Source organism: Haemaphysalis longicornis, unplaced genomic scaffold (assembly GCF_048455015.1).
Source record: "Haemaphysalis longicornis isolate Haplotype H1 unplaced genomic scaffold, Haemaphysalis longicornis Haplotype H1 scaffold_7, whole genome shotgun sequence".
In the NCBI taxonomy this organism is placed as follows: domain Eukaryota; kingdom Metazoa; phylum Arthropoda; class Arachnida; order Ixodida; family Ixodidae; genus Haemaphysalis; species Haemaphysalis longicornis.
The window spans coordinates 86,901,385-86,973,473 of record NW_027526422.1 but is presented as its reverse complement, the minus strand read 5'-3'; the positions used below and the strand labels follow the sequence as shown (position 1 = coordinate 86,973,473).

The following is a 72,089-nucleotide window of genomic DNA, read 5'->3' as shown; positions in this document are numbered from 1 at the left end:
GAACTTTCTACTATCTTGTTGGAACAAACAACGCCTCTGCCGCAGACTTCGCGAGAAGATCGCGCAGCTTAATCGCATCATGGAGGAACATTGTCGGCAAGAGTTCAAACACAGGACCTGCTTCAAGGACCGTACTCGTAACAACGTCCATATTGTGGAGGTTTCGCCATCCGTCTACCACATCCTGAAAACGAAAGATCGCTTATTGATCGGGTGGACGTCCTGTCCTATATAAAAAAAAGTTCTACGAGGTGGCACGCAGTCATTGTGGCACATACGGCCACGTCGCTTTACGATGTAACTCGGAGAGTGTCTGCTGCTTGTACTGTGCTAGTGATCACGTCGCAGAATACTGCACCCTTGCCGACAGACAGACAGACACATTGAACTTTATTGAGTCCGGAAGGTCTAACCTAGCGGCCCAGAGTACCGTCCAGAGTAGACGCGGGCCGCACCTCTGCGGGTGGCGGGAGGTTTAGGATCTCCGCCCTAACGCAGGCCTTCTGGAAAGCCCGGAGTTTAGTGTAGTAGTCTTGCTGTGGAGCGCCATGGTCCATTCTTCCTCTGTGATGAGTTCGGCGTCCTCTTGTAACGCCGGGCACTGCCATAGCGTATGGCCTAAGTTACAGTAAGCTGCGTCGCGAGACAGTGAGGGTTAATGTCCGGATGAAATAAGCTAAACCAAGAGAACGTTGTGTGTAGGGAGTGTCGCGTGGCAGGGCGACGTTCCCACCACACCTTCAACGAACCGTGCTGTTTTACAGTAGAATGACGCCCGCGTGCGTCGAAAAACTATTCATGACACCACTCCGACATCTAACTCGACCTCTTCCGTTGCCGCCTAGCAACATAGCTCCAACTGACCGCTCAAAATTGAACGCGCATTCTTTAAAATTTCTTCAAACACGTCTAACCACACTCGCGCGGCAGCCCAACACCTTGCTGATTTCGTCGAAGCAGAGCACATTGATGTGGCTGTTTTTGTGAGCCATAAGCTCGCGGATCAACCGTGCTTGGAGTGCCACCAAATTGGCTTCATTTTCTGCACCCAGACACTCCCCGATGCATAGTCCTCATACCCCGGCATAAATTCGATGTCTTTCCCCTCACCGTGTCTCCTTATCTCGTGGCTCTGCGACTTCAAAATCAGCAGTCCAGCATGCTTCTCATCGCTACTTAGGCGGCGCTATCAGTGCCGATGGACTTATTTTGTCTCGAATTGATGAGGTCCTCCAAAGACACTTTGCTGCGAATGTGATATTGGCGGGAGATTTCGACGCCCGGAACGCCATTTGGGGAGGCGATGCTTTGAACTCCCGCGGCGTCCAGCTCGCCCACCGAATTCACGTGACCCGACTCAAAATACTGAACTCAAAATACCCGAACTTCGGTAGCGACCTTTCAAAATGCCTACGCGGAGTATTGGATTGACCTGACCCTTGTTTCCGGCCCCATTCGGGAAGGTGATTGTGGAATGTACTTGACACGCCAACTTTATCTGATAACAAGTCTGTAGTATTCGGCCTGCAACGGTTTCCACTGCCCATGAAAAGACGGCTAAGCAAAGCATCACTTCACTCACTAGAATATTTGGTTGAGGAATTGGCAGCCGACGATTGGATTCAAAATTTCAACCCACAAGATGCCTCTACAAAGTCCGCCCTCAACACAGTTCTTTACGTTTTTTATTCCAAGTTTTCCAGTTAAAAAATTGGCCGCGTATCTGCTCCTTTCGTTGCAAATGTCGTCAAAAGACGATAGTCTTTGCAGGCATTTGCCAAGGAAATGCCCACCTTCGCTTTTACGCTCGCCTCTCATGCTGTTCCGGTTCCGTCGCGCTCATCCTAAAGTAAACACACTAAAGGTTTGCTCAAGGCGATTTGAATTTACCGCGTTCCACTGCTACAGGCGGGGTTCCTCGATGCCAGCGCTGCAGTACGGCGGAGACGCGCGTGAATGGAGGCGGCCGACTACAAGGTTTATAGAACCGCGTGGCCGTGCTCCACGTGCGTTCCTAGTAGAACGTGGAACCTAGCTAGGGGAACCTTTCGTTGCTGTTGCCGCGTGATTTTTCATATGCCGCCAGGAGGCGGCCGTTTTCTGCAGTAAATGTAGAATATCATTTGCTATCGAAAAACCAAGCACCCAGGAATTCGTTAATAAAGGAACACTGTAAATATTCCTTGTGTACTAATTTCCTGTCTTATATTTGCGTAATGCCTTGTTCTTGTTCAACAAAGTTGACAAGTATGATCATATAAACCGGGCTTAGAGTTTACATTTGGCTGTGAGTATATAAGACTATTACGCAGTAAGCATTTTACTTTGGCCGGGTGGCTGAATCGAGTTACAGACAGACCAAAATTTCTGGATTTAAGTAGCCCAAGAAAGACTATCGTCTTTAAAAAAGTTTGAAGGACCGCTGAAGCAACACAGGAGAAACGCGTGGTGGAGAGACGCGCTGGCGAGGGAAAGATCGGCGGTGCGAGTATTGCGCAGGCGGTATCAATGTTGCCGGGATCCACTCTTGAGGGCAGATCATCGTATTGTTTATTACAGGAGACTCGCCGCCTACAGACAGCACATACAGATCGCCAAGGACAAGGCCCTAAGACAGGCATGCACAGTATCTCCCGCAAGAACTTGTTCGGGCAACCAATCAAAGCGGCGTTTCAGAAGCACCGATTACCTTCTGTTTTACCCCTCTGCACTTACCGGATGATACGTCGACAACAAGCACACTAGAGTCAGCTGGTCTCCTCCTGAAAACCTACTTCTCTTCTGATTGCCATGAAGACGACACTCTCGCCCACAAAGCAATGAGGGCCGTCATTGCCACAACTAGATACCACACGGAAGCCCAAGAAGACAACTTTACTCTTGATGAGTTGCGATTGGCCTCCAGAAAATTAAATTCGTTGTCTGTTCCGGGACCTGATTGAATAACCACTCCCATGGTTCATCTCCTTGTTCCCCACATCTCCTCTTTCCTGCTGCACGTGTTCAAATCTTTTCTTGTTAAATGTTTTCCTCCTAACTGGAAGCAAGCCCGCGTTACATTTTTACTGAAACCTACGTCCGCCTACGTAGCCTTCTTAATACAGGACAACATGCATTACGTCAATGATTGGAAAGCTGCTAAAACGAGTGCTAAATTCACGTTTTTACTATTTCCTACACCGTTCGGGACTCCTCCATCCACATCAGTACGGATTTACCTTGGGACAATAAAACCGCTTTGTTTGATTTGCCTAACCGTCTGCAACACCATTGAGACCATGGTAATCTGTCTCTTCATTTCCCTTGATTTCTCTGATATCCCCGATTTGTTGATATCCCTTGATTTCGCTGTGGCATTTGACACTATTTGGCACCCCCGGCTATTGTGCTTTTTCCGCTCACACAATCGCCCTCGAATCATCTATGAGCTGCTAAAATGGTTCCTTGAGGGGCGCACCGTTCGTTAGGAGGCGTTCCCAGGAAACATCACCCGCCTCACAACAAAGGGTCTTCTTAAGGTTCTACCACTAGCCCCCATTTTGTAGAATGCCCATGTTTTTGGCATGCTCTGCATTCCCATGCCGGAAGACACGTATTTACAGGCCTACGCAGATGACACTGTTATCGTCATTCACGCGCGAACGCGCTGTCATCTAGAAGCCATTGCCCTGAAACGCTTGCCAAGATTACAGATTTGGCAGAGAAAGTGAAGCTAAAGCTAAACCCTTCCAAATGTTCTTGCCTCCTAATCGTTTCAAGAGGTGACCGAGGTGCGATACGGAATCCCACCATCAGACTTCACGGCGTAAACCTCAAGCAAGTAACTGAAATGGAACTCCTAGAAGTTGTATTTGACAACAACCTGACCTTTGTGGCCCACACCAACCATTCTAAATCAATTGTTCAGAAAATGGCTGCTTCATTCACTGCATTTGCACGCATGCACACGTCGTCAACCGTTCTCATTTGCGTCAACTGTATCATCTGGACGCCCTTGCTGCCATATGCCGCTCCCACTTGGTGGCACTGAAATCAACACCATAGTCTAAAAGCTCCAGTTTACTCATTGCTTAGGTCATCATTGTTCGCGATCACGGGGGCATACACCACGATGAGGACAGCAGCCCTTGAGCTTATCGCCAACGCGCTCCCGTTACACATTCAACTTGACATCGCCGTGTGCATCTTTTTAACAGCGTAATTTTTCGTATCTGTAGTTAAAAATACCATGGGATTGCCGAGCAAGCGCGTGATCGCGGGCCTCGCTGTGACCGCCCGGCAGTTACCTAAGCCAAGAAAATGCTGAGCGCCCGTTTGTGCGTGCCTTGCGACGACCACTCAGCGTCCCCTGCGCACGTTCGTCAAGCCAAGCATATCCACTTAGGTGACCGCTCGGAAGAGAAAAAGCCAAGAAAATGCCGAGCGTTCGTATGTGCTTGCCTCGCGGCAAACGCCAAGCGTCACTGGTGCACGCTTGTCAGGCCAGGCATACCCACTTAGGGAAATTGACTAAAATTGAGAAGAAAGAACTCCAGCTTTCGCCGTTATCGTGGCAACACTTGCTCGGACCCGGAAAGACGCATCATTGCGGACGCCCCTCTAAGGTGACGTCCAATGATTATCAGCTCCAAAAAATGAAAGCAGCTCACACTTATTGCAACAATGGAGTAAAGGCCATTGCTGCAGCGAAGAAGCAAATCAGCTGCAATCGTTGACGCAAGCTTTCGTGCTGGTCGCGAAGGCTGTGTACGGCTTCGCTACCTTCAACTCTTACGCGTTAGTGTGCTTCATTTTTTGGGGGGGGGGTTTGTTGCATCCCTTCTCAGGGGGTCTGTTTACACACGACACACTGAAAACGACAAATTTCCTGCAAAAGAAATATAGCATTGCCAATTCATGCAAAAAATGCACATTTAGGCATTCAGCGAGCCCAACTCGCGCGAGGAGATTTTTTTAGAAGCCTAATAGAAAAGTTGACAAGCTGGAAGACACGGTCACCAGCCTGAAGCAGGAATTGAGCAGTTTCAAGAGTGAAATCCCCCAGACATGGCGGCCATCATACAACAGAGCATTGCTGCGGCTGTACGGCAAACTTTCACCTGCCATACGACAGAGCATAAAGACAGCCGTCCAACAATGTGTGCCGCAGTACTTGTCCGTTGCCATACAAGAAATCAAAGAAGAGATTAGCTTTAACATTCCACGATGGACGGGATCATCACAGGAACAGTATATAAGTCTATTTTCATGCCGGCATCGTGGTGGCTGTAGGCCGCTTTTCGGTGATACCAAGATTTTGTTGATGTATGCGCGGCAGTTGACTAGAGAAGTAGCTGAAGCGTTCGAGATAACCAAGGGAGGGAATGATTGTGTTAGTCAGGCATCTGTTGCTTTTTAGGGAGGTGTAACGTTTGAATTCCTTGACAGTGTCATTCTCCGTGTTTCGTTATGTGCCACTTTCGGAACCTTGGGGGCGAGAAGAAAAGGTTGACGGGCTAGCGGAGCAGGTTTTGTTAGTCCTCATTGCCAGCTTGGGAGCAGTCGGTATGTCGGTCTTGTGGGTTTATTGTACATTTAGGAAGAGGATCACGCGGCGTCGTTATTTTCGCTACTCTCGTGCAGCACTGAACTGCGGAGAAACGGCCTTCCAAGGGTTCGTCGAGCGATCCACGGCTCTCGCCACGCGTGTACGTCGTCAGTCACTCCAAAAGGGAAGCGATAACTTCCATAATAGACATGTTTATTACGCGGACTACCACGATACAAAACACTGCACAGGAGACGCACCTAGCTCCTGGGGAAAATAGCGCCTCGTGAGCATGTGCCCAGCCACGTGAGCATGTGCTCGGCAATTAGCATCCGCCGGCGTTTGCCGGACGCAACGCTCGCTGAGGTGGGAAAAGCGGGCTTCCTGTGGCCGCTATACATTTCAAGCCTCTGGGATCGTTCGGTCGGCATCGGCGCTCGACCTTAGACCGCGCGAGCCTTCACAGAGCGGTCGCGGTAGAAAATGCCCGGAGAATAACCGGATATCCTAGATAACGATCTGACGCAATCAAGGCTTGCGAAAATGAACACGGCGGGTGCCGTGACCCACGCTTGTGGGGAACAACGGCCAGTGCAAGAACGACCATGAGTGGCCGAAGGGCATTTAGCACGGTGCGATGCGCTTCCCGAAGGCGGTCTCCCCGGTCGTCTCCGGCGGGCCACGCGAGACCTCGTAGGAAGGCGCGCGAGAATCACCCTCGCCAAATTAAAGAGGAATGCTTCGCTAGCGCCTTCTCGCCACGAGTGGTGGGAGGTTCGCTCCCACACAGTCTGGACCACTAAAATACTGTTTCTTCGCGTTTTAGCCGCGACATTTAACCTTTGTGGTGGGCTGGAGCCCGTGCTACAAGAATGTCAAAAGCATTGTGCTCTTGAACGTTGCTCAGCAATACAAACGAATACGAAACGTGGAGGCGCGTAATACCCAAGGCACCCTTTCCTGTGACACCGCCTGGGCTGCGAGGAGGCATATTTTAAGGCAGTTTTACGATGACAAACTTTTCGCTGCGACGCAACGGTCGCCACCGTCGCGGCCACTGCGACACGCCACCGTCGCGGAGACGTAGATGCCTTTCGTGTGAATGGCAACGTAATGCAGTGACCGCTGCTCTATCTCACCTCTCTGCCCTTTCTGTCGAAGCTATGTAAACAAGGCCATAGGGGTTCCAGCCGCAAGCTGCTTCTTCAAAGAGCCAAAGAAATTTGGCCGCGTGTCTAGCATCACCAAACGTGCCGCGCTGCATGGTGTAGGGACCGTTGGTTGACGGCTATGTACCGTAAACCCACAACATGTGTGCGGAAAGGTAGCCACTCAGAGCCTTTTGTCTTGACATCTATTAACACGCTGCAACATCGCCGAAATCATAAATGGCCTGCGTCAAAATAAGTTAATCTACTGAACGCCGAAGCACACACAGCGAACAGCAATGACCGAACAGCATCCACCGCAAATACCACGCCATGCGCAAACATCTCGTCCCACTTGCATTTGCTGTCTCAAAATATGTTTTCGCGAAAATTAAGCGCGATTTAGCGAAGCCGACGTGCATAGAGGTGTCCAGGATGCGTAAAGAGGGTAATCTAAATTTCCGGCATCTTTATTTTAAGCTGGACGCGTGTGCAGGGTGGCTAATTCGCCGTACTATTCTAATTCGCCTCAATGATGGTTCCTGCTGCGCTTTGCCATTCGTCGCCATTTTACTCCCGTTTCATAGCCGGACATCGTCACGCCAGTGCAAGGAACCAATCCCTTGAGTAATTGGCACAGTGTATGTAGGTGACGTTTGTAATCTACAGCCCTTGGTGCAGATTATTACGTAATCAAGGCGTCCTTCTGCGCGCTTTCGTGAGCGACATTTTCTCTGATTGCCATATTAAAGCCTAAACACCACCAAGCAGCTGATGCGACACTTATCACTTTAGGCAGCGGGGGGCTAATACGAAATTAACCACTTCATGCGATACTTGCTGTTCTGACATTCCAGGGAACACCCAATCAAGGTGGACGGATTTTTGCTGCTGACGCACACGCTGGAGCTCGAGAGAAAAGGAAATAAGCAGTTCCCGTCGCAAAGTTTTGATTGCGTTGTCACTGGAGGTGCCCCGTACGAAGTCGGTGCTTCTAAATACACGACTCATCTGGTGGGCATGGTGAGAAAGTTCTTTAAAGTTTCATCCTAGAAACGCGCATCTTCTTTCATCAAGTAGTAACACACATGCCGGGTAAAATAGTTGGTGTGGTTGTCCCCAAACGTGAAACAGATGTCTATGTGCGTAGCACCCTCGCGGAAGCACACCTAATGGTTTTGGCTTTTACATTTGTCATCGAGCACCGTTCGCCGGCGCTGAGACCCCCACAGAAGAGCGCGTATTACACGGCCTCGGCCATATCTGGACGAGTACAAACAACGACAAACTTGCACCCATACCGAATCCTGCCTTTAATGGGAAAGGTGGCTGGCCGACTACAGTGCGTGAGTGCAACGAAGGCTGGCTGAATACGCAAAGATGACCCTGTCGAATATCCTGGGAGCTGTGAACGGTTGGTTCTTTGTGTCTATGGCGAATCACTCCCTTTTCTGCTCCTCCTTATCACCATTATATCATTGTCATCACCACCACCGCTATCAGTAACATCACTATCAATAATATTTAGCCTATTTAGGTCTACTGCACAACGAAGGCTTCCTCTATTCACATCCAACCACTTCTGCGCAGTGCTGTTCGATTACAATCTCTGCCTTATTATTTTCTCATCTCCTCTCTTCCCACATCTAATGCCGCTTTTCGGGAGTCGTGATGTTACCACGGTGATCCACCAGTTGCCATTCGTCCGACTACATAAAAAATAAGTGTGTTTCTATTGCTCAATGTCAGCTTACCTTTACTTCATGGCCCGTTGAGCGACCTGTTTCCTTTCTTGTTGTTAAGTAAGGCGACAAGTTGCTGGTTCACATGGCAGCACCGGCAGTAGCATTGGCTGCAAACAATGTTAATGCGTAGCATTCCTTTTCGAGCAGCCCTACCGCCGGAATGATTATGATGATGATGGTGATGGTTGATGTGTAATAGCGCACGGCCAACTAGGGCAAAGAGCGCCAAATACAGTTATTTAGTGAGAGATGTCATCCCGGATGAGATACGTTGCCGGATCAGGGTAGATCTTCTACCGAAAAACATGCACCCTGACTACAACAAGGGCAGAAGGGCGGCAAGGGCGAAAGCCCTCGTCGACTTACACGCCCAGGATAGGCACGCTCGCTATGTAGATGCGGCGGGATATCCACACGAAGCCTTCGCTGCCGTTGTCATAAAAGCCACCACGGGAGACACTGTGACGGCGGTAAGCGTCAAGTGCACCGATGCAGAACGCGCAGAGGAGGTGGCCATCGCCCTGGCCATTACCGACGCAGGCTGCTAGTCGGTGATCAGCGACTCACGAACTGCAGTTCGGAACTACGCCAAGGGACGCATCTGCAAAGAAGCTTTGCAGGTGCTACGCAATGCATGTCTAGAAGGCCCAAGAACTGTTCGAGTGAAGTGGATCCCGGCATGCGGGGAAGGACGTGTCGAGTAAGAACGCAAACCACAACGAGACGGCACACGCGGAGGCGCGAGCACTCACCAACCGCGCCCCCGCAACTGACCGTCCAACGTGGTTCGGTGCTAAGGACCGAAGGAGAGACTATAGCGAAATAACCAAAGCCTACCGCCTGGCTCGGAGGACCTTCCCTCTTCCGGACCCGGGGTTGAGCCGGGCGGAGGCAGTGCTACTAAGACAGCTTCAAACCGGGTCCCTACCCACCCCGGCTCTGATGCACCGAATGTATCCGGAAGCATACCCTACTGCCAAGTGCCAGCTCTGCTGCAGGGAGACTGCAGACCAGAAGCACATCTTATGGAACTGTGTCACGAGCCTAATGGAAGCGAGGTCAAGAACCATCCCGCCACGGCTTGCAGAAGCCGCAAGGAGCTACACCTACGAAAATCAAGACTGGGCCGTCCAGTAGGTCCTGCGGCGCAAGGCATGAGACTCGCGAGTCGGCAACGGCGAGCTCACGTCTCGGATGAGTAGCCACCAGGACGACGCCGAGGCCCGCGTCGCGGCGCGTAAAAACGTCGTTCTGCCTGCTTAAATAAAGTCCAATCACTGTAAATTCGGCATCCTGTGGCGTAAAGGAAACATCATAGAGTGAAGATGGCTGGTGTACAGGGCCAGTAAAATAATGCATGATATGTAAGGAGCTGTAAAAATTTGACGTCGGTTGAAACCTGAAAAACCAGCTTAATGGAAAACATTCGGTCGTCGGCCAAAAAGTATGAGGGGTGTAGCGGGTGATTATGATGATGTTTGATTGTCATTGGCATCAGGTCAACAGGGTAAAGAGCGCTAAGAAAGTATTGTGATGAATAGGTGACTATAAAAATTGGTTAGAGTGAACACAAATAAAATCAGCTGCAGAAGGTGAGGACGACTGTTGTACAGGGCTAGGATGAAGGCCAAGACTGGTTAAAAAATGAATAAAGGGACTGGTGTGTAGGACCACGGGGAAAACTATGGAGGGTATGAGATGAGCTGTAAGAATTGAAACTCTGAGTGAAACATCAAGGTGCGCGTAACAGAAAACATGACATCGTATCCTGAAAAGTATGACGGATGTAATGAAATATGCTGTCTGTAGAGTTCGCTGAAGTGTTTGTGTCGCATAATGTCAAATGTCTTGCATTGAATGAGGATGTGTATGACGGATACGCCCTCTCCATTACTGCCGCGCAGGAGTCTTGGCGATCCAGTGAGCAGGTGAGTGTGTTACATATGTGGCCTATCCGTAACCTATCTAAGATAACTTCAATGGTCTCTTATATAAGCCAGTAGTGATGGTCCGAAGTGTGGATTTATTACGTGTAGTTTGTTATCTGTCTGTTCGCTCCACTTTTCTTGCCATGTGTTACGGATTGTTACCACGGTTGCTTGACGTGTGGCTTAAGGTCTCTGTAAGGTAGTGTTATGTTGACTGTGTTTCGGAGTGCAGCGCTGGCGACGATTTCATCCGCCAGCTCATTTCGGCCGATGCCAGAATGGTCTGGCACCCAGATCACGGTAACCTTTAAGGATTGAAGAATAGGCTAGCATAATTAATTTGAAAACAAGATTGAAGACGTAGGTTCTCGATGACTTTCTGGATCACAATGTACGGACGATGCTTAGCGAATCAGTACAAATGATGGACATTAGGAATATGATGTTCAACACTGGGACTTAAATGAAAAACGCCATATGCTTCTGCCGTAAAAATACTTGTCTTTACATTCATGGCTCTTCCTACTTAAAAATTACGTCCGTGTGCAGTAGAAGACACCGCAGTGAAGGTTTTTTGATGCATCACTTAAAAACTCTGCAGCCCGTATTTATTCTGCAGGTAAATGAAATGCTGCAAAATCAGTTTCTGGTGTCCTATTTTTATTGAATTGTGAGAGAGAAGTCACATGATACAGGGCGAAGGTGCCATGGTGCAATAAGATCAGTATAAGATGATCAGAATGTGTCTAAAAGGAGACCCAATAAATAGCACTTTGTCCCCCACTCTCTGCGAGAAGGGAAGATAAATTGATGGGCGGTTTAAAACAAGCTGGGTTGTGGATGTATCATTAAAAATTGCTTTAAAGAAATGGTGGTCCATTCAGGAGATTTGAGAGCCATATAGAAGGTCAACATAAGTTCGCTGGTAAGCCAAGCACCATTTGTTGCACTCTGCAAAGCGACTATAGACAGGATTAGTACGGAAGGCGCCACACGAGAGGCGAAGGGCCAAGTGCAGCTCTGGGTCGATCATTTTTAGCGCTGTTGTCGTGGCTAACCCATACACAACACCTTCGTATCCAATCGAGACCCTACCAACGCGACATAAAGGTGAATGAGGAGTTGTGTCTGCGCAACATAATTGGTTAGATAGGAATTTCGAAATATTCATTGTTGTTAGGCATTCTCGTTTGAGTTATTTGATGTCAGGGATGAATGTGAGTTTTTCGTCGAAATCACACACAAAAAAATTGGGTTTTATTTTTACAGAAATCGAGTCACCATTGGGATTTATGTCAGGATCGGGCAGGCTGCCGCGCCTCTTTGAAAATACAGCACAGGTACTTTTCAACGGATTAAGTTTCAAACCGGTTTCGTTTGGCGAGCGAGAGAGTTTTGCGGCAAGCTACACTAGGTGCCTTCCGTAATGCATTCCTAATAACCCATTAAGTACTTGCGTTATGCACACACAATGAACACACTAAATGCAAAATACCAAGAGATTGCAACTTTGGTGTACATGAAGCTGGACCTGACGTATACAGGTGGACATGTTACATGATTTAAAAAATATCTGAACGCCATCTACGTAAACCAGAAAAAATGGAGTGCGGCCGTGCCTTTCGGAGTAAGTTCATCGTAACGATAAACATGATGATGATTTTTAATGGTATTCCTTTTGTAGCGGGGTTACCAAAAAACTGTTATACCTATGTTTTTTACTTTGTTTACTACTAGCGCTGCTCTTAGGGCAGGCACAAAATACTTAATTATTACGCACAAAATGCTTATTCTTCGATTACCGGTGGTAGCTGGCAATATTACCCTCTCTGCTTTTTGTCCACCAGCATTTTAATCTTCTATTCGTCGCCTCGACAGCATTGCAGTTAACTCTCTCTGTGCTACCCTTAAATTCTAGGGCTTCTTGAAGCCGATTATTCCCCTCTTGTAGTTTTGGATGGATGCACTCGCATTCTAACACTATGTTCTTCATAGTTTCTGCTTCTTTCCGCACATAATCATAGCCACCTTTTGTGTCTCCTCCTCCTCCTCATCATCATCATCCTATCTACGCCCCCTGCAGGGCAAAGACCCTTCCCATTACTCTCCAATTTCCCCGCTCCTGCGCTAACTGCGACTGTTGTGTCTATTACCCCAAAAAACCGCAAGCTACCTGCTCCAGCCTCAAAAAGCAAAGCACTGCCCTTGGAATTATCGTATAAACGTTCCTTTCTGTTTCCCAATTTCTAGACCTTGTACATCATTTTAGCTTACATTTTTTTGTAGAGTTAGCTACACTGGCCGAGGTTGAGCAGTTTCGCGTGGCTCCTTGAGAGCCGTGCTGCGCAAGCGCGGCACGTGGCGGCCCCGGTCCACTTGATGATCATACGAGCGGAGGCCGGTGTAGAGCCGATGGCTCGTGCGTCGCATCAACACCGGCGTGCGCCTATGGAACCAGCTTCGCTCTGGGGCGATTTGTGACGCTGCGCCGGAGCCACTTGATAAATACACATGTGTCACATAATGCGCATACCATGTCTGTGTCATTGAAGAAGCAGTAAGCATGATAATCAAGCTAATCCTGGACAACATGCAAAGCTAGCAATAACCAGCTGAACCTCAACTTACGCTACGTATATCCTGACATAACTGAGCTAAGACACTGGTAATTTTTCTCTCCATTTATACGTTTCTATCTGCCTTGCCTTTTTTTTGGTTACCTTGGCCATTTTGGATTGTCCACTACTCTTTTCGCATTTCATCGTAAACATTCTAGTCTTCGTTTGCGACTGCGTGTCCCCGCTTTTCATCTATGGGTACCAAAAAATGTATTCCTGCAGGATAGGCAACAGTGTGCAAGTTGACACCTCCCCTGACCTGAGAATTTCCGAGGGAATTGCCCACCTGAAATGGCCATGTACTCCCACAACATAGTCCATGACCATGTCATTATTCATGCTACCTTTCGGCTGCATTACGCACTGACTCCAAAGCCCCGGCAGCCTCACTGCCTAAATTGGGCGCCCTTTCGGTTCATTTGCCTGAACAGGCCTTCCCTACCAATGATACTCGGGGTGAGGAGTGGCTTAAACACACTCGATTTTAAGAAAACTGCATGGACACCCAACTTCAGCATCTTTGGCGGCGTACCAGGGCCCTGTAAACGCTGGCGCCGTGAAAAGCGCAATTATAGTCATCTATTACGCATATCGTATCTGCGCAGTAGTATTAAAAACCATGCGGCCGAACTGGCCCCTGCACAATGGGGCCTATTCTGCGATAGCATGCGGGGCAAGCTTAGCATGCCTGGCACCTGGGCTATTCTTCACCAAGAAATTGACCATTCCCATTCAAAATCAACCCGTCGCAACCGTGTCACCACCATTTCACTCAAATTTGACGGTACAAACAATCACCACCTCGCCCGTCTCAGGAACGGTGACCTTGCGCAACGCCCGCCGCAGCCTCTCTTACCATGCACTGGGCAGCCGCATTACCCCTTACCAGACACTGGATTGTCGCTTCCCAACAGTTGGGGTCCGCACAGTCCTAAAAATTTGCCCAAACAGCTCTAGGGGAAGATGGAGCCACCAACAAGATCCCTCGAAATTTCGATGATAAAGCTATAGAGGTTATCACAAAATCAGGGTGTCGAACCGGAACCGAACCGAACCGAAAACCGGAACTGAACCGGTATTTTTGCCGGAACTGAAGCCGAACCCGAACCGTTATTTTTTGAGCACGCTGAACCCGAACCGGAACTGAACCGAAAAAAAAATAACGGTTACCGGTTCATGCCGAAACGGTTCGACCCTCCGTTCTTGATATTGCACAGTCAATGCAATTCAGGTCTTTTTTCTTTCACGTACCATCAACTTCGTAAACGCTCGCGCACATTCCACGCCAGACAGTTGAACACTATCACGCTCTATGAAACAATGTAGCAATGGTCTGTTGCTGCTAAAACCGCGAGCATAGTGCAAGCTGACCAAACGAAATTTCATTCTCGGCAGCTTGCAGGGGATATAAAACGACTTTGCCCTTCCCTAGCTGCAACTTTATCGGACCAATCAGGCTGCAGGAGTGCTCCACTGCGCAACAGCGAAAGCACACACCCGATGTGTGCAAACCTTTTGCATTTCATAATTTGTTTAAAAGGTCCGACACCTGCAAATTGTTAATACTTGACAAGTGTTACCGCAAGAGCTGCTCAGTGACTAAGCCGTTTGCTGCTGACCACAAGTGGCCTCGATCTCCCTTCCCCACGACCGTTTTTCTGAAGTAGATGGAAATCGAGGACGTCGGTGTTTCGAGATTTTGATCCACGTTTAATTTCACCAGCTGGTTAAAATAACCAGAGCTTGAAATGGGGCTAGTTGGTTTTTTACTCGGAACATTGCTGGCGCTAGGCGGGACAAGGACGACGAATTACACACAAATGAAGCGCACAAATGAAGTGCGCTTCATTTTTGTGTACTTCGTCGTCCTTGTCCCGCCTAGCGCCAGCAATGTTCCGGTTAAAATGAGTCTGCCAGCCGGCAACATGAGCTGCGCCTCGAAGCAGAGATATAGCAGGGGGCATCAAATGCGCCAGTTTTTTTTAATGTGTTTACACGGAAAACAACAAAAAGGAAAAGGCGAATCATGTTGTTTTAAAATATTAAGCAAAAAGTAAGTAAACCCGAATATGTAAAAAAAAACCTCCAAAACGTGGATATTGCTCTATACTTTTCTTTGCCCTGCCTTTCACAACCAAACGTGTCATCAATGCGAAGGAAGTGAGTTCCGTGGTCAGTTTTTGGGGACAGTACAGTGGACAAGTTCCGTTTTTTACAAATACAAATAACAACAGATATGTCAGGGAAAACTTTTAAGGTGCGCACTTAATCCCTTGGCAAGAAACTGCAGCCCTCGACTTTGTCTTGGAAGCAGAAACAGTAACAGAGCAGATGACACGTGCAGAAAGGCAGGCCGGTACCTCACACTGTCCCATTCGCCCAGCGATTATCTTTTCTGCTTGTTCTGCAGTTTTGTCTCTTTCAGATCTGCTTTTTTCGAAGGTGCACTTGTACTGACTGCCCAATTCGCTACATTACTTCTACTGCTACTCGTTCCGGAAGGGAGTACTGCTGTGCGCGAATTAAAGAGCGCCTAACCAAAAAAGTTCCATCTCATACTCCGCGCGTCAAATTTCCCTTTCATTTTGTAACAGCATAATCTGTTATAAGATTCCGTAATGTAGCACACGGAACGATGGCCGGGGTCAGGCGGTACGATGACATACAGATTCTAATGCGCGCATGCGGTATAGCTATCGCAAAAAGAATTGCAGTGGTCAGAGCAATAATGCAGTGACTGAGCGTTAACTAAAGCTTACTTTTAACAAAAGTGTGGCTAACACATTCGATAAGGTGACAGCTAACAAATTATTCAGGGTGACCAAGTAATCTAATTCATTAGTAGTATTTATGTGCCTGTTGTAGGATTTTTCTGTTTTGTTAGAAATATAAAAAATGTGCGTCATTGGTATTAAGCTCGCATTGGCATTCGAACGAACCAGTACGCAGGCCTAAATTTAAGGCTTCAAGGTTAGCCTGATGGGCGGTTTCATAGTGACGATTGCGATTTCAACAAAAAAGGAAAGGGCAGAAAATATATCCCACCGTCATATCTCTTGGCGGTGGCCTTATGAATAGTCGCTAGGACAACATAAAGTCTGAGCGAGAAAGTAGGGGGTGAATCGTCGCCGCTTCATCTTTTAAAGACGATCGTCTTTCTTGGGCTACTTAAACCCAGAAATTTTGGTCTGTCTGTATGTCTGTCCGTCTGTCCGTCTGTCTGTCTGTGACTCGATTTAGCCATCCGGCCAAAGTAAAACAATGCCTGCGCAATAGTCTTATATAGTCACAGCTAAATCTACCCGTCTAAGTCCGGTGTAATGTTCGTACCTGTCAACATTGTTGAAGAAGAACAAGACATTACGCAAATATAAGACAACAAATTAATACAGAAGTGATGTCTGCAGTGTTCCTTTATAAAAAGTCATACATGCTTGACTTTGGCGAAATTAAATACTTCATCAACTCCAGAAACAAAATTCACTTCGCTGTCGCCTGCTGTCGCCCGCGCCACTATAGCTTCTTGCACCATTTTCAGAAATCAACTGGCAACAGTTACGAAAGGTTCCACTAGATAGGTTCCACGTTCTGCTTGCAACGCACGTGGAGTAAGGAAACGCGGTTCTATAAACTTTGAAGTAGGGCGCCTCGATTCACGCGCGTCTTCGCCGTACGGCAGCGTTGGCATCGAGACAACCGGTTTGGAGCAGTGGAACGCGGCAAATTTAAAATGATTTAAGCAAACCTTTGGCGTCTTTACCTTGGGAGAAGCGCGACGCAAGAGGAACAACATGAGAGGTGAACGGGAAAGCGAAGGGAGTCATTTACTTGGTAAAAATTGATAAAGACTATCGTCTTTTGACGACATTTGCAACGAAAGAAGCAGATACGCGGCCAATTTTTTTTCCTAATATATCGCCATTGTTTAAAGTTTGCTTTGCAATTGCGCCACTGCCTTTGGGGAACAGCAGAATTTTGAATTTTTGTTTGTGTTTTGATTTGACTGTCGTTTTAAACTACTAAGTGATTTTTTTCTAATTTCAGTGATAATTCAACTCATCGAACTGGTTCGCGAACCGGTTCAAGCTCCCGAACCGGTTCGCGAACCGGTTCGGTACGTGATTTTGTCGAACCGGAACTGAACCGGAACGAAATTATTTCACCCGAACCGGAACCGTAACCGAACCGGTATTTTTTTCGGTTCGACACCCTGCACAAAATACTCTAACGTGTCTGGGAATCTGAGGAGCGCCCATCTGAATTGAATCATGCTAAAATCTGCATGTCAAAAACGGGTATAAAACGTTTGAGGAGTAAGCAGCATTACCCGCACACGATGTTCAGATAGCGAGCTGGCGTATCAACCCAGTACATCTCACTGCAGCTTAAGCATGGACTACTACATGCTCCCTTCACTTCTGGCTCGTTAGCATTCATAGCACTAGACCTTCAAAAGGCATTCGATAATAGTAATATTAATCATTATTTTCTCAAGGCCCGCAAGTATCCTGTGTTGCTCAAGTTTGCTAAGTACTCCCCGTTTACCCCTAATCCTGTGTTTCCCAGTCAACGTTTCTAATTACCCCGTCATAGTTTTACTCCCTTTCAGATTGGGAATTTGTCGCGTTGCTTTTGGAGAGTTAGCCTGCCCTTGCATTCCTTATATGTATTCTAGAAGTGTTATGTAGGTGTCATCTATTGTCTGGTCGTTTAAACCCATTTAACCTTTCCGGACGGCACAGTCATGCTGAGTGGGACTGCAGAAGAGCTGCGAACAATACTTGAGGAACTGCACTCAAAGCACAGCCGTTGGGCGCAAAATAAACATAAATATGAATAAATCTAAAAATGAACGATAAGCATGTACAAAGCGTCCTCTTTAGCTTACGATGCGAAACGCTAGAAGAAGTAAAATAATATAACTACGTTGGACACATGGTTACTGCTGACCCTAAACACGAAAGAGAAATCCGGCGCAGAATACGTATGGGTTGTGGAGCACTCGGCAAGCAGTCATAAATAATGAAAAGTGAGCTACATCTGTCACTCAAAAGAAAAATGTACAACCAGTGTATACTGCCGGTGGTGACATCCGGAGATGAAACTTGGCGCCTTAGTAAATAACTAGGAATCAAATTTAGGTCTGCTCAAATGGCCATGGAACGAATAATGTTAGGAGTAACACTCCGGGATAGGAAACGAGCTACCTGGGTAAGAGAACAAAGTAGAATAGAAGATATCATAGTTCAAATAAAGAAAACAAAATGGACGTGGGCTTGCCTTGTAAAGTAACCGACAGCCCCTGGACAATCAGGGTACCACAGTGCATACCAAGAGGTGGGTGTAGAAGGAGGGGAAGGCAGTTATCCAATGGAGGGATATAATAAAGAAATTTAGGGGTAAACAGTGGACATGAGCATCGCAGGGAAGGAGTGGTTGGAGGTCAATGGGAGAGGCCTTCGTCCTGCAGTGGACCTGAGTATGCTGATGGTGATGAAGACTGGATACATGTGCACGCCAGCTCAAGCCTTAGAAGGTTTGTGAGGCAGTTTCTGCACATCACGGATATTGCGGTACAAAAATTGTCGATGTCGCTAACGTCCAGGCCAGTTGAACCTAGAGAATCTTTTCCTTCCAGCGTTGCTTCTGGTTACTTCCTTTTTGTCCGGAACGCCCAGGTCGGAACCTACGTTGCTACTGACGTGATCAGATTATAATGTAAACAGTATCTGTTGTATTCTCGGGGCCCGTAGGCATTCACGTAAGCCAACGCTGCTATTTTGGTTAGCAAAGCTTGTCCTTTCTTTTCCATAGAATGTGTCTGATCCCTCGCTTCATAATCACCATTCATAGGCTTTGACTCCTTGCACATGTCGGTGACCTGTAAGGCCTGCGGTGATGTCAGCAACTGCCTCAATTCCTTAAAAAGCGGATGTTAACGCTCACGCATCCAACATCTCTTATCAACTCCGGGCAACTTCGATGCTTGCTGGATTGTCCTTGACCCTGTTTGCCCACTTCAAATCCCTCAAGTGCCCTTGCTTCCTTTCTTTCTCTGTTGTGCTGTGAGATGAATGCAGCACCTAGAGATAGGGACACAAGGCTGCTGCGTAGACTCCATGCAGGGTCCCCTTTTGATTCATCGTTGCGTGTTACTTGCGTACTCAACACGCAAGTCACTACAGCCGTTGTCTTATTCGCAGGACTCGGTTCCCAGATTGGGCCTTGAAGCGTCACCCGAGCGAGGCCTTTATAGCTGCTAAACTCTGCACTTGATAGTTGCGAATGAAGTCTCCTGTCCTTATTGTCCACAGCTGGGCGGATCCTATGAGTAGGTCGATTCCTCGGTTCACCCGTCCTTGGGGAACAGTTCGTTCATCACAAAGTGGGTAGCATAGGTTTCGTAGATGTTTCACGAACGCACCGTTCGTTTTCGTATTTCGCGCGTCCGGGCAAATCTTCGGTACAGTAACTGCAAAGACCCCCACGCTCGGCGTCGTCAAACAGGCTACGCAGTCGGAGCTCAACTATTTTGTACCGTCTTTCTTTCGAAGGGGCCGCCGAGGCGAATGCGTTTCAGCTATGCTTGTCGCCCCACTACCTCTAGTCCCAGCTTCTCTATGAGGTTGTCCTTGAATTTTTGCTGGCAGCCACCGTCCAAAAGGCCTCGTATGTAATAGGCGCTGTTTGAACATACACGACCGGAAGTTCTGGCGGTAAACACCCTCGTCCAACTGGCAGCTAGTGAGGGCAGCAGATGCTGACTTGGCGTCCTGCCTCTGCACCTGGACGCTGGAGGCTGGGTCAGTGTGCTTCTCGCCTTTATTCACTTTGCATGTATAGTCTGGGTCGCGCATGACAGTTGCATGCTTCCCTGGCATGTGTTGCACATTATATTTCTTTTCGTCGGCACTTCTTGGAGCGATGGCCTGCCCTATTACATCAATAGCACCGCATGTCTTTTGCTAGTCGCTTCTTCGTTTCTGGATGCTCAGAGAAGCCTGGCAGGACTCGGTAGTGTGCTTTGCCGATTTGCAAAAAAAAAAAAAAAACACACTCGTTACGTTGGTGCTCTGCAGATTGCGAGGAGTGTAGCACCGCTGTTGATTAGCCATTGCGTTCTAGACGGTCATTGGACTCCGAAAATGTTTCAAGTGGATCGCATCGTTCACTCGCCTCGAGATAAGCATGCGTGCATTGCAATAGTTGCTCCATATGCCGCCCTTAGATCGTTCTTTCACTTTCACGCACTTTCACTTGCACTTTCATCGTACTTTCACGTTTTCGCTCACTGAAGAAGATGATGCCGTGTACGGTGCTTTCTCCTGGAGGCGAAATTGTCGATGAAATGCTACCACGGTGTCTTCCGGCAAAAACTCGAGCAGAATGTCGTTTAGCATCGCCGAGAAGCTGCTCGTTGGCACGTTCCGGACGTTGAGGCAGCAGACATTTATAGACGCAGTCGTGAAGTCTGAGCAACTCTTTCGTATCCGATGGAGATGTCTCGTGCTGCAGCTCACGGAGCATCCGGGAATGCGACTGTAGGATCGGACGCTTGTCCCCGAACCTCTCCTTAAGAGGCTGGATGGCACTCTCGTAGCACGCCTCTGTTGTTAGTAATCCGGCAGTTAGAGCGGCAGCTTCACCTTGCACGTAGTTGCGAAGGCACTGAAACTGGACCGTTGTATTGAGAATCTGGTTCGTTTGGACTCCAGCGTTAAACTGCTCCCAGGACGACATTCATCCACAGAAGTCCCTATAAAACTGCTTGATGGCCAACGTTGGGAGAGGAGGTCCGAACAACTGGAACGGAGCCGTCGTTGGGGCAAGTGGCGTATTAATCGCCGCCGACGGGGCAGCCTGCACCATGGTGCTGACGCCGAGGTCCTCGATCCGGCAGTTAGGGTGAGTCAGAGCCCCAAGTGTTTGGTCGGCATACTGTGCTGCCGACTCGTATCCCCTTGCCAGATCGTCGACTGCAATCGTGTCCTTGAGCTGGGCGTCGATTTTGTAAAGCCCCTCGCGGCTGGCCACGAACTTGTCTGTCACGTTCCTGATCGCTGTTCGGTCAGAGCAGCCGCGCTCAAAGAGTACCCTCGTTTTAGTCACGGTGTTTGTCACACTGGGTCGCCGACCAGCGTGTTCCGCTTTGAGCCGGTTTATGTTTGCGTTAAAATTTCCGGCTTACTTGCTCAGTAGGCAGTCAGTTCCGCGCGTTGATTGCCTGGGTGCGGTTCCGAGGAGGACGAAGTAGCTCCGGCTACCGTTTCCAGAAGAAACTTCTCATCGGCGTAGCTGTTGCCCACGTCGATGGGAGCCGCTCATTTCCCTTGGGTTTCGACACCAGTTGTGACGGAACGACCACCTGGATGCGGACGAGCCACCAGGGAACGGAGGCGTGAGACCCCCAATCGAACCCTTTTAATGGCGATGACAGAACGGCGTCAATGATGATGATAGTGTGGCGGTAAGTGCGAGGCGCTCCCTCGTCTGCAATTATCAACATTCGTTTATCAAGAGAAAAATTAAGGAGAACGAACGAATTCATTCAACAGATTATACGTCAATTACGTAATTCAAAAACAGCGGCTTTCATTTGAACACGGGTGCTAAGCGAAAAGAGTTCTAAAGGAATTGAGTTCACTAAAGAAGGGAGATAAAAAGTATGAAACCGCTCGCCATATTTAGCTCGAACCTTGGGTACAACAAAACGATGACATGAGAAGAGGTCATATTGAGGCGTGTACAGTATGCAGTGAAGAAATATGTATCTCAGCACCATTGTTTGTCGGATCAGGCATGCGACAAATCAGGCATGTGTAACAACTGAAAGACGTTTACATGCGACTCATGGGATAAACCATAAGCATTACCGACCTAAGAACAGATTGCAACAGGAAGTTGATCTTGTTTTTTCAGAAGGCGGTACAAAAGTGAAAACTGCAAATATCATACCGCAAGACACTGTAACAAACCGTACAGGATACTTGTTTACGTATGTTGAACAGGCATAATACTTTAATGGAAAACATGAGACACGGTCGCTGGTTCGATTCCCGGCTGCGGCGGCCGCTTTTCTGATGGAGGAGAAAAGCAAAAACGCCCGTGTGTTCGAGATTTCGGCGCACGTTAAAGATACCCAGGTGCTCAAAATTAATCCGGAGCCCTCCACTACGGCGCGCCTCATCGCCTGCGTTGCGTCGGTGCGTTAAACCCTACAATCAATCAATCAAACATGAGACATGCAATCTTTCCATCTTCGGTACATACGTCCGCTAAATGGCTATTTCATAGCATATCGATATCAAATAAAAGCCTAAGCGTTTGACAGCAGATATTAAGGCAACAGGTGTTCAGTCACACTGGACACACACTAGTATGCAAAGAAATTGGAGCGTGGTGAAGAATCACCTTACCTGGATGATGCAAACAGACTTGTTGTCACCTATTGTTGTTTACGGCAATGAAATCAACCCTGTATTACCCGCTATAATTGAACATGATCATGCGGCAGGTATCCCATTGCTACTAAATAATTATTAATTCTGGATACAAGTACCGTGCCATTCCGATACTGGGTAACTCGGGTCTCTCATCATGCAAGTCTGCGGCACTCAAGACGCCATGCAGACAAATCACGCGTTTGTTTTGTTCGAAAAGTTTGGGGTTTTATAGCATCCCGGGGGCTTGTCTGCCCGCAAATGATTGTTTGTTCGCTGAAAAATTAAACAATTTAATCCGAAATTTTTATTGTCCTAATAAATCCTGTGTTTCGTGACGTCTGCAGTGATGTATTCAGGGTACATCCTTAAGCGAAGTTAAATATGCCGACCGGAGCTACAGAAAAGGGCGGAACGTATTGTTTACCGTCAGGTGTCCTAGATGATGCCACAATACTGCTCGGTACCGCTGTCCACCCTTGCTTGGTTTTTGACCGGATATATGCCTGGCTCATTTCTGTCACAGTAGATAGCAATCGTCTAGTAAAACATTGGGATCATCGACGAACAGTGCCCCAGAAGACAATGTCGCTAATGCCAGTTGGCAAGTGGAGCTCAACGCGCCGGATGGCTGTACAGACAGCAAACATTGAGGGCGCACTGCGCGCTCGTGCTTCTGTGTTTAGCTGCGCGTTCGTAACTTCTATTGTTTACCCTAGCGTTCTTACGGCTATAAAACGAATGTGCACTACACCTGAGCTCAAATCGCTGATTCTGAAAGCTCAGAAGTGCTGCCTAACTTGCGTTTGCTTTATTTGCCAGAGCCAATCGCACAGCGGCCCATCATATGTCATAGATTCTAGTGCAGGAAATGAGCTAGTGGGTCGCATGGCCATTCACTTTGATCCTCATTATGTAGTTTGTTCTAGTGAAGTTTGCGGTAAACGTGGGATAATGTGTTACTCTCCCGAGGCAATCATTCGAATGAACCCAACTTGCATTTCGTCGGCATGGTCCCTTTAACCACTGTACTTCCGGGATGCCGCACCTACAACTACTTACCGACTTGTCTGAAAAATCGCTCAGCTGTCATTCAGATTCTGCTCCACTGCATAGGTACCCCACTAGGAGCAGTTCTCTTCCCACTACCCTTCACTATCCCTCTGATAAACCTCAAACTCTTGTTGCTAATATCCCCTCGCTTTGTTGCAGTTTGCATACTGATGACGTCAGGCTATAAGTTTCGGGTTGCAGTGATACGCAATTTTGAAAGATTACAAAGATTTTATTTCCCCAGAAGTTCGAGGAGGCAGGCTGGGACTAAAGGCTAGAAAGCCTGACAGAGGCCCCAGCCACCTTTGGTACAGTACAACCAAGAAGCAAAATCAAACAATCTGGAAATTATAATGTGAGTTATAAAAATACAAGCAACAGGCAGAGCACAAGACATTACAGAACAATATGGGAAAGGTACAGTAAAGTACATTTGAGTACAATGGAGTAAAGTAAAACAAAGTACAAGTGGACAATCAGAGTAGAACTATGATTAACTTTTAAAGATAGACACAACTACAGAACCTGCGCATTAAACAAGTCTAAACAACTTTAAAACCACCCTCCAGCAGGAGGCAGGTTGTGTGGCTGCCCATGCTCGAGGCGTTGGTTAAAGTTGTTCCTCGAGCAGGCAGGGCTGCTTCTCTTGACCAGCAGGCCCAAACGCGCCCGCTCGGCTGCCGACTATACTACACGGTTGGATGACCACTCGGTTCTTCAAATGCCGTGTAGTAGCGTCCTAGTCCTAATATCCAACAGAACTTTGTTTTGCCATGTTCCTCGCAAACCTCGCCTCTCAAGTCAGACCATGGACCTCCTTCGCCGCATGACTACCCGCCAGAGAGGGATTTCATCATGCGGAGTAACACTTACTCCCTGCCTTACGTGGCACCCTCCACTAGGGAACTGAAAAAGGCAGACTAATTCGCAAGTTGTGCAAGACGATGCTGAGGATTCTACCGAACACTCCCACTGCTCGTGTAGAATCGCTTGGAGGCTTCAACGCTACATCCGAGCTCGTCGAAGTCCATAGTCAGTACGGCCCCTTGCCGCCGCTCCTAAAGGTCAATCACTTCTCCTCCAACTTCCACTTAACTTACCCTTCGGTACAGAATCATCTATTCTGATGTCTTGCATTTTTCATTATCTAATTAATATCCGCCCCATTCTTCCCAACATGCACCCTAAGCACACTAGAGCCCACGAGAGCAGCGTTCACGGGTTATGAAGCGATACCCTGTACGCCTGGCCACATTTTATATTTACGCGGCTGGCTACGGGCGAAACTACCTCTACCCAGTCGGAATCATCGCTTCTACCACCCTCAGCTTTTGCACTTCGCCCGCGACTCCGGAATAGGTGGTAATTTCTCTTGCTGAGAGACTTCGGCCGTCCCCTGCGATCATAATCTCCGATTCGAAGTCGGCCATTCAAGATTTTCCCCGGGTCGCATTTTCCACCGGCACTCAAAATCAAGCAAAATCACCCTTACTCCCCACCGAGCTGGTGTGGACCCAAACCCATACACATGTACGGGTGAACACGGCAGCACACGGAGCAGCTCGAGAGCTCACCTTCGCAGCGGTCCTTAGCCCTGACCCCTTCTATCGAGCCATGTCAGCTTTGAATCGGCTCCTTTCCTTTTATCTGTTTACTTCTCATTACCGAATTCCCCGCCTTCAACTGCCCCTGCACACCCGGCGCTCGCTTACGCCGAATAACTCCGATGGCATTTAGCGCAGACGTACACCCTTCCATGCATCTACCGCGGGCCCAACATGTACCCCTCTCTCCACTCGTTACCTTACTGCCCCACTTGTGCGATGGCTTAAAGCATTGATCACACTCTACGGCCTGCCCTAAAACCCATTTCGCCCACTTCAGGGCGGTGAGAACTGGTCGAGAGCGTTGGGCTGCACATATTGGGGAAGAAGGGGGGGGGGGGGCGTGCAAGAAGTCGTCTTCGCTCTGGTGTCCAATCACGAGGGACAATCCTCCCACGGGCATCAGCCCTCTTCATTGGAGCAATACGTTTCTTCTCTCTCTCTCTCTCTCTCTCTCTCTCTCTCTCTCTCTCTCTCTCTCTCTCTCTCTCTCTCTCTCTCTCCAGAGCTTTACGCGACCAGTTGTAAGCATGACCGGTTTCCCGTGGTGCACTTGAAATGTAATTTAAGGCAAGCGATTTGTCCCGCACGCAACGAAATCCGTCAAGTATTGTGCGCACTACAATTGCAGCCACAATCTCGCAAGAGGCCTCATGCAGAAAAAACAGGTAGCACAGGCACTAGGATCACATTCGACGCGCCTGTCGCTAAAGTGGTCACTAGAACATTCGGCTGGTCAAATTTCGTGAAGTCCCTATGCATGCATTCCTTGCCTTTTTTTTAAAAAAAGGAGTCGAAACGTGTGTATACTACCTAGATTAGTTGGCTACGAAGCATGGAAGCCACATATTACTGCTGTAGGTCATGCTAGCTTTGGGAAGCCGGTCAAAACCTTTTGTGCATTCTTTTTGTCTCGGCATTGTCTGATGGCTTGAGTGACGTAACTCAGGCCGGCACTGTTTAATTTGCACGAATAAACGCAATCGGCAGCGACTAGAAAATAATACTACTTAACCAAAGCAAAGTAACTAAAACTTATCTGCTCCGACGAGCCATTCACGCATAGCAGCCCAGCGATGTCTATGGCTTTTAAAGTCGTTCGAAACACGAAGGAAAGGGTAAAAGTATTTATCAGCAGTTGCAGCGTACCTTTAAACACACGAGGTATGTTGAATGTACGCGTGCATGTAAACAAGGGTTCGCTAACACTGCAAGTAAGGGATGTTTCTTGAGTTATTGCAATAGATTGTTGTGAGTGTATGTCGGCGGGTACTTGCACCGTCTGCTTACGTGTCCGTGTGGTCGTAATTTACATCATAACGTTGCAGAGTTTGTGCACGGTGTCAGCGTTTCTTGCCTTTTAAAAATGAAGCGGTAGGTGTGTTTTGGGGCCGATACGTTTGAAGCCCGACGGATGCGCTGACATGCTAACTCTAGCGGTTTGAATGAATTGAAGGAACTCTAAACTTTCTCTCTATTTCTTTATATACCCAGAAAAAACTCGTGGACGAGATGAGCGCCGGGTTTCGCGAGAAGCTAACCTATCCATCTTTGGTTATCTCGGTCTCTCTGTGCACGCGGATGTACGGCACTGATGAAAATCGGGAAATAGGGGATCTTTGCGAAAACAGTCAAACCGAGCCTGCGGACACAACAGCGAAGGTGAGTTTTCTGACAGCTTAAGTCACGAGGTCGCTTACGCCGGCTGTTATATCCCGGCCTTGCACTTCATCAGACACGCATTCTTCCTGCTTCTGCGTTATAACGTCCTCCGACGTTTCCTGTATTTTTCCTTTTGTTTCGGCAGAATGCCCTCCCAGCAATGGCTCTCCTCACTCTCAGAGCCACGGACTCTGCCCAATCTGTGGCGTTGGACCCCCGTGTGCATTTGCGAAATATTGCTGAGAAATGGAGGTTACTCTCGACGTTTCATTTTCTTTTTCCTACGTGCAGTATGGGCTATAAGATTAGCGTTGGGGGGAGGCTTTAAGTACAGAGCACTATGGGCTCGCCTTGTCGTCGTAGCTCGCTAACGGTCGATGCGGCTGCCGGAATAAGGGGGCGCAGCGTGATAACGGACCCAGGTAGAGCCTGATGTACCGTCGTCAGGGGAGCACGCTGAGGCTTCGAAAACCACTTGGTTTAAATAGTCAACCGTGCGAACCTCGTGAACCGCTCGCCCTTTTCATACATCTCCCTGTTGTTTAGTGCAACAAAAACTGCAGGTCCATTTCAGGCAAAATCTGTGTATATAACCGGCAGCCCCCACGTTTTTTAGATAGGAACACTTGTTAAGTTAATTTTTACGATAATATATGCAAGCCAAAAAAGCGGCTGTGCATGAAGTAAATGGCGCGTTCGAAATGACGCAGAAAGGCCCCCGCCGCGCAAGAAAGAAATGGCGTGTTCGAAATGCCAGTGAAAGGCCCAAGCCACGCAAGAAAAAATAGCGCGTTCGAAATGCCTCTGAGAGGCTTCAGCCGCGCTAGAAAAAAATGGAGCTTTCGAAATACCCCAGAGTGGCTCCAGCCGCGCAAAAACAAAGTGGGGCCTTCGAAGTGACGCGAAACAGCTACATCATACGAAATCAGAGAAAGCAAAAAAGCAAGAGAACTCCCGCTGGCGGAGTTTCAGGCAGGAGGCGCGCAAGCACTGGGAAGGCCGGAAATTTGAAATTGCATTAGGTGGCAGCAGTGAGCGGATAACGGCGCTGCAGCCCATTATGCCGAAATGCTTTAATTTTTTAAAGCAAACCTTTCTAACTCTACCTTCCAACGGTGTCGTCGTGGCGTGCGCCACAAGAAACTCCCAACAAGGCTAAATAAAACTACTGGCACTGCCAGGGGTCGAACCTGGGCCCAAAGAGAAATGGATGGAGAACCCGTCGTCTTAGCGACTAAGCTACGCTCACACGTGGAGACGCGGGAGATAGAGGCTGATTTTACGGTGAACACGCCTCCAACGTGTTGCACCCGGCAAGAAAAAAAAGCTAATACACAAAACACACGTCACGTGATTTATTCCGCAGCGCCGGAACATACTGTTGCTGAGAGAGGGAGGAAAAGGAGTCGTTGCAGCGCGCTCCCGATGAATCGACCGGCGCTGCCACCGACGACAGTCGTGCAAAGGGTTGTGGCCGAGTCAAATTTTTGGAATCCCATGATCGCCGGAGGTGGCCCTCCCTTGCCAGCATCGATGCTAAGGGGGAAAGCATCTAGCGCGCTGTCCTACTGCGCGCCATGGAAGCTCGCGCTGCGCGTCAGTCGATAAGTAATACGAGATGGTCACCCCGTGTCAGACCCCTTTTCTCATGGAAGCGTGTGCACTCTTTTAAAGCAAAGCTTTCCACCTTTACCAGCCAACGGTTTCGTCGTGTGCGCCACCAAAAACATCAGGATGGCTAGGTTCCGCTTTCTCACCCTTCAAAAGACGCTCCTCTGCGTTTTTGCTCCCGGCTCACGGCCGGCCTAGAGCGGCGGACGCCGCCGCTCTAGCCGGGCCGTGGCCAACGCTGCTGCTGCGTTCGGGGCACCGCCCCCGCGAATTCCAGGTAACGGCTGGCAGAATCTCTGGTTTCACTGTTTTTAAAGCCACGCGTGTGAATTCAAGTGACGTCGCATGGGCAATTGTTGTGGGTGTCGTTTAAAGCTTTGCTTTCCAACCATCTTCACAGCGGGGATTGGAGCCAATTTTTTTGGAGGCGAGACATGAAAAAAGAGTGAAGGGGAAGCAGGGAGAGAGGTGATGCAGTAGCTGCGCGTGCCGCCCCTTTCCTCACCCTTCGAAATACGCTCCTATCCGTTTTCTTTCTGCCGATGCACAGCAGGGCTAGAGCGGCGGTGTCCGCCGCTCTAGCCCTTCCGGGACCGACGATATTGCGTTCGGGATGCCGCCTCCCCGAATCGCAGGTGGAACCTGGGCCCGAAGGGAATGGGAACGAGGGTCCGTCCTCTTAGCGACTAAGCTACGCCCACACGTGGAGTCGGGGGAGACAGACGCTTGTTTTGATTCATCGGCTGGGGAGCGGGAGGGCGCTTCTTGGCGCGAATCCCCGGTAACGGCTGGCGGAAACTCTGGTTTCAATCTTTGTAGTGACGTGTGACGGCGCATGGCCAATTGTTGTAGGTGGTCCCGTTTACAGCTTTGCTTTCCAACCACCTCCACAGCGTGGCTTGGAGCCAATTTTTTTACGAAGCAGTTGCTACGCTGATGTGTCGAGAATTGTGAGCAAACCGCTTAACGCTTGACGAATGTGGCCTGCCTGAGCAATTTAAATTCTGAGAAATTCTTTCAGGGTGCAGCTGTGCTTCCAAAAAATATATTCATATGGCAGACAGATAGTATTCTCTACCCATAAACCTCACCTCATTCTCGACAATGATTTCTTTGTGATCGCACTTTTTAAAAAGATAGTGTTTTAAGGTTCCTCCAAAATTATTCCCAGAAAAGCTGCTCATATTCGATCGATATGACAGGCTTGTTATATGGCTAAATGATTTCCGGAATAACCACTGAGTTTGAGCTAAAAGACATGACAAAAGCGCAGTTAACATAGGTGTTCCACAAGACTTGGTGCTAGCTCATCGTTTTTCCGAAATTTATATCAATGACTTAGGATACTCAACTGTAGATAACACCCATGTCATAAATGAAGTAAGAGAAAAACCCACAGAGTAAAATCAGCCCATTTACTCGGAACATTGTAGACTCTGAAAACGTGTTGGATTCCGTAAGCACTGCAGGTGAGGTTGAAGCATTCAAAATCCACGAAATGGATGTGACCTACACAGCATTCATAGACGGCATATATGAAATCTAGGGACAAGATAATCTTTTAAAGAGAAGAGAAGTTCACGGTCAGAAGGGGAGCACAGTAGGAAGGCACCATCTCGCCAAAATGGTTCGCAGCATCTCTGGATGGGGATAGTTAAAAATCTTGATTGGGAAAATAGAAACTTCCGGATGAATCGGGAGTGTTTAGGCCATTTAAGGTTTTCAGACGGCATTCTCTTGCTCCGTATGTCAGCATAGCACATGCAAAAATGATTGAGGAACTTCAATAAAGGCTTGGCCGTGGGGCTACAAATAAATCTCAATAGATGTGAAGTAATGATAAATAAACAGGCTGCAAGCGCCATATTCAGCTGAGGTACCTCAACTATACAACAAATAGAAGACTATAACTACGTTGGACAAGTGGTCAGAGCGGATCCTTGCTCGACGGGGCTCGTCCCATTGTTTTCTCGTGTCTTGTTTTTTTTTGCGCATTAGCTATCCTAAATTTCATCCAAACTATGAGAAAAGATTGACTCAGAGATAATTAAAAGTAAACTACTCCTGTCACTGAAAAGGAAGTATGCAACGAAAGCGTGCTGCTGGTTACAACATATGGAGCGTAAACCTGGCGCACTACTAAATAACTGGAACGAGAGCCAACGGCGGCTCAACGGGCTATATAACAAAGAACGATGAGAGTACCGCTCACAAAGAGGAAACGAGCTTCCTCGATTATGGAACAAACTCAAGTAGAAGATATCAAGTGCAAATTAAGAAATCAAATAGACTTGGGGTAGGTCTTTAACTAAAAGAACCGACAATCGATGGCCCCTCTGGCTAAATGGATTCCATGGAAGGAATAAATAACAAATTTCCGACGGGACCGTAAGACTCGAGATCCGCAGCACAGGAGTACGTGCAGATCAATGATAGAGGCCTTCGTGTTGCAGTGGGCCTCATAGGCTGATAATAATAATAATGGTGAGGACGATTATTACGATAATGGCTATCCGGAATTCGTCATGATCGTCTGGGTTTGTTGGTCCATCCCCGATACTCTGCGACAACGATAGTATAGTGTTAAGAAGATTTAAACGCCGTAAAATGTTGGTGTAGAAGCAACACTGCAAAAGCAGTTGCGTTAGCTCGCCGCGAACCAGTTCAAATCCGTTTTTCCTCCATTTTGAGGAAATAAAAACCCGTTGCTTCGGCTTTCGCAGAAAAGCCCTCCTGCAAACCGTGATAAGCGTGAGGGAAAAACTCGTCCCAAGTGAGGTACACGTAATGGTGGGCAGGCTGGCGGGGTTTGTTTCTCCCTACAGAGTGTCCGCGCAGAGGGCAACTGCCTGAAGCACAGATCAGAATTTAACGGCATCATCGCAACGATTGAACCACCGCGTCTGTCGACAACGCATCTATCAAAATGTTCGCACCAAGATCATGGTGTATCGATGTGCCGGAATGATCTAACTGCCTGGGCTCAATAACTCTGGGGTGGCGTTCCTCGTACCCGCCACTTGACTGCTGGGGTAGAGTGTTCGCTTTACCACAAGTTTGTTTCAGCCCCCTTCTGAAGCTGCCTTGCCACATATCGGAGCAACGCAAACGGGAGCTTCCGAAGGCTACCCGAACCTGTTGTGCTTACAAAACGTATGAGACTCGCATTGCCAGAGCAATGTGCGAAGCAGTACGGAAACGAAGAATTTCCCAAACTACGCATCAAAGTTACGCCACTCAAAAGCCGCACCTAGGAGACACCCTGCTGCAGTGAGCATGTCCGCTTCAAGGAGCCCATAACTGAATAGCCATCCTGGACCACTTGGGGTGCCTGGAAAGTTGTCAACACAACCAATGAGTATTAGTATCATTCTACATTCAAACATACCCGCCGTAATTTTTAGAGCGGAGATATGTGGGTCATTCTATACCAAACGTCTCAGCCGCAAAGTCGCCACCACGGATTTCTTCAGTAAAAAATTGTGGCTCATCCTCGCACGGCCAACAATGCTTCCTCAAAGTATTTTTGTTCGACTGAGTGAGAGAGTGAGTGATTGAGTGAGTGGGTGAGTGAGTGAGTGAGTGAGTGAGTGAGTGAGTGAGTGAGTGAGTGAGTGAGTGAGTGAGTGAGTGAGTGAGTGAGTGAGTGAGTGAGTGAGTGAATGGTTGGGCAGCCAGCCGGTTGGAGGGGGGATGGCATTCTATATTCCGGGAAGCCCTGGTCCGCGCGGGTTGCCTTGGCCCTCTCCACAAAGCTACGCGGGATTGCGATGTCGGAGCTTGCCAGATGGCCCTCCCACTGCTCGTACGTTGAGTGAGAATTGGGGACAAGGCATGGGCCTTTCTGACACTCCCATGCCATGTGGTAGGGGGAGCCAAATTGGGAACAGAAATTACAGGTAGCGTAGTAGATGGTGGCGGGAGGAAAATAATTTGTTTGAAGTTGGCGAAATTTAGTCGCCTCGGGTCTGGATAAATGGGGATGTAGTGAATGAAGGGAACCGTCGTCGTTCGTGGCGGTAATGGGCGAGGATGTCTGTGTATGAAGTGAGAGTAGCCGAATTGAACGATTTTTTTTCTTTTTGAGGCCGCCCTTTTATCTCCAGGGTTTAAAGCAATGTTAGGTCTGTCAAAAAATTACTAAAATAATGACTCACTTTTCAATCGCCACCATTTTATGTGGACATCATCTTGAGGCCCTGGACTGCCCTTTGCCGTATTGTAAGAAATTCGCTTATTGTGCTCTTGTTGCGCCCTTCAGAAACTACACAATGTTGCGCATGTTGAAACATTTATAAGAACTACAAGCTCAATCTCTACCACTGAAGCATTTTTTGCTAACTTTCACCATTGTGGACAACTCGTAAAAATCGACACAGAAGAAAGCAGAAATGTCCGCGAGAACGTTTGTCAAACTTAGAAAAATATCGTTTCCGGCCCACGTACACCCCTAAACCGTTGATTGCTGTGCTCGTTGTAAAAAACCAAATATAAAGCATTCACCAATACAAATAATCGCCGTTTTTTATTTTAGTAAAATGAATCGGAAATGTTATTTTAGCAGAGAAAAAAGTTTTTGAATTTGTACGCCGACACTAGCCACGTTTGTCCGCATAGCCTCTACTCTGCACGGAAGTCCCCTTTCCTTCATGAAGGATGCGTGAGCCAGCGGCTTCGGGCTGCGCAAATAGCTTTCCCGGAAATGGTATTTCGTAGCGTCAAAAATGGATAGGTCGCGTGTTGGTGGGAGAAGAACAACGTGTAGTTGTGGTGCGCCAATTCTACCAACGGCGGGATGCCCATCACACGTTCATATAAAGCATCAGTGTATGTTAAGCGTGGCATCACTTATGTATGCCTAAAATTAGGAAGAAAACAGCCACCGAGTCATCAACCAGCCCCCGCCAGGTTCAATTAGGTTAAGATGGATTCGAGCGGCCTTGGAGGCGTGTAACGCGTAGGAATGGAACACGAAGGAAGGGAATGAGAGTTGGTTCTGTTTAGAACGTTACGAAAAAAATGGGAAAAACAAAACCACAGCGAAAAAAACACGACCACGACACAAGAGTCGAAAACCTCTAGCTCGAGGAGAAGCATGAACGTTCTCACAGTATTGTCGACGCTAAGCGCGACATGTGGCGCTGCCGTCAGTGGCAGGGGTCATGGCAGGGGTTGTGTCGGCGCTTCGGCCATTTAAAAGTCGCAGGTACGGCTCGGTCGAAGCAGCGGAGGCAGCGCTAAGCCCTGCGTGGCAGGCGGGATGGCAATTCCGGCCTCGGCCGCGACCGCGAACCTCGGCCAGGGGAAGTAGTGAGCCTAGTCGTCTGCCGACCCCACGCACGTTTGCGAGCCCTGACTCACGTGTTTGCAACCTCGGGACTACTCTACAGGAACCTCCTGCCTGACTCCATGACTCCAATCCTTGTCACCACCTACCAGCTCCACAGGTTCTATGGTTCCGCGAACAGCAGCCACCCGAACCGTGTTCGGAAGCACCTCCCTAACCGCTCACCGAGCACCCCTCCGTCTTCTCGTCCTTTTGCAGCCGCCCGTGTACCACTTTGCACTTTATTCCGCGACCTTGTTGCCAATGCTCACAAGCACCCCCAGTCAGGTTGTTTCGCTCAATCTGTTCAGGGTGTCTGGGGACCGTCCGTGCGCCATGATGCGTAGCGTTAGGGGTTTTTGGGAACCACACACACGCGCGAGCAGGATGTTCGAAGTAACGGGTACAATACAAGGAAATCACACCCGTTAATAAAAGCAAATACGAAGTAAGCTCGAAGCAACGATCATACAATCACTCTCGCATCAAATGAAAAAGTCACTGTGCGGAGGCGAAACAAAAGACATGGTCAATGCATGTGAGCAGAATGTGGACAGACGTTGAGTAGACAGCCTCGTGCATTAAGAGTCGCCGGATGACACGTGCAAAGCATGCAGCAGTTCCATTATGACACTGCAGGGGTACATTGACAATATGGTACGCTAAAAGGGTCTGTTCGAAAGATAAAAGGTTGCCCGATTCACCGTACAGGTTCGGCGGAAAGAAGGTTCATAAGGCTGTTGCCCTTCCACATCCTCTGATTTCAGTGTGATAGAAGCTTGACGACGTGCTCGTTCAGCTGGAAGTTTGGGTTCATACTTTTTAAAGCAAAGCTTTCTACCTGTACCAGCCAACGGTTCTTTCGTGTTGTGCGGGACAATAAACTCAGTGCACGGAATGTTCAGTGCACGGAACACCTACGCGGCCAATGCCTCATCATGGCTCATCACAGAAGACGACGAGAGGACGACGAAGAAGTGGCTGGCTCGCAGCGCGCGCTGTTATGGCCGGATTCCGAATTCTGTAAATAGATTGTTGCTCATCCTTCAACCATAGTTCGAGTCATTGGCTCTGCCGCCACGTTACATTTGGTGGAGAGTGCGGGTCGTCATCCCCGTCCTGGGCCCAGCTTCGCTCCTCATTGGCATCACTGGAATCATCGAGGGTGCGTGAACCGCGTCGGGCAGCCCCAGCTCAACTCGATGACGTCCCCCCGCCCCGTGTCCCCAGCCCGTGACGAGCCGATCCGACGACGACGTGTCCCCAGCCCTGTGGTCCGCCGAGGTAGCAAGCCCTCACCGGTTCGTCATTCCTTTGTGGGCGCGTCGCTGCAGTGCGCCTGAGCTCACCAAACCCATGTCTTACATCCGTGGTGGCAACAGCTTCACTGTACATTCTCATCACATCGTTCACCTTTACCGAGCTCATCATGCTACTGCTGCACCGACCGGGACGACTGCCTTCGAGGAAAGGGGTATGCTACGCCATCAAAGAAGACGAAGACAGCAGCCGCATGTTGCGTCACAAACAAGCATCTGCGACGACGATGCATCTGTGTGGGGCATGCTGCCTGGCATGCGTGTTCCCACACTGCTCATCTGCGTCCCTATCGTTACCACGTTGCAGCTTCGACCGGGGCGGTCGCCCTCGACCGCGGGGGGGGGGGGTAATGTCACGGAACGCCTAGGCGGCCAATGCCCCATTATGGCTCATCCCAGAAGACAACGAGGACGACGAAGTTGCTGGGTCGCAGCGCGCGCTACATGCTTGAGTGCTGCGATGGTGCTAGCCACCATCGCCAGGCCGTCCGTCGGGCGCTGTCGCCATTTTGGGCTGCGACCTACGTCGCCCACCAGCACTCGGAAAACTAGTTAATGCACTTTTGGGAGGGGAAACTGCATCACGTATGAACCTTACAATGCCTCCGGAGCATCCATTGAACATGTCAGTTTTGGTTGAGGGTGTTTGTGTAGATGCCCCTATTGACACTGGTGCCAGTATTTCGGGGATAAGTATGGAATTGTGTGCACGACTACGCAAGGTTTCAACACCCTACAGTATACCTTCTTTTCATGGCGCCAATTACAGCACAATAAAGCCATCCGGACAGTGCACGGTACGAATTTCAGTCGGTCAACTTCGTCATCACGTTCAGTGTGCAATGTTGTCACCTTTTGCGCATCACCTTATCTTGGCTGGGACTTCTTGTCATCCGCATCCGCCTTCATTTTGTGCCAGCAACCCCAAATTGAACGCGGAGATACGGAGGATACCAACATTCCGGAACAAAAGCCACAACTGTATTCCCCAAGGCATCATTATCGTGACCTGCTTTGTCCGTTTTGCACGTGGGTCTGCGCCGCTCGGAGACAATACTCCTTCCTGAAGGCACCACGCTCGCTTCCGTTGTGGCTGATGACAATCTGTCTCTAGTTCCCCTCTGCTCTGTGTTTTCCGTTCCCCTGTCTTCAGATTCCGGCCCCTCACGTCCCACCCTGGCTGCCACGAATAGCGAAGACTTCACGGCGTTCGAAACGAGACTCCTACTTAAGCTGCTCGAAAAACACAAAAACTCATCATCGTCGGAACAGAAAGTCATCGAAGAAAACGTCGCGGACATGCTTCAACGAAACATTATTCGACCTTCCTCGAGCCCGTGGTCTTCTCCTGTTGTTCTGGTGAGAAAAAAAGGCGGTCCTGTACGCTTTTGCATGGACTATCGGGCTTTGAATAGGATTACCCGGTAGGATGTATATCCGATGCCGCGCATAGATGACGCGCTGGACCGTCTACAAGGCGCTGAATATTTCTCTAGTCTGTACCTGCGATCTGGCTACTGGCAGATCCCCATGCGCGAGTCTGACACAAAGAAAACGGCGTTTGCGACTCCAGATGGCTTGTACGAATTTAACTTATGCCTTTTGGCTTATGCAACGCCCCAGCCACAAGAGCCCATGATAGATAGGGCCCTTCGCGGCCTTAAATGGAAAACATGCCTGTGTTACCTTGACGACATCGTCATCTTTCCTTCAAGTTTTGCGTAACTTCTACAGCGTTTGGACGAGATGTTGACTTGCCTCGCAAAGGCTGGTCTGACTCTGAACACCAAGAAATGTCGTTTTGCTAGCAAATCGATAAAGGTTCTTGGTCACGTCGTCAGTAAAGATGGCATGCGCCCCGACCCAGACAAAATTTCTGCTGTAGCCAATTTTCCTCGCTCTCAGCAACAAAAAGCGCCGCGTAGTTTTCTCGGCCTGGCGTCCTATTTTCGCCGTTTTGTCCACAATTTTGCTACTCTCGCTGCACCTCTGAACCAGCTAATAAATTCTGATAGCCCCTTCGACTGGAGTGAAGACTACGAAAACGCCTTGCAAGACCTCAAGCAAGCGCTTACTTCCGCACCAGTATTATGCCACTTTGATGACTCAAGACCGGCGATCCTCCACACCGACGCTAGTGGGCACGGCATTAGCGCCGTTTTGTTTCAGCGCGACACTCATCACCGCGAGAGGGTTGTTGCTTATGCCAGCCGCTCTCTAACACGAGCGGAGAAGAATTATACGATAACGGAACAGGAGTGTCTGGCCGTTGTGTGGTCTGTGCAAACGTTTTGGCCATATCTCCACGACCAAGTTTTCACCGTCGTCACAGGCCATCACGCCCTGTGCTGGCTGTCTTCACTGAAAAACTTGTCGGGATGCCTGGGACGCTGGATTCGGCGATTGCAAGAGTCCGACTGTGCGATTACCTACAAGTCCGGGCTCAAGCATGTAGACGCAGACGCACTCTCGCGGTGCCCGCTGATGCCGTCTTCAAACGACATGGCATCACTTTTTCATGCACCGCCATCATCAGTTGCACCTGTCGACTATGCACCGGCTGACGACCGCCGCGACTTGGTTGATCATCAACGAGCAGACAGTTACTGCCGGAAAATAATGGATCGGCTCGCTGGTTCGACACGTCCACCGTATAGCCGCCTACGTCGCCAACTGCGGCAGTTCCAGCTCATACACGATGCATTGTATCGCAGAAACCACCACCCAAATGGCGCCACATAGGTCCCAGTTGTGCCTCGTTCTCTCCGGATTCGCGTCTTGCAAGCTTTTCATGACGACGCCATCGCCGGCCACCTTGGCTTTCAAAAGACCGACGACCGCATTCGAGGTCGCTTCTTTTGGCCAGGACTCTCGACCATTGTCGCGAAATACGTCGCATCTTGTTCACCCTGTCAGCACCGCAAACGCTCTACGGCACCCCCTCTCGGTCTCCTCCAGCCTGTTCTGTGTCCAACTACGCCGTTTGAAGTGGTCGGTATTGATTTGTATGGGCCCTTACCGACGACGTCCACTGGTAACCGCTGGATCGTCACTGCCTTTGATCACTTAACCCGCTACGCGGAGACAGCGCCACTTCCCTCGGCTAGCGCTGGCGACGTCGCTGCATTCTTTTTGCGACACATCCTGCTACAACATGGAGCTCCTCGCGTACTGTTAATTGACCACGGCAAGATGTTTCTATCTGAGATCCTTGCCGAAGTGCTTCGTGCCTCTAATACCTCCCACAAAATGACATCAAGCTACCATCCACAAACGAACGGCCTCACCGAACGGTTTCACCGCACGATCTCTGACATGATATCAATGTACATGCGACCTGACCACCGAAATTTGGACAGTATATTCTTCAGTTACCGTTGCCTATAACACGGCAGTTCAAAGCCCTACAGGGTACGCACATTTCTATCTTGTCTACGGCCGTCATCCATCGCACGTGCTTGATAACTGTTTCTTTACCGCTCCTGTGTCCGCTTCTGCATCGTTCCCGGAACAATGCGTGTCTTGGATTGACCACTGTCGGTGACTGGCTCGCATGCGCACAGAAGCAAGCAAACAAGACCGCGAAAACCGCTACGACGCTATTCGCCGGTCCGTTTCTTTCCGACCTGGTGACGAAGTCTTGGTCTGGACACCGGTTCGCTCTCTAGGCCTCTGCGAAAAAGTCCTACACCGGTACCTTGGTCCTTACAAGGTTCTTGAGGCTACCTCACCGGTGAACAATCGCGTCACCTCCGTTTGTGGAAGTTCGGACCGGCGTCATCGTGGCACAGAGATTGACTACACTTCCCGCCTCAAGCCTTTCCACCGTCGCAATCCGCAGTAAAACGCGACCAGGCGGCCGCTCCCGCCCCCGGGGGAAAAATAGTGTGAGACCAGTGGTAGCCTCGTTTGCGGAAGTTCGGAGCGCTGAATGCAATGTCTCAGTGGAATGCAATCATCACTGGCGCCCGGTTGCGGCCACGGCGTCTTCATATCTCTATATACTCATCATCACCGATTCTGCTGCCTTCTCGAACTATCATCATCGGTAACCGGGGTCGGTCGCCATCTTGCTGCCTTCCAGCTCGGCCTCCGAATAAAGCGGTTTGCGCGTTCTGGCCTGCCTTCACCTACCATCGGCCTTACAAGATATATATATATATATATATATATATATATATATATATTATACAGAAAGATAGGGCTGCAGTCTCCAACGCCAAAGAGGCATAGGGGTGTGGTTAGGCTCTTTTTTTTACTACGGTTCATGAAGTTAACATTTTTTTTTAAATATACGGAAGAAAGAAAGAAAGAAAAACACGCGCCCTACTCTGGGCGCGTAATGATAACAAGCCCAGGGCTTGTTATCTGGCCTTCTTCGTCGCCAGCACCGCTGACTACCGGAGAGAAGGGTTCCTTTGCCGAAAAACCAACTCCAACCCATCTATCCCTCCCCCTTCCATTCATGTCATTAAATTCCCGTAAAGAGCCTTCGGGCATTGAAGAGTAAAACGATGTTATCCGATATCTCAAAATGTACCCCTCTAGCTGAAGTGTCACCTCAAGAGGCGGAGAAGCAGGCGTAATAAATTCTCGCGGAAACGTTGGTGAAGACCTCAGTGGTTGTGTTAAATGTTTGTAACAACAGCGGAAGCCTTTACGCCTCATCACCGCAGCCTGCAGCTCCTCTTCGCGGCACTGACTGCATAATTGCCAGTAGTTTTGAAGGCGGCATGAGCCGTTTTTTATATTTTTTGTACTTGCTGTTTCTATAAATTAATGCAGAGACGACAAACTAATTGAGAAAAGTAGACCAGGTTTCGCATTAGAGGTGACCTTCTTTCAATATCTGCCCGCACATTGGCGTCACGAGTCCGTCGCTTATGCCGAGACATATACTTCATCGGCTATTGCGTCTGTTCAGTTGTGCCCAAGTATAGTGAAGCTCGTTCCGTCCTGCACATGTTGTTTTGCCTGACCATTAGAGCACCCAAAACCTTGCATTTTTCTTGCTCTTTCAGTTCTGCAAAGATACACGGACCGTCTATGACAAAACAAAATCAAAAGTTCATCCCACACAGATTACGGCATACTCCCCAGTTCAAGGTGACCAAGAATTAGTAGTCACCTGGGACGATAGCAACACCATATGGATGAAAGTAAGTTCAACCTTCCTGTCTTCCATTCCATGATAAGACCAAGTGTGAACTGTATACTTAATAAAGCTTAAGGCTTAAGGGTAAATTGGGGTACAAGTGGCGTGGTCTAATATTTAACTCGGAACTCGGAGCAGTGCTCACAAGTTCGCCCCCATTTTCCGGAGTTTCATCAGGTTTAGCCAAGCAGCCAGGGAAAGAGCCAGAAAAAATATCTTGGCGACAATCCAACGAACCCGACCGGCTGAGCCAGCCAAAATTTCAGGGGGATGCGTTCTGGACAAGGTATCTTGGATGAACGTATTTGGGAGTCTAAGCTGTCGCTTAACGTGTGTATGTAATATAATTCCATTTTTATTATTCCCCTGCTTTAACATTGTGCTGCGTACCAGTATAGTTTGCTAGGCCTAGCCATCTTGACGTGACACCATGACGAAGGTCCACAATGTAGGAAAGTGACAGGGAGAGTCCAGGGAGAAGAGGGTGGTGGGAAGGGGTCGGAAGAGCAAAATGGTGCAGGAGGACACGCTCATGGGGCGATTAGAGGTTGGCACGGCCTCGTTCGCGGAGGGACTGGGGACAAGAGGAGCGGGGCCGCGAGAATTCGGTTTGGCGGAGCACTTCTGAAAATCCAGAAATGCGCTGTCAGCGGAGACAACGCCGCAACAACCTTAGCTGTCACGCTGACCCCTGCGCATCAAGCTGTTACCACTTGTCAAATACGCACTAGGAATGACGGCCGTGTCTTAGATCTTCATTACACCCCTCTAATTACACATGTATTGAATACCTGCACTGAAGGAAAGATAACTTCAACCGTTACATACCCGCAACGCCAATAAAATGTCAGTGGCATTTCCGCAGCTAATTATTCCGCAAATACGGTCTGCGAAGAGTTCAAGTTGCTTCACTTTGCTTTCACGGTGTTTCCACATGTTTTTGCGAAGCATTGAAGGAAGTAGCGTTGAAGCTGGAAGCTCGCGTTCTCGAATGGATGTCATGTGTCAGGGCACCCCCTGAGAAGGGGACGCATCAAAACCCCCGAAAAAACGAGGAAAAGGAACAAAGGAACGGCAATTTGAAGTGCGCGCCAGCAGCGCGCCAATCAGCAAGTGCCAGCGCCGACGCACCAAGGAATCATGGGCAAAGGTGGCAGCGCACTGGTCGGCCAATCAGGGAAGGCCACGCATGGGACAAGTGGCGAGATGACCATAGGAGGACAGGGAAGAAGCAAGAAGCCAATGGGACTGCGCCACGAGAGAGCCCAGAGGGTATAAAAGCGGGGCGCACAAAGAGAAGGGGGAGGCAGGACAACGGGAGGCAAGAAATCGAAGAAACAAGGAGGCGGCCGGAGCACGTGCGCTTCAACGAACGGGCCAGGGGGACGCGGCCAGGCCATCGATCGCGCGATCCGAGCCTGGGCGGGAGCGGGCAGACTTCGCATCGGCACCGGCATCCTAGGTGCACCACGAACCTGTCTTCGTGGCCCCAGCGGCATCGGCCGGGCACCAGCGGCCAGCGTCCACGCTCCGTCGACGTTCGTCTCGACGGCCCCGAAAGGTGACGTTAGTGCCAAGCCTACCTGAGACCTCCAGCGGCAGCGGCTACAAGGGGGTAGTCACCGAGGATGCACGCCGCCGAAGGGATGACCGCGCGCGTCGAACGCCGGCATCAAGGACCTCCAGCGAGAGAGGCTACCAGGGGGTAGCCACAGAGGAAAGAAGTGAGGACGCGCGGAGCCCACGCCGTCCAAGGGGTGACCGCGCGCATCGAACGCCGGCACCGAAGCGAGACGAGGACGGCTACCACCGGGTCGCGGCCACGCAACGGGTGCGACACGTCAGCGCCGACGACAGCGGGGTAGGCCAGTCCATTAGGGACATATTCGTAGGATACGACTAGGGAGTTCGAGTGAGAAAGAGATGAAGTAGGACTTGACGTAATGAGTGAACATGGACTGAAGGTGTAGAGCTTTATTGTAGAGACGTTTGAGGGTTGATTTGAATTGTATATTGAGGTGTTAAGTTAGGGGTTTGTATGTGAGTTGTATGTTGGGATTGTAGAGGTTTGAGTCTTTATCGTTTGTGTGTAGTTTAAATATCGAGTGCGTTGCCTGAGGGTTTTTTGTGTGTGCATTAAATGTATGTTGTTAAACACGTCAACGGCTTCCTTGTATCCATTGTTCCGAGCTGGTAAAGACCACCCCACCATCCGTTCACGTGACAATGGACACAGACCTCACTATCGAGTTCCCGCCAAAATCCCACGCCCAAAAACCGCCCACTCAAGCCGCGTTCGAGGAGCGCGAACGTAAGCACGCGGGCGCCATCACGCTGCCATCCTGCGCGTGACTCGCGCCGGTTTAGATTTTAGTCTTTCAGCCATGAAGAATACTGGCATAATCCAGCCGGGATCCTATCAAAGCAGTAGACAAGCAGAAGTTGTTTGTCTCCACCGTAGGATTGGTGTGAGATGAATTTATGAATGTTCACTGTTTTTAAGCATTTTTGTGTAACCTGTTTCAAGTGTGGGATAAATGTCAGTTTGCTATCCAATATTAAGCCTAGAAACCTCTGTTCCCCTCTGACCAGTATTAGAACACAATTATGAGTGATATCAGGGTCCGAATGGATCCTGCGCCTTCTCGTGAACACAAGAACTTTTTCCAGGGTTCACTTTAAAATAGGGGTGTGCGAATATTCGAAAAATTCGAATATTACTCGAATATTAGATTTGTCATATTTGTATTCGCTTCGAAAACTATGTATTCGAAACAATTAGAATATTCGAGAGGGTTGGAATAATCGGCTACTGTCGAATATTTGTATTGATTTGAAGGGGGGACGCGCCTTTCAACTTCGAAAAAAAAAAAATGACAAAACATCGTTTTTTTGAAAGCAAAACATTGTTTCTTTGTTTTCTGTTCCATGCGTTTGCAAAGATTTCCCGCCGAAAGTCATCGCAAAGTGGGAGTAGAAATACTTTGGCTAGCCGCTGTGAGAAAATGTCAGCGCAAAAGGGCAAAAAAACGGAAATTTTTGGAGCGCTGTATGTAACTCCGCAACGGTTCCACCAGGCGCGGCCATTTTGGTACCATTGAATCGGCCAAGCGATCCGCTTTCCGGTTCCGGCCACCAGTTTTATTTTCGTTTATTCCCAGACGCACGAACGGCAGAAAAATACACACGCACAAACCAAGGCAGAAATAGATTCTGAAGCGCGAATGGCCTTCCGGCTGGTGCACGCTGCAACGGCCCTCCTGATTGGGCGTCGCCACGGCAATGCTTGCAAGATGGCGGCCGCCTTTTAGAGTTCATTTTAGCTGCTTCGCTCGGCCAGGTTCCTGTTGTCATTTTACCTGCTCTGGTATTCAACGCAGACTTTATTGAGATGGGAATGCCTGAGATTAAAAGCCAGATTACGGGAAGTTGCGATGCTCGAAAGGCGGAGGTCATCGAACGCTTCGTGGTGCGCTTGACTTTACCCCGGTGGGTGAAACGCGGTGTGCGCGCTTGTGATAGCGGTTGTGATAGCGCCTTAGTTGTGATAGCGTTTCGCGAAGTGAACATTTCGTCTGATTTGCGATGCTTACACGCTAAAACGGCTGACGCCTCAAAAGCTGCCGTGCGCACGGCGTAGCCGCTGCGCGTTGGAGCATCTCCTTATTGCGCAACCTGGTGCGATTGAGCGCCAGTAGTTGTAATTAATTCTTGTGACGTTAAATTTAATCTTAAAAGCAACCTGAAGGGCCATTTCATGGCTAAACAAAGCATGACATGTTGCGGTATACGATGGCCGCGATGCGGGCGAGCCATATTGCTTTCTTGCGCAACGTTTCCCGTGCACTTCGAGTAATCATGCAAACAGGTCTGAGTCAGGAACAAAAACGTGTTGATGGCGTTAAAAATGTACCTTATTTTCGTAGCATTTAAAAATCGCAATTTTTTAGGGAAAATATTATTACCAATGCGTAAAAAATGTACCGTACCATCGTACCATTTAACAAATTGAATTTTTAGGGAAACTATTAATTATGACCAATACATACATCTATAGTTTAGTGCAACCCGCAGGGTGTCTCAGTGGCTAAGGCGTTGCGCTGCTGAGCGCGAGGTCGCGGGTTCAATTCCAGGCCGTGGAGGCCGCTTTTCTGATGGAGGCGAAAAGCAAAAACGCCCGTCTGTACGAGATTTAGGCGCATGTAAAGATCCCCAGGTGGTCAAATTAAATCCGGAGCCCGCCACTACGGCGCGCCTCATTGCCTGCGTCGCGTCGGCGCGTTAAACCCTACAATCAATCAATAGTTAGTGCATATTGGTTGTGCTGCGAGGAATATTGGATGCCCTGAATGTCAAGAGTACTAAAAAAATGCGAAGGCGTTGAAGTTGGGGTTACGCAGAATATTATACCAAGCTTCAAATTAGCTCATTTGTATCCTTGTTGTATATAAACTTTTGGCAATGAACACCTGCGCGTACGAGTACGAAGTTGCTGCTCCAGGCAAGGTTATAATTACAGCATAAAAGAAGTCAAAAGTCAGTTTTCAAATTTAGGTAAAAAAAGAGGGCTTCCCTTGTTTTCATGGTCATAACACTGCAGGGGGAAGTTGTCCAGTGCAATACAGGCAACCTGGTAACCTGCTTTGCTTTGAATTTGAAAGCTATCTCCGCCCGTTTGGTCCGCAAACTGGGCTATGTACTCTTCACAGAGGAGCTAAAAATGATGCTTTCTAGAAAGAAAAAGGCTGCAAAAGGCACTCCAATTTCAAGAACCCCGTGTTGAAAAGGACACGAAAGGCTACAACCCTTGCCATTTTTCATGAATAATATTTATGTTGCAACCTCGGAAGCCGTTTTCTCAAAACGTTTTTTTTTTTTTTTGCCACGTACGTCGTTTGTTGTAGTGATTTCCTTGGGACAGCTATGTGTATTTTATTCCGTTATTTGCGTTACATTCCTTGATGGACACCTGCGGTCGTGACACTCTTGGTTTTTCAGGTTTACTTCTGTGAATTATTTATTCATGCTGTCGTTCATGGTCTATATGCCTTTTGTACATTCACATCTGAAAAACTGAGAATTAAAAAAATTCTGTTTTAATAAAAACATTCTGACTGTCACGACCTTTTCCATTCATTTGGGAATGCGAAGCACTTCGAACAAGTTCTCTATCATGTTTTATAGGCCGCTCAAGCTCGGTACAAAGTGAACAGAAAAAAAATTTTATAAATAGACAGATTTCAAAATAATACTTCGACTTGTTTGGTGCTATAACGCAACCATTTCCAGTTGTGCCAATTGTCATCAAAATCCACAAAGAAATAAAAAAGTTAGTTCTGAAAGCCTATTTATGAAAGCTTATTTTCGATATTCGATTCGATATTCGAAGCTCGATATTCGTATTCGATTCGTATTCGAAAAAATTGATATTCGCACACCCCTAATAATAATCGTTTCACGGCGCACACGCTTTCCAAGTGCTTTCGCCCGTGTGAAGGAATGAGGTTCTGCGACGTGGGGTATTGACGAAGGATACCCTACGCCTTGTTCCACCAGCGCCTACTCAGGTTGCAGTGGGAAACGCAGGCCTGGGAAATCGACTTTTTGGTGGCGTCGAGGATGTGCGCCGTGATGAGTGGGGCTGCGTCCCTCCCGTGTATTTGTGTTATGGATGTAGTGTCTGGATGTAGGGTGTAGTCTGGATTTATCGGTAACGTTGCACTGTTTGGGCATTTACCTATACGTTAGCGAGGTAGGGAAGTGGTCAATACCATATCGGTCTGTGCCCCCCCCCCCTCCCCCCCACTCAAGTGATGGAAAGAGAACTGCAGATTCAATGGTCAAGACAAGACGTGAGTATGTGTTGTGCTGTAAATTATGGTATGTAGTGTATTTAATTTTATGTTGAAAAGGCACGCTGACGAGGTTGTTAGCAACGTCTCTATCAGGCGATCTCGGGAATTCACTCGTTCGTGCGGGAAGAGCCCCTAAGAGAATTGGCCGCCTTCAGGTCCCTGTAAGGATATATGGCTCGGGCAGCGGCACAACCAGCGCCTCGAAAGCAGAGCTCGAAAGTGAAATATCAAGAAGAATGTAGAGGGAGCATACCGTTAATAACCGATCAAATATTGTTCGAATTGCTACAGACTTAAGGAAAGTGGTCAGATTGACAGGGTGGAATCGTAAGGATTTCCTGGCGATTATACCCGCACCCCTCGAAGAATGTGTGCAACCATCCCTGTCCTTTCTGAATACCATATAATTAAAGAAATTTGTTTTGTTTGGAATTTGAGTGCGTTTCTTGGAGACACATTACACTTGGTTGATTAGAATGCATTATCTAGTCCTTATCGGCACTATTATTAAGAAGGCCTCTATACTTGAACAATACCCTATTTTTGCGATTCTAAGCAGCCCCCCAATTTTATGCACACTCCCTTCCTTTCGAAACCGTCGCAAGAAGGATTTCAGACGCGTTGAAGCCGGTCCGGGCTGCTGTTGCGGTGAATTACAAACCACTTCAACGGAGCAGAAGACCTGCTGGGGGATTCTGAGAGCGGAGGTGCAAGCGGCCCCACGGACATGAATGGTAGTGCGGTTGAGTGAGTATCAGACGTAAGCGGTGGGTTCAGTGTCTGTACCTGTTTTTCGTTTGAATCTTTGCCCTATAAAACATTATTCCTGCCACCCGAGATATGGCCGCGAAAAAAGTTCGTAGCGGGAGGGAGGGCTAGTATACATTTTTCGAATCTAAGCACCTTCCTTAGTTTGGGCAGAGTCCTTCAATGCAATGGTGCACCATGTGTCTTTCTGCATCCACGCTTTGAGATACTTGCAAAAACAGGAAGCGAAAAAAGAACAATAAAACTGATTTTATCACACGCAACAAAAAATTTCAATGTTACGAAGGGAGACAAAAGAGCGTGGTCCAGCGTACAAAAATTTATTTTTTCGCGCTGCGATGTGCAGCACACGGAGGAAACGGAATATTTCCACGTAGCCAAGAACGAAGCAAAGTTTTTCTGAACGCAGCGAGCTAGCGAGCTCCTGCACTACAAAAGACTAGAATGAAACACAAACGTCGAAGAAGCAGTCCGCAGTGTGACGTGCACAGATGAACGTCGATTAAGTGAGTTGCGCGGCGTTTGCTATGCATGCATTACTCTCGGACAGTTATTAATTTCAGATGCATGGAAATAGGATTGAGAACATTGTCGAAGAAACAAAAAATCAAGTTTGCGACAAGGTGGCACCCTTTCCATATCCAACAATATTCCCCGACGGGACGTACGACAAAGAGAGCAAACGGGCGCTCCGGTTGAAACGCCAGATAAGAAACCGCAATCGGCCACGCGCGGTTACAAAACAAACAAAACGAACCCTAAGGAATAATTCGCGGAAATATGAAAAGTAAAAGCACAAGGACGTCCCAAAGCTTTTTTACACGCGAGCTTCAGCGCAAGATAATACAAGTTTGCGAACACGTAATGAAGCACCGCTACAACCTGAGTAATATGACAAAAATCCGGCTTTAAGTTAGCCTTGTACAATTCTAGGTCCACGCTGCTCTCAAAATGGTACATTGCTTTTTCAATTCTCACACACAGTACATTGCCACACACTGCCGCACACTTATAATCGAAGCTGAAATCTCCCGTTGCTTGCCTTGGAATGGCACGCCTCCAATTCTCACGCAGCTTCCCGTCTCTCGGTCAACAGAACAAGGAAACATTTTCTGTGGTATCGTTGTACAAGGACCGACATCCCGGGACGCAACACATGTTCGGCATCGTCGTTGCACTAAAGTCGCATCACGAGAGCGCGATATGCACGTTACATTTTTTTTTCCCGCATTTAACAAACACAACTCGCCGCGGCTCCGCCGTTCGAGACAGCGCAACGCCGCCCGAGGAGTGACCTCAGTGAGAGGGTGGCGCCACCGCGCGGCGGCCAAACGCAGCATATGAAGCTCTCCCATTGAGTTACGGAGCAGTTTCGTGACCAGTAAAGCATTGAAGGACTCTGGTTTGGGCATCGTTATCGTGGAAAAAGGGGGGGGGGAAGCTTAGAATAGGGTAAATATGGTATTTTCTTTTCCCAGTATTGATTGTTCGGACCTACTGGAGTGTGATTGTTTACGTAAGGTCATTCGGGGCTGCGACTCTCGGCAGAGGTTTTTTTGGCTTCTATAGAAGTTTAGATAAAAAGACCTGTTCCTTGTGCTGCGACGCACACAGGAAAGGTACCCAATCCACCTCAGCATCAGATGTCCTGGGGTTGCCCGGCGGACCGGGGTCTTTGGCTGCACTGAAGGGCACCCTTTGCGGTGCCCTTCAGTGTAGCCTGCCCCACCACGGATGTTGGCAGCACCACGGGCGGGCCAGGCGGTGGGGCGAGGATGGGAGCTACCACGGGCTTCCCCGTTTCCATCTCCTCTGTGCAAGCAGCTGTACTGTGGGCTGGAGGAGGGGCAACGAAAGGAACGGCATTGCACCCAATGCCGTTTGTGGCCGCCGCAACCACTGCAGGCTCTGCAGGCGGTTCGGTTCTGGGTTGGGCTGCCGCAGACAACCCAGCGGGGGGCACTGGGCGGGACCAGATCAGTCTCGCTGACCTGAGTCGCCGCCTAACCCAAACGCCCTCCGTTCCCCGGTGAGTGGCGTCGGCGTACCTCCCCAGGGGGAAAGAGCAAAGAGGCAGACCCCTTTCGCGCCTCTAAAAGATGTTCTCCGTGACGTTAACATTGATAATTTGCTCCTCCTGTTTAAACTTTCCGCGTGTTCGAGTGTAGGCCACGTGAGGTCACTGGCAGTTGGCGCAAGTGAACTTTTGTGATTCTTAGTGTCGGGAATCATGGAGTCGCAGCGCAGCGCCTGACAGAGTACCAGCGTGCAGGTTTCCAGAAGTGAACTGCCCGTGCTCTGCTGGCGCACCGAGCACATGGCACTCGTGACATCACTTTTCTCACATTTGATGGCGGTTGCCAAGGCGCCGGTTGAGAGCACTGATAAAGGGGCGCTACAGGGTCCCCCGCCCAGACAGAAAGTCGAATCGCACACGATGGCGACACACCGGTGTGTTGGTTTAGGTTCTAGGCAGATCGCATGTTAGGACTCAGATTTCTGAACGGAGTTTGTTAAGTGGCGTCTCGAGGTAGGATGGCTTGAGGCGGTCTAACGAGGCTTCTCGTCCATTAGACAGGATGGCGGCAGACTTTGGCGTCTTGTTAAGTACACGGTAAGGTCCATCATAGGAGGGTGTAAGGGGCGCCTTCACAGCGTCTCACCTGAGGAAAACGTGGGTTGAAGACGCAAGGTCAGGATGCACAAATATGCTCCGGTCACGCGATCGAGGCTGGACTGGACGCAGACTCTCAACAGTCCTGCAGGCGTTCGAGGTACTGCAGCGGCTGGGACAGGGAGGCCAAAGGGACGAACAAGTCACCAGGAACCCGCAGGGGGGCGCCGCAGACTAGTTTAGCCATTGAACAGCCGAGATACCGACGAAGGACAGCACGTAGGCCAAGAAGCACTATAGGAAGGTTATCCATCCAGTGCTCTCGATTGAAAAAGCGCGGTGGGGACAGTCTTGAGCTAGAGATAGAACAGTTCAACCATTCCAATGGCACAGGGATGGTATGCCGTGGCGTGGCAGTGTTTAGGCCCTGGCAGGCGGTTTAGGTAAGTGAATAAAGTACATTGAGATTGCCTGCAGATTCATATTACAACGGCGGCCTGTCCGGCTCCAGAAATTCTTAGCACCCTCTGCTGCGTCACAGCAGAGAATGCTAAGAATCCCTGAAAGAAGCACCATGAAGAAGCGTGCTAAGTTGTACTCAATGCCTAATGACCCCGAGTGTACCGCAATCTTGGAAGAACGCGAACATCATCCTAATTTATAAAAGAACTGACATGAAGGACTTGAAAAATTGCCGGCCGATCAGCTTGCTCTCGGTCGCCACCAAATTACTTACCAAGATAATCTCTAACAGAATTTCTGCCACTTTGGATTTCAGTCAACCTAAAGACCAAGCAGGGTTTCGTAAAGATTATTCAACAGTAGGCCATATTCCCACGATCAATCTGGTCATAAAATTTGCTGAGTATATTGAACTCCTATATATTGGCTTCATACAATTTGAGAAAGCATTTGACTCGGTCGAAATCTCCGCAGTCATTCAGGCATTACGGAACCAGGGTGTAGATGAGCATTATGTAAGAATACTAGAGGATATTTACAATGGGTCCACAGCTACCGTCATCCTCTATAAGGAGAGCAATAAAATACCCATAAGGAAGGGCGTCAGACAAGGAGACACAATCTCTCCAGTGTTATTCACAGTATGTTTAACAAGGAGTATTTAGAACATTGGATTGGGAACAGGTGGGAGTAAAGGTTAATGGAGAATAACTCAGTAACATCAGATTTGCTGATGACGTTAACTTGCTAAGTAATTCGAGGGTCGAATTGCAAAGCATGCTTTCCGCATTAGACAAACTTAGAACCGTGGGTATGAAAATATTATACAGAAAACAAAAGTATAGATCAATAACCTCGGAACACCACAGTGGTTTGAGATAGGTGGCGAGGCTGTGGAAGTGGTAAGCGAATATATCTACTTAGGCTATGTTGTGACCCTGTATCACAACCATGAGGCAGAGATAATTAGAAGGATAAGAATGGGGTGGAGTGCATACGGCAGGCGTTCTCAGGTAATGAAAGGCAGCCTACCATTGTCCCTGAAGAAGAAAGTGTATGACAGCTGCATCTTACCGGTACTGACCTACGGGGCATAAATTTGAGGCTGACTAAGGGGGTTCAACTAAAATTGAGGACGACTCAGTGAGCAATGGAATGGAAGATAATAGGTGTAACACCAAGGGACAAGAAGAGAGCGGAGTGGGTCAGGAAACAAACGCGTATTGAGGACATATTAGTAGAAATTAAGAAGAAGAAATGGATGTGGGCAGGGCATGTAATGTGAAGGCAAGATAACCGTTGGTCATTAACGATAACAGAGTGAATCTCTAGAGAACGCAAGTGCTGCAGGGGGTGGCAGAAAGTGTGATGGGCAGGTGAGATCAAGTTAGCGGGGATAAATTAGTCGCAGTTAGCACAGGAACGGTATAATTGAAGATTAATAGGAGAGGCCTTTCCCTGCAGTGGGCGTAGATAGGCAAGTTCTGATAATGACGATGATGATGCCTCGATGCGCGGTAACAATACCGAGGCAGCAGAAGCGGCACACACAAGTTGAAACGAAGATTTTGGCAACCGTTTCTTCAGTGACGTCTGGAATGGGCATGGCTTAGGGTCAACGACTGAAGCAGTCAATGATTCTAAGAATGTATCGGCAGTCATTAGAGCCAGGAAGTGGTCCAACCAAATGAAGATGTAAGTGGTCAAAGCGAGAGGTTGTTGGCAAGAAAGACTATGTGGGAGTCTTTGTTTGGCGGATCACTTTGGTGGTCGGACAACCGACACACGCGCGGGCCTAGTGGCGGACATCAATGGTATTGCTCGCCCAAACGTACGATTGTGTAATAAAACGTTGAGTGGTTTTGATGCTGGGGCAGCAGGTGTCAAGAAGCGATTGAACACAGCACGACGAAAAGCAGCCGCAACAAATAGACGATGTGCAGGGGTCTGATACGTCGCACCACAGTGACCCAGACAACAGTGGATGAGGCACGAGTTGTAGACGGAGGGAATCGGGGTGGTCTTGCAGTGCTTGCAGTTAAGCGTCTTCCAACTGCGCCCGGACTAGACGGTTTCAGTCTATTCCAGATGCGGAAGCGCCAACGGAGGTAATGCATTAGAGCACGTGCGCTGCCTCATTGTCGGTGCCCTTGATGTGTCGAACATCGGTTGTGAATTCCGATATATAAGCAAGATGACGGTGTTCTCGTACGACGTGCTTGGAGGAGTTCGTATGGAAAACTACACCAGAGGCTTATGGTCGGTCAAAATGTGAAACGACTGACCATTCAAAATGTGCCCGAAGTTTTGGGTGGTGGAGTTTGGGTGGTGGAGTTAATGATCACGGCCGAAAACGCTGTAGCGAGTTTCGGAAGGTTGAATCTTCCGAGAAAAGGTACCCAGCAGGTGCCACTCGGAGTCAATTTTCTGCTGGAGTAAAGCGCCGATTGCAACGCTGTCCACCATAATGCGAGTGGGCATCTCAATTCTCTGGTGATTGAGAAACACCGTATCGGCGACGGCTTCCTTAGCAACATCAAACTCGGCTTGAGGTGCGGCAGGCCAGCAAATCGCGGATGAGGAGCCCTTAGTTGTACGAAGAAGTTCAATCAGGGGATGGCAGAGTTCCCCGCAGATGGGGTATAAAGTGTCACGAAAAATTTACTAGGTCAAGGAACTCTAAAAGGTGGCGGAGGATGTTGGGTGCTGGGGCATCCTTTAAGGCCTGGACGTACGATGGTTTACTAAAGGGAGAATCGCTGCGCTCAGATGTGATGGCCGAGACACTCGAGCTCAAAGACTCCCTCGAGCTCAGAGCTCAGAAGAGCCCCTCAACGGCGCGCGACAAGACAATGAGCTGACGCATCCGTGGGGAGGATGGGACGTGTGAAGCATGTTAAAATAGCGCGGTAGAGACGTTCCAACAAAGAGACTACACAAGGCTAGCGCTGGACATTTGCTGATTTTTTTACCCAACACAAAAGAAGACATACAGAGACAGGGAACGCGCGAACACGGGCGAAGCAATCAGGAAAAAATCAGGAAAAAGTAGCAGAAAGGGGAAAGTGATTCCTTTTTAAAGGAAGAAAGAAATGACATAGACTGGGGATATTATTCAGCTCTCATGGAGCTCCCCTGCATTCAACCCAGTTCTGGGGTGGGAATATTAGGGGAAGTAGGATAGGATAGAGAAAAGTAAAGGTGAGGAAAGGTGGGGAAAGGGTAGAGAAGAGTGGATCTACTGTGATGAATTCCTTCGCACAGAACACACCTCGAACACTACTGGCTGCCGTCATGCTGCTTCCGGGAGACGAGAAGCCTCGACGGGAACGGCGAATCATAGAGGCGAGCTTGCTGTGACGACGAACGAATTCCGTAGCGGTTCCGATCACTTTGGAGGTTGCTGGAATGCAGTCTGCCCGACATTTGGGTACGGGGGAGCGGGAGCTGGCACTTGACGGCCCACATTAGCAGAGCGAAAGCCGTGCGGCATCCAAATCCAGGGCGACGGTCCACACGGAAAACGGGCCGCCGAAACGAAGTCTTTTAGAAGCGGAGGAGCGCGAAAAAACACGTCCGCTTAACTCCAGTACGCCGAACTCCGCTAACGCATCGCAAAAGCTATTTGGAAGCGTACGAAGTACGCACTACTCTACGCACTACCCTTTAAAGTTCCGAAGAATTCACCTCCGCATCTATGCGTTAACATCGTAGAAATACTGGCTACCTGCCCCCAGGAAAAACTTCACGCAACGTTTTGTTACACAAAAGTTGTCCTTGCGCATTTGCGCATTCACTGCAACGGAAGCTGCAATGATAGTTCATTTGTTAACAGTTGAATCCCATTACTGCAGCCAACTTTAGTAAGCAAAAAGACAGCAGGCAACGCTGTATGCATGGCATCATGGCTGCGCTCGGATTTATTTAGCACGGTTGAATTATGGTCCCTAGAACCGTAGTTGAAATACATGGGCTGGCCGGGTAGCTTTTTCTCTAGAGTGTGTAGTATTAACTCTACGCCCAGCGTACTCCAATGCACCGCGCAGTTTTTCTATACTACCTCTTTGTGCCTCCAAGATGAACAACAAAATTTAAATTAAATGAAACTGTTGCATGAAGTCACTGTGCCAGCCGCAGCGGCGTGACGCAGGCCAACGAGCGCGAATGCGTTCTACAAAACAAATAATGCCGATTCTCACAACATCACATATATTAAAATCAGAAACAACCAAAGCAGTACTTGTGACATTTAAATACACTGAGGAGTATGCCTACATTGAACAAAACTGGAAGCCGAATGACGTCCTTAACATGGTCCTGAAAGGCGTTTTGAGCACACTAAAACTTTTACCCTTGCGGAATCGTTAGGCTCGGTTGTAAACGTCGTCTCTGCCATGTACCTATAGCATTTTTCCATGCAGCGGAAAGCTCACACTCTCGTTGCACAGTTCGTTTGCGCGATCTCACCATTTCTTGTGTGTTTTTGGGCTCCGCCATCTTTCCGCATGTACGTCATCGATTCTCCCATGTGCGTCATGAAGCAGCAATCTTACAATTGGGCGGCTTTTCTTTCTCACTTCCGGCAAAGAGAAGCGTCGTCTGCTCAGCATCGAAGGGTTGCATGACACATTTGGGTAATTAGCGCTTCCTGCTGCACGCTTAACGCTATCGTGCTCATCCATATTTATCTTTTTCAGTGTATTACTGCCCTTCTCGTTTATGCGCGTTGAGTAGGCCTACACGACGACGACACGGCGGTAACGACGACTTCCTAGTTGGCAGACCGCCTTGTACCGCCTTGTCACACGACGCCCGCGGTGACACGAACATGTCGGCCGGTCAAAATTCCGCGTGCTGTGACTTGCTCGCTGAACGAAGCCGCCGAAACACCGGTCGGCCACAAACGGTAGTCCGGAATAGATCGAGAAGCAAGAACGTGCCCCAAAAACATTCGCGCAGTAATGAATGCGGCTCTGTTCTGGGAGTTCCTATATTGTAATAAACATAGTAAGGTCCATGAAAGTAATACAGCTCAACACTAGCGCTAATGTATACGATCCGTATTTCGGCTGACGACGCTTCGGTCGTTCGATTTGGTGACCAATCGTTTTCCGGAGTTGCAAACCGCATGGTCCTCTGCGAAGAGCCATGCTTGTAGAAAATATAAGCTCAGTTAAAAGCAGAAGAGGAGTCACGGTAGAGATAATAAAGAATCAATATCGAACGAACGTTTAAGCGTAAAGCGTAAACCAAAGCACGGCGACCGCCATTTCTGCAGGGCCACATCTCAGTCGCATCCAAAACAGTCCCGTTGCCAAATATCGGTTATAGTGAGGGCTTTCTAGAACCTTATTGCGCTACTGTTATTAAAGAAATGTTGCGTTAATCAACCAGGAATCCTTCAAATCAGGTAAAAAACCATGACACCAAGGGTGGGTCTCAATGTCGTACACAGTAAATTCGCACACTCTCCAGGTTTTTCATGGAGCAGTGGATGGCATCCGTTCAGTCAAAGTCGCGCTTTTTTTTCACGGAAGTTGTTTCTTTTTCTATTTTTTCTGCATTGTAATGAGCGTGGTTCGTGGATTGTATTCGCGCATCCGAAACAATACTTTCTTATTGAACTGTCAACGACCATGTCAACGTTCAATGCATCGTTTAGGGCATGATTTGTTCAGTGTTAAACTCGTGCTTTGTACATGTAAAAAATCAATTGTACTTTCTGAGGACGAAATACTGACGTGTGTATTTTGGAAGTGCTATGTCTTTATATAGAGTAAACACTTTCCTTCAACCCACTTAAACAAGAAACAAGGTAGGCTTTGGGGGAGGGGGGTGAGGGGGAGAAGGGGGATATAGGGCCGCGGCCGACAACCAAATCCTCCACATTTCGCAACTAGCAGCATTAGGGGCATTTTTCACCTGAACTGGTCCATGCTAGTGCAGTGTCGCGCAGAATAGTCGAGAGTGCTTCTGTGGTTATCAATGAGCGAAAAATGAACATAGGCTGCCCTGCTCGCACGAGTGAGAAAGTTCAGGAAACCAATGCCTCTACTGAGTACGTATAAAATGAACGAACATCCGTTACAGAAAAAAATGGGTTCTAGTTCATCAGGAGCAAAACCGAGGGTGGAATAATTGTTTTGACTGATCATATGCACAGTAGAACAAAGCGGCAGGCGCGCACGGCCCCAAAATACACACTACTCTACCGAAACCGCCCGTAATATATGATACGGTGTGCTCGTCAAGTTGTTGATAAACACAGGGTCGCGCAGAAGTTTCCCGGAAACGAAGGAGGGAGGAGTAATTGGAATGTACGACAACCTCTAAAAAAGCCCCTGTGCTTGACCGTGACAGGGACAGGGACCGTGCATAGGGAATTCGGCTGCTTTTTGTTAGGGTTATAATTGTCTAGAACCGACCAGAATAATGGAATGGAATACAACTGACTGTGTACGCGCGTGCATGGCGTTTAAACACGACCAAGCTCGACATTTGCGTTGACGAGCTGCCGATTAAGCACTACATCAACCGACGTAGGTTCGGAACTCGTGTACGTGCTAATTTTATCGTATTTTGAGGTGATTCTTTAGTCATTCGCTCTCATATTTTTGACTCCCATATGTTCCAAGACACGTCGTCGCCACGACGACGAAGAAGAAGAAGAAGAAGAAGAAGAAGAAGAAGAAACACATTTATTTAGGAGCACAGTCAGTTGACGATGGTGGCCGCCAATTTGGCGGCGACAGCGGCCGCCCGGGCTGCCAGTGAAACTTGAGCCTCCTGGTCTGGGCAGCGCAACGCCTCCTCCCACTGCTCACATGCGGTTATTTTCGGATAGAGATCTCTCGGGCATCCCAACATAAGGTGCTGAAGGGTGCCCAGGGACTGGCAGGCAGTAAAGTCAGGGTAAAGGTACAGGGCTGGCTGAATTAGGTGTAATTTAGTGGGATTGGGAAACGTGTTTGTCGGTAACGCGTAGTGACAGAGTCGCTGTATTTTTGCAACGACGCTTTTCTACGGTGCTTTCTTATGGTCCTACGACGCTTTCGCGCGGTCCCTTGAAAGTCGTATTATCGGGGTTCCACTGTATTATTCTTACTTTTTTAGTTGTTCAAAATTTCGTGGGACGGTACTATAGCGATTACAGGAGGAACTTCCGCGATATCTGCATTTTTGTGTAAATGCAGGGCTTTACACGGTCCTGGCTGTTGGGGAAAAATGCTATGCATTAAAAGAACCCTCATGGGAAATACCGCTTCATTTGGTGGAACGAGCCAACTAACATGATCTTTCTCCTTTGCGTTAGTGAGGTTTGTGTGAAGGAGGATGGTGTGAGTGTTTGCGCTACCACATGTTGTCATGTTCTGCTCCTTACCGCGTTACGCACTTGAAAGAGAAATCTCATTCTTCTTCCCTAATTTAAGCACCACAGGCCATAACCCGCGTGCTGAATTTCCTAATACAACTTTTGGTTCTTTCTTTTGCAAGGCATGGTAAACCTAGCTGAATTGTTCTGTAAGGCTGCGAAGCGCCCGAGTACCTATACAGATATTTCGTGCGTGATCAACGTCATCAACGAGCCTTTTTATCACAGGTCTTTGGCAAACCATCACCGCCCGATCACTAACTAGTACTGCGGTAATCTTGCACTGAGTCGGCAAGCTTACAATTCCGTTGAAAAGTAGTCAGCTGGAATTTTCTGTACGTTGAAAATACCAACAAAATAATTGCTTTCAGTTCGTAAGCCTCAATGCAGGGGCGTAACATCGTCTGAAACTTTCTCACCTTGTGCCGTTGTTTGTGTAAGGCCATTATTCACTGTTCGTAATCGTTCCTTCCAGTATTGCAAGGTGTCCAAGCAGTACTACTCTGATTTCAAGCTTGGCCTGGCCATATTTGACGTCGAGTGCGAAGACTGGGGGAACGAATGCGGTAACGTGAAGGACCTTCACCTGGCGGGAACGGAGAGGATCAAGGACATCGCCAACAAGATTAGAACGGTTGCGAAAGACAAAGCAGCCGCGCTAACTTGTTAGACGTGACGAGTGTTGCAGTCTGTCACAACGATCCAACAAACAGGTACTAATTTGACAAGCGTTGCCGCCCGTAAATCAGAGCGGCTCAGCTGGACTGACAGCCTCCCTGGAAGGATGTTAGGACTATGCATTCCTACGTGTTGTGTACCTGATTTTTGACTGTGAACACCCTCGTGTACTGCCCATCGCATTGAGTTTCGCATTGTTTAAATTTTTGTTGTGCGGTAATAGCGCTTCAGTTAAAGCAGTTTCCTATATAAACAAGACCTCATGCCACATTTACCATTTGTCTGCAAATGTCGCGCTAGCATTATGTCCCGTCACCTGTTGCTACAAGAACACTGCCCGGCTCACTGTCTGCCGGGATAAGGGCTCACTTAGGTGAGATTGTCATAAATTCCGCCCCTTACAGACGAAAAGAGAAAATTGTCTGATTGCTAATCCGGGATTATCTCGCCTGCCTGTTCAGATATCGAATGGCTCTTTGCTGATATATGTACCCTTAAGAGAGTACAAAAGGTCGTTTGAGGGCTTGTCCCTAAACCGCTCTTATAGTGCGAATTCTCAATTTGGAGCAAATTGGGTGCTTTTAAAGATTCGCCAAAACGTTTCCCTGATCGATATATTGAAAAGAATTCGCTTATAAATATTACTCGTACAAATACGCCGAAAAATGTTTACGAAATCGCCTTCAGACGCGGCTAAGAGGGCGAGAAAGATTTTTTTAGATTACACATCTAACACACTGAAAAGGCATTGCAGGTGATTCAACACCCAACCAAACGTCTGGTCCCGGAGGCGTCAAAATTTCACGACACACTATTACAATGGTGTATAGTCAATATATGTGCAGATGTTTTACAGATAGCTCCGAGTTTGCGCGAAATGCTGGACCTACGCACTTCAAATTTCGGGCGAAGGAGCTAAACTAAGCTCCTTGATTTATTACCGCCTTGGTGAGTCAAAACCAATCTCCGCGCATCTACTTCCTTCCCTAAAAATACCTCTGACAGATGACGCTTCCGCCGTTCCTTCCACGTAACTGCACATCCTCTCGCACCCTCCTACCCCGTGTGCTATTTTCGTCATCTCCAGAAACTACCATTATGAATGCCACGGAGTTTTGCTCAGTCCAATTTCCACGGAGTTTTCAATGGAATCTTGTTCAGTTGAACGAGTCGTCTCTTGTGAGAGCACGTAACTCTCTGTTGCTGCTGTGTACCGCGTTGTGTTTTCTAGTTTACTAACAAAATAAATCCGATAAAGTGTGCATATTTAATAAACCAAATTCCCGCAGTGTTTGAAATTCATTTAGGAGATGAATCTGTAAAAATTACGGCAATCCAAGGCACGAACATTGTTGGACAGCGAAGACACTGAGTGCACGACACAAAACACTATCTACCGGGGTGCAGCATATAGGCAGGGTTTTTTTCGTCTACTCAATTCAATTTTCCCGCCTGTTCAATGGCTCTCCCGCAATACGTTGGTAGAGCACATGGACAACACTAGCCTCCCGTTGAAGCCCACGTTAACCATTATAAAACTGTCACCTGTAATTGTCCATCACACATACTGAAACGGCACTTTCAATGGATAAGTTGTAGTCGTAGCACAGTAGTTGGTACAACTTTTTGCTGGATACTTTCAATAAAAAAACTGGGTCAGCCCCACTGATTTAACGTCGTCGCGAACGCTGATGTTAACAGCCCAGCTGCCTGGCGTTCGCTAACTGCAAGGCAAGCGACATAGAACTCCTCCAATCCAGCAGAGTGATTCCCGTTCACGCAAATTTATTTTTCCTTTGATGCACCGCTCTCACCATCTACTGGAACCTTTCCTGAACACAGCCAGAACGGGGCCGGCGAAGACTTTTTGTTTTTTCACTGCGCATTTTTCTTCGCCGTCGCAAAAATCAAGCTTACATGTATTTTTTATTAATAGAAGAACGCAATTATCACTTCTGCATTTTGTGCCTTCCCCCAACTATGCTTAATGCTTAATTTTTGCTCAACAGTAGTGACAAGTGTTAATAACATTACCACCAGATTTTCTTGCGGTCCCGCACCTTACACCCCCACAATGCTATGTATGCCCTCTCGTTACAACAATTCGTACCCCGTTACAAAAAATTCGTCCCATAAAGCCTTAACGAAGAACAGTTTCGCTGTTAATACATGTTCCGTCCGTTTCCTATAAGGACGTGCCTTCGTTAGTAGCGATTCAGCGTCTAAAGGTTTGGAGCGAGACGAAACGTCCAATGGTGGATATACCGTGTCGTTGGATCTTTCGTCTCGTTGGACGTTCAGACTCGGTGGATCTTTCGTCTCGTTGGACATTCAGGCTAGATTGGACCTTTCGTCTCGTTGGATCCTTCGTCACGTTGGACATTCCGGCTCGATTGGACCTTCCGTCTCGGTGGATCTTTCACCTCGTTGGACATTCAGGCTCTCACTATTAAATGAATGTCCGGAGCACTCTAAAGTTACCTTGAATTACCTCTACCGAAATATGGTTCTGGGACCTTCTGCATTTTCACATGCAATAACTTTTACACGATGATTTGATGTAAAATGTACGCCTGGTACCTCTTATTTCCGTCGTAAAATTTGAGTCTTCTTGCAACGCTACTCACGAAAGCAAGCTTGGTCGCGAGTACGTTGGTGAGAGTGCCCAAATAGGACTTTAGTTTTTTTATTCAGACCTGTTTTATCATTAGTGCGAACTGTAAGCGTTTTTCTCGTTTTTTTATGTGCGATAATATCAACGATAAAATAATGTTCCCGAGTTTCATGCGTATGGCAGGCACGTGAGCGCTAAGCAAACAAGCAAACAGTCACTATCGGTTCCATCCAAAAGAGGAGGGTGCTACGACAGTCGCCTGAGACCTCGTTTGCAAAGCCGCCACCTTCACTGTCACGGCACCGTCAGGTCAAAAAACAGCGACAGAGACGTAAAAAAAGTAGCGTTCGTACTGGAGCTCTCCGTTAGAGTACAGGGTCGTCTGCCTAGTGATTAGTTTAGCCTTGAATTGAGGGTGCTTAATCTGAAAAGTAAAGACAATGGTTTAGATTTTTACGTGTTCTCCCTTCTTGCGAAATTTAGCCGTAAAAATGTTTCTGATTGGATGGTTTACCACAGGCGTGGTACCGTCGCGTTGATGGAACGGAAACTTAGCGCCCGGCTTCCCGTCACCGTCGCACCGTTTTCGGCGAAAAATCAACCGAGAAACCGTGGCCCATGACAGAAGACGGTGACGTGACGGGGTGAAAAACGGCTGTGTGAATGAGGGCTGACACTCAGCGCGTACGCGCGCGAGTGTCCGTCAACTGCTCGCATCCCGTAAGAAGCGGTCGATGCGGATGATGGTTGTATATTCTGAGTTTGGCCGCATCAAGGCGCCAATTTGATGTCTCATTTGCCATCCAGGATTTCACATATTAATCAGTTGTTGAGATAAAATATCCAACTTTAATATCTTCCTTTCTGAAAATTCGTTTAAATTTCGCGTTCACTTACACAAACGATGTTATTGTGCTTCATGCTCTCACAAGAGCAAGCCCAAATACCAGCTAAAAGCCTTGGAATGATCATAGTATTCACTTTTGAGATCTGGAAACTTTTCAGAAACCGTCTTCTTTTTATGGATTCCCTTTGCTCATCCATCCGCAACACTAGAAATTTGGCTAGTTTTCTGTCCGATGCTCTCAGCAACATAGACTCAGCACCAGGACATACAGGGTGTTACATCGGTAAATCAAACACTTTAAAAAAAAATTCTGAGCGTATCGCTGCTCCGTGCGCCCTGAAACTTTGAACGAAGGTCGCATTTTGTGATCTATTTTGTCTGGCACTGGGAACAATGATACCTTTCATCCCCTTGTATCCAATGAGCTACGTGTGCTGGAGTCTGACAAAGAGGGCTCCTTAGTAGTCATGCCGGAATTTCTTTTTTGTGAGAAGGCCTTAGCCGCGGTCGAGAAAAACTTTCCGAAAATGATGTTGACTTGCTTGCAAGGAAAAAAGGAAGCTGCTCTATGTTGACTGATATGAATTGGAACAAATTGGCTCAGGCAGTCAAGAGGGCCATTAAGCTTCACATCGATGTTTTCTTCACCGCTAAAACGCACAAGCCTAGCATTCCTTTTCTTGTCATTATTACAGAACGATACACGTAGCAATATTAGAGAGTTTTAGCTGACCGTTTCTGACGGCCCGCTCCGCTCCGATAGCTATCGGGAGAGCCATTGCGCATGCGTGGCGCGCAAAGCGCTAGCGGCGATACCGGAGCGGGGCCCCGCTCCTCTAACCGGGGCCTCTTTGCGGACAGTCGCGGCAGCTCACGTTACCGTGCGGAATATCAACATGGCTGCCCCGCGATGCGAGCGCGCTCCCGTGAACTCCGTTTCTTTAGTTGAAACGCGAGCGGCGAAATCGCGAAATCTCTTCCGTATAGGCTAAGGTGCCACACTCCTCAACGAGCTTTAGTACGGAAGCTAAAAACGCCGATCGAAGCGCGGGGCTGCTTCTGTGCAGCGCCGAGAAAAACAGCCTTGTCTTCGCTATTCCAAAGTTTATCGGCTTCTTTAAAATAATTTAGGACCATTATATCGTATAAGCAACTACATTGTAAATAAAAGGTGAAATATGGCACTAAACACGGTAGTTTACATTACTTGAGCGACCAAATTCCAATTCGCATCTTTCAGTTTGCGATGACGTTTCGGTTTGCACGCGCACACGGCACGACCAGTGACGGGAATCATTCCCCGTCGAGGGAGATACGGTTATCGCTTATCTAAAAGCCTTTCTGCCACTGACGCTCCGGTTGTGCTAAGAGGGCCGCCGGGAGCATAGCGGTGCGTCAAAAACGGTTAGCTAAAACTCTTTATTGTGTTTGTGGTTTTCTTCAGAAGTGTTTATCGGCTTTGCACGTGGAAGATCCTTTTCTTGGCTCCAATTCACTCGCGGTAGCGGAATATCTTAATACGCATACCCTTCCAGATCTTAATACGCATACCACTGCCATTACCATTGATGTAGATTTGATCGCTCCCTCATGTTCAGCTTTTGCCAGCTGTTAAACAGTGTATTACTTTAGAGAATAAAATGGCTTTCAAGAATGCGAGCGGCATTGCCGTTCCGTCCTTCATGGAGCTATTGCGTTTTTATTCAAAATATTTGGTAAGATATCACGGCGGTGAGGTGCTTCCGCAAAAAGTCCGGTGTGTGTATTGGTTTGCGAGTGGCCCCAATTCTAAACAATATCTTTCTTGCAAAAGTTGACCTCTTCCTTTAAAAGGATTTAAGCGGTATGGTGAAGAAAGTTTTCCGTTATGTGGACGATTACGTGGTTATTTTCGACACAGCTTCCAGCCTCAGGTCTAGGGTAGACATTTTAAAGATTTTTAAAGAAAGGGTTCTTGGCCTTAACTTTACGGTCTAAACACTGAAAGAAGGTTGCATTGAGTATTTAGACTTGTCTGTTCAGTTTAGGAGATGCCACACTTGTATGTACGCCCCATGGTCTGTTAAGCCACTGCTGCATTATTTGTCTGGTCGTTGAAAGCTAGTGAAGAATGCCATCGCTTTTGTCATGTTTGCGCTCTGCTGTTGCAAAGCCATGCGTTCATAAAATGGGATATAGCTTCGAAGGACAAGTGGTAAAGTTAAGGCTAGCCGGATTCCCGGTAGCCTTGGTAACTTGGACATGTGGAAAACTAGTGAAATTGTGTAGGTTTGGAAATAAGAATGTCGATGTAGAAGTTGATTCCAATAGACAAAGAAATGTGGTATGCAGGTTCCTATAACAGCCCGCATTAAGCTTCGTTCTGTTTGCGCCAGAGAAGATAATAGGGCGAAGCGTAGGTATGACAAACAAGTGGTAGGCTGTGGCATTAAGCATGCGAACCGCTATGTTTCTTGATCAACGGGAGTTGTTTATAGCATTCCCCTGTCATGTGGGCCAAACGGGCCGATGCATAAATGTACGCTTACGTAAGCATCATTTATCGTTGAAGGGTCCCGCCAGTTCTCATTTGTCCTCACACTGTACCGATTGTGACTGCTCACCGAATTTACAAGGCACTGATATTTTGTTTAAACATGGACGGCTGATCACAGGTAAAGTTGCAGAAGCTTTCCGAATTGCGGAAAGGGAGGACACGTCCGTTAGCCAAGCGAATGTGTTACTTCAGTCAAAACAGTTTGATTATCTGCGGGGGTCGTGATTGGGCTTTTCTCGCGCATATCAGTTCGCTTTTGGCACATTTTGCTTCGGTAGCACAACTATGTGCAGTGTTTTTGTTTTTCATGCTTTTTTCTTTTCATTTGTTGGTGTTGTGGTTCCTTACGCATATATATTTCCTTTCCACCTAATAAAACTAAGTTGTCATACCAGCGGCTGTCCTGCGTGCTTCTTCTCTCTGTCTCCGTGCCTTCTACGCTTGTTCCGTTCAAGACCGTAGATACCTGTTTATTCTGCAAATAAATAATACCGATTTTCGACTATGGCAAAATGGCGGCCATTACGGACAGGCAAGCTGATCTTGCATCGCCGGTGCCACCTGGGATATGCAAAACGAAACGAGCGATGACGATTCACGGCAGGAAGGAGCCGAATGAAGCAGCATATGATCACAAAACCTCTTTTGTTGATAGCTTAGGATGACCACAAATAATTACATAGCAGCTAGTACAAATCATAATATATTCCTCCGGTTCATCGCTGTCGATACCAGTCGTCTGGTTTCATATCAACTGTCGTCGGCTGAGCCAGGTTAACCCGCTTCCCGAAATCAGTCTTACGATTCTTTGTTCACGTTTGTTGCTTTGTTCTTGTTTTACTTCTATTATTATTCTGTGCGTGCGTGTCTGTGCTCTTGATATGGCGTAATGAGATCATCCACAGCATACGGAAAGGCATATCCTGTTCACCTGCAGTGAATGATATCGTGGCATCATATCACAAGCACAGAATGTTGGCCGTTCAGCTGGCTCGAGAGACAGGTAAGGTGTGCCGTACATACGAGCCTTATGAGAAAACCTTTACTCGGATGACGGCTGGTTCTTTCACTCCGGCTCGTTTCTGCTTGATGCGGTGAATGAATTTAGTTAGCTGAGTCATGGTGCGTGGAAGTTGTAGTACTGCATGAGAGCCTGGTCCGTCCTGTGGGATGGTGAGTCCAGGTAGGCTCAAATGCGAACCACACGCAAAATCGCAACTACCTGAAAACGTTATTTTCGCATGGTCAGCCTAAAAAGACTGCATGCATGCTTTGGCGAAAAGGACTAAAAGTTCGTCTTCTGGGGGACTACTTGAATTTGCCACAATCATTACACCCTTTAGGGACTAAATGTGAGCGGTCGAACGGTTAGTCCGTCATCCGGTTGCTCAGTTCCGATACTCACCAGGGATGGAGAACTATACTTGAAACAAAGGAGTGAACAAGAGAGAGCGCCAGCCGCCGAAGCTGATCAAATGCAATTATTTATTCTCATAACGGTTCAGTTAATTTTGTGTGCACGTTAATTCTATTCAACCATTAGGAGTGCTCTAGCTAACTCGACCGGGTGTATCCCATACATTGCTAAAAGAATCAATTGAGCAGGAGTTCGTTTTTCTAGCTTAAGAGTCGTTAGGGAAATTTTGTGATTTCCGGGCAAGTCTTCACACGCCACTAATCATACGATGGTATTCTGTGCCGTGAACAAACAAATTAATCTTATAGATTCCATACTCACAATCACACTTTCTTGTTTGTCTTGTGGTGTAACTATTTTGAGGAGGTTTCCGAAAGCCATCCGGTACGGCACGTGCATGTGCAACGCTTTATATTGACGAAAAAGTGAGGCCTGTTCACGACTACCTGCACTGTAACAACGCTCATTTTATTAACGTAATGTAACGTTTGGCACAACACACTTGAACCTATCGCTATCGGCTTAACCTTCATAAAAAATGCGTGTCTTGAATAAAACAGTGGGGCCTTCAGACTCGGTCGATCTTTTTTCTCGTTGGACATTCAGGCTCGATTGGACCTTCAGACTCGGTGGATCTTTCGTCTCATTGGATATTCAGGCTCGATTAGATCTTCAGAGTCGGTGTATCTTTAGTCTCATTGGACATTCAGGCGCGATAACGCTTTCTGGGGTATTTGTCAATGTAATTTTTTCCTGTGCTTGGGGGCGGCTACCACCCTCAAGCACAGGAAAAAATTACATTGACATAAATACCCCAGAAAGCGGGGGGGGGGGGGGCGGAATCGCCCCGCCGGTAGCGTAGTGGTTATCGCACCAGACCGGTATTCTGGAGGTCGTGGGTTGGGATCCCACCTGGCGGCATTTTTCTCCGCTTCCTTTCTTTCTTTCGAAATTCTTTATTTGTTTCAATGACCTACCACAACCTCCCCTTTGCTTTTCGAGGTTTTTTTGACGGCCAACACTTTATATATATATATATATATATATATATATATATATATAGAAATAGCGGCACGTTTCCGTACCAGGCAGCTGCCGCCAGAAGTAGGTCAAGAAACGAGCAGGAAACGAGTCCGGAAACGAGTCCCTCCTTAGTCCCTCACGTTCTTACTTTCACGTGGTGGCTTCAGTGCCATGTAACACTTTCCTGTTATCCTATAGCCTCGCCAGTATAGTAAGGAAATGAGGGGCTCGTTGAGGAAATACAGAAACATAGGTCGGCAGTCTACAACGCCAAAGGAGGCATAGGGGTGTGGTTAGGCTCTATTTTTTACTACGGTTAATGAAGTTTAGATTTTTTTTTTAAATATAAGGAAGAAAGAAAGAACGAAAAACATGCGCCCAGAGTGGGGACCGAACCCACGCCTTTCGTTGTAGACTGCCGACCTATGTTTCTGTATATATATATATATATATATATATATATATATATATATATATATATATATATATATACGATAGAAAAGTCACACTGAATAACATATTTATCTAACGTTTCGATCGGGGGCCTGTCTTTTTCAAAGATACAAATAGTGCACTTCAGTTAGATTAAAATACATTTTAGTAGTTGGCGGGGCAAAAAAAATGTTTCAAGCAAAACGTAGGCTCGACGCGACAAAGAAGCATACGAAGCACCAGAACGCAAGGGGGGGGGGGGGAAGGGGCATTGGAGTGGTGCCGGAGAACAGAGGGGAAAGGGGGCGTATGCATACTGGCGAGGCTATATGATAACAGGAAAGTGTTACATGGCACTGAAGCCACCACGTGAAAGTAAGAACGTGAGGGACTAAGGAGGGACTCGTTTCCTGCTCGTTTCTTGACCTACTTCTGGCGGCAGCTGCCTGGTACGGAAACGTGCCGCTATATTTAGATGCAAAGCATCTCTTGCTCGGGGCTATGTCCGGCGTCTGTCCGTTGTCCGCCCCTCTCCCCCTACACTATAAAAAAAGAAATTCTTGGCGCGCCCGGTTTCGATCCCACGACTCTCTGGCCGCAACGGTAGGTACGCGGCGCTCTTGCCACTGCGCTACAAAACCGAGACAGGAGCAAGTGCTACGAACGCGCCTTATGTCCTTGACTCATTCAAACTACGTCAAGAAGCTACTAATATAACGAAGGCACGCGAAACTGAAGGCCAACAGAAACGACGAACTGAAAACTTTACAGGAGGATGTTGAATTTCCCGTGGGAAAGCTGTGGCGGCAAACGCCACGCGCCTTGCAGCTCAACCAGAGAAGAGGACGAAGAGGGCGGGCAGCGGGGTAGGATCGTGAGCATTCAATAAAGAAAGACGAGAACCAGGAGGTGTTCGATCAGGTAACGCCAGTGTCGGTCTCTTTGCTGTCTCTACATTTCTCTACAATTCTCCGTCTCTACATGGGGATTCACACTACGTTCCTATTCGTGCTCCGATAAATAAAACAACATAGCGGCAACACAATGGAATCTACACGGAACCCCTGTGATGCTTCGCATCCTCCTCATGGTTCCCCACGAGAAGATGGTGTAATTTTTTGGAAAACATTTCTGCCATATGTAGGTATCAAAGTACGGAAGTTTCAAAAATACAGAAATATGCAAAGAACACTAGCAAACATTTCGCAAAAATCGCAGTGCCCGAAGGCCAACTCTCCGACTATATCCCCGGATACATGTACCCGAAGAGTGACGGTCGAGTCGACTGGTGGGTTTAGCTACCTGAGACTGGTGGGTTTAGTCGACTGAGAGACCGGCCGGAGCGCGGCAAGCACCCGAAGGAGAGGAGACCGCGGAGAGAGAGAGTACTGCACATGCGCACAGCATGCAGCGCCGCCCACCGGCGGAGTGAGAATGCGCTGCGCCACGCGCCCGCAAATGTTGGGCGAGAGTGTTCGCTATCGGAGAGAGGAGAGGGGGTGAGCGGAGGAGAGACGCAGCTGTGCGGACGCGGACGACAACGACGACGGACGCAGGACAGGGCCGCCGGCAAGAGATGCTCCTCTCAGCGTGGACTCGCCACCAGGTGGCCGAGCAGATCGGTCGCTCCCCGCTTCGTTCCGGCTTTTTGTAGCCTGATGAGCTTTCTGCGACGCTGCAGCCACCCAGAATTACCACCTATCGATTCAGCTCGTCACCCGCTTTCTTCGGATACCACCCAAGGTGAGCTGGAATCAAGATTTCCCTGAGCGACAACCCATTCCTCGAAGACCACGCTACCGCTCCACGCTAACCCTAACGCCGGCCCATCACTAGCTGTGCGGCGTTCCTCGCAAGCTACGCCGCGTCCCCCTCACTTCGCCACGCGCCCCAACAGCGTCTCCTGGCCACGCGCCTTAACGGCACGTGCGCCGACGTTCATTCGCCAACATGGAGTGCGTCGTAGAAGGCCGCGCCGCCACTCCCGAAGAACTCGACGAACCCGGCTGGCTCTGCGTACGCCGCAAGCATCACCAGCAGTCCACCAACGCGTCAACCACGCCGCCCCCTCCGGCGAACACCCCGCGACGGCCACCGACCAAGAAGCGCAATAGGCCCAAGCGTCCTAACCGCAAAGCTCACCCCATTGGAGACCCCCTGCCCGACGATGACATCAAGGTCATTCTGCGCCCGCAGGGTGGCCTAGCGCTCCACAGCGTGTCAACTGCCCAGCTCGCCGATGCGATTCAGTCTCAGGCCAATATCCCAACCACCGTCGAGGATCAAATTCGCATCCACTACCGCTCCAACTTCGTTATCGTCAGCACTCCCTCCGAAAACCGGGCTCAACAATACCTCTCGCTGACGTCTCTTGCGTTCAATGGCACCGTATTCCCGCTAGCCAACCACATTCCGCCTCCATCGAACACCACCACTGGGGTAATCTTCGACATCCCTCCCATGGACTCCGCCGACAACATCCTGCGCAGCCTCATCGAATACAACCCAGCTCTCCAAATCCTCGACGCTAAGCGTCGCCACAACTCCACCTTAGTACAAGTCCTGTTCAGCGGCACCGTCGTCCCCTTTTGGGTTCGATACCGGGCCGCCCTTCTTCGCTGCTACCCGTTCAAGCGCAAGACAGAAGCCTGCTTCAACTGCTGGACACCCGGCCATCGCAAGGATGTATGTCCACACCTTCCGCCAACCCCCCGCTGCACCACCTGCGGCACCGTTTCCCCTACGGACCAGCACCCATGCACCCCCACGTGCGTCTTATGCGGCGAGAATCATCTCACAGGAGCTGCTGGATGCACCAAACGATTTCAACCGCGCCGCCAGCAGAAGCCACCTCCCCTGCTTCGCGACGCGCAAATTGAACTTTCAAAAACTCCTGTTCGCACTACCGACAGCGAGCCACTTTCCTCCTCTGCTTCTTCTGCTGGCGGCAAGACCTACAGCCAGGCCGCCCGACAGCCTCGAGACACTACATCATCGATAACCAATGTACAGGTGAGCTCCCAGGGCCGGCTCCCACAGGCGCCCACTGCCCCCGTTACTACACCCCCCTCCCAGCCTAACGTCCCCCTTACATACGCACCCCTTTTAGCAGAAATACGCAATCTTCGCGCGGAAGTACTCAGGCTTCGCCAAGAAAATGAGACTCTCCGGCGACAAAATCAAGAGCTTACCCTCGGAAAACCTTCTTCCCCAGACACTCACATGACATCTACGGACAGCAACGCGCACCTACCGCCTCCCACCAAGCGCAAGGCTCCCGAAGACGACCCTCCCACTACCCCGACACCCCTTCACCCTGTCCTAGCGGAAGCCCTCCACGCGCAGAGGCAAGAATACCTAAACCTTCACAACTCCCTCATGGCCTCACAAACAGCCATGCAGGACTCCATTACAGGCCTACACAATGAGCTTCTCTCTTGTATCAAGGAACTGCTCCCATCCAACTCCCCGTTTCTCGCGTCTTCTGCGCCCTCCAATGTACCCTTACCTATGGAACCCGAACCTGATGCCGGCCTCTAAATCTTTCGTACTATGGCAATGGAACTGCAGGGGTTTCCAATCCAAACGCGCTACCCTCCAGGCATACATCGCCACTATTCCTACACTCCCAGCTGTCATTGCACTGCAGGAAACACGCCCCGCCACCAAACTCTGCGGGTATCAGTCCTTCCAAGACCCCCGCTTCCCCACTGTAGCCACCCTGGTACAACGCAACTTGCGGGCTGGCGTCACATCCCTCCCCGTCACCACCATACCGCACCTCTTAGTCACCATCTTTCCCTGCAAACCCTCACAATCTTCAATACACATCCTAAATATTTACAGTACACCCAAACAACATCACAACTTCCACACCCTCCTCATGCACGCTATTCGCACTGCCGGCCGCAACCCCTTAATTATTGCTGGCGATTTTAACGCTCCACACTTAGCGTGGGGTTACACTCGTACCACGCGCAAGGGCCGTCTACTTTGGGAAGTTTCACACAACCTCCGCCTCACCTTAGAAACAGACCCCCAAACCCCTACCCGCATAGGAAACAGTGTTCAACGGGACACCACCCCCGACCTAACCTTCTCGTATCGAGCGCCAAAAGTGTCCTGGCAAACCCTTCCAGACACCCTGGGTAGTGATCATTACATCATTCAGACCACACTCCATCTTGCCCATCATTTTACCCACACCCCACCACCCCAACACATCACTGATTGGGACGCGTTCCGCACTGACTGTGCTACGCTACCTGCCCTCACTCACTTCGATGAAGGCGCGCTCGAGCAATGGATTCGTGATATCATGGAAATAAAACACAGTCACGACAAGCCAGTTGACCCAGAGCTTCCCAGCCCCTATGCGGATTCCCACCTCCTCCATCTGTTTGAAGCCTACCGGAGTATCGAAAAGCGCTGGCGCTCCCGCAAACGCCCAAGGGCGCTCAAAAGCAAACTTGCTCGCCTACAAGTCTCCATGCATGCTCATGCCGCCACACTCGCTCGGACTCACTGGTATCAGATCTGCGACGACATGCGCGGAGGCCTTTCCATGAAAAAGACCTGGGCCCTCCTCCACCACCTCCTTGACCCTACTTCGTCCAAAACCATCACAAGTACTCGCCTGCACTCGCTCATAAACAATTACCCAGGCACGTCCGCTGAGCTTCTAGACAAGCTTCGATCCATGTACATTCCTACTTCCTCATCGCAGAACCCTTCCCTTCCCCATTACTCCGGACCTCCGAATGTTTCCCTCGATCAGGACATCACTGTCGCTGAGGTCAGGCACGCTATATCCCAACTACGTCGACAAACCGCTCCAGGCTCCGACAAGGTCACCAATAAGATCTTGCGACAACTTACCGACCATACGATAGATTCCCTCACAGCCCTTTTCAATCACCACTGGTCTCGAGGCACGCTCCCATCAACGTGGCGGCATGCTGACATCTCATTAATTCCTAAAGCACACAAAGCTATTATATTGGAGCACCTCCGTCCGATATCACTCACCTCTTGTCTTGGAAAACTGCTCGAGCATATCATCAACACGCGGATCACCACCTACCTCGAAATTCATCACCTGCTCCCACACACTCTCACTGGTTTTCGCCAAGGGCTGTCCGTACAGGATACGCACCTCCGGCTCTATCATGACATTATAGCTAACCCTTCCAAGGCGGACACCTCGGCCATTCTGGCACTTGATCTCCACAAAGCATTCGACAACGTCTCTCACGTTGCCATTCTTAACTCTATAAACTCGCTTGGACTTGGTGCGCGTACCTACTCTTACATCTCCTCCTTTCTTCGGGACCGC

General features: G+C 48.7%; 1 protein-coding gene across 2 annotated transcripts; it reads left to right on the top strand.

Moving 5' to 3' along the window:
- The first annotated feature begins 26,451 nt into the window (after positions 1 to 26,451).
- On the top strand, positions 26,452 to 60,465 carry LOC144144566 (uncharacterized). Of its 2 annotated transcripts, XR_013317273.1 has the most exons (4): positions 26,452 to 26,725; positions 40,003 to 40,140; positions 46,597 to 46,738; positions 57,683 to 60,465. XR_013317273.1 is itself a non-coding variant. In XM_077676076.1 (3 exons), the coding sequence occupies exons 1-3, from the start codon at positions 26,576 to 26,578 to the stop codon at positions 57,875 to 57,877; spliced, it is 483 nt and encodes a 160-aa protein (XP_077532202.1). In that variant the 5' UTR covers positions 26,452 to 26,575; the 3' UTR covers positions 57,878 to 60,463. The 2 variants fall into 2 exon arrangements, 1 of the variants encoding a protein (XP_077532202.1); XM_077676076.1 differs by lacking the exon at positions 46,597 to 46,738 and having other exon boundaries at positions 57,683 to 60,463.
- Positions 60,466 to 72,089: the final 11,624 nt, after the last annotated feature.

Bases quoted from the DNA above. Each gene is read 5' to 3' on its own strand.
- LOC144144566 (XM_077676076.1), top strand. From the start codon at position 26,576: ATGAGCGCCGGGTTTCGCGAGAAGCTAACCTATCCATCTTTGGTTATC. The intron at 26,726-40,002 runs GTGAGTTTTCTG...TTGCTCTTTCAG, and splicing joins CTGCGGACACAACAGCGAAG to TTCTGCAAAGATACACGGAC. The intron at 40,141-57,682 runs GTAAGTTCAACC...CGTTCCTTCCAG, and splicing joins GCAACACCATATGGATGAAA to TATTGCAAGGTGTCCAAGCA.